This window comes from Triticum aestivum, chromosome 3A (assembly GCF_018294505.1).
Source record: "Triticum aestivum cultivar Chinese Spring chromosome 3A, IWGSC CS RefSeq v2.1, whole genome shotgun sequence".
In the NCBI taxonomy this organism is placed as follows: domain Eukaryota; kingdom Viridiplantae; phylum Streptophyta; class Magnoliopsida; order Poales; family Poaceae; genus Triticum; species Triticum aestivum.
The window spans coordinates 518,307,649-518,379,737 of NC_057800.1; the positions used below are offsets into that span (position 1 = coordinate 518,307,649).

At 46.5% G+C, this 72,089-nt stretch overlaps 1 protein-coding gene across 1 annotated transcript; it reads right to left on the minus strand.

Annotated features, from left to right (window-relative positions):
* Window positions 1-26,926: 26,926 nt before the first annotated feature.
* On the minus strand, window positions 26,927-30,589 carry LOC123061962 (uncharacterized). Its single transcript, XM_044485254.1, has 2 exons — window positions 29,788-30,589; window positions 26,927-27,820 (listed from the first exon to the last, which is right to left on the minus strand). Exons 1-2 carry the CDS (start codon window positions 30,426-30,428, stop codon window positions 27,139-27,141), a joined length of 1,323 nt encoding a protein of 440 aa, XP_044341189.1. The 5' UTR covers window positions 30,429-30,589; the 3' UTR covers window positions 26,927-27,138.
* Window positions 30,590-72,089: the final 41,500 nt, after the last annotated feature.

Sequence of the window (72,089 nt, forward strand, 5' to 3'; positions counted from 1 at the left end):
ATCCGCCAAGGTTCCGCATCGTGACGGCGGAGTTTCGTTCGAGGAGATGGCTTATGATTTTTTCCTCATCGAAAGACTCCATATAGCAGAAGATGGCCATCGGAGGGCCACCAGGGGGCCCACGAGGTAGGGGGCGTGCCTAGGGGGGTAGGGCGCGGCCCCACCCTCGTGGGCAGGGTGTGGCCCCCCTGGTGAACTTCTTGCGCTCAGTATTTTTTATATATTCTGAAAACGTCTTTCGTGAAGTTTCAGGACTTTTGGAGCTGTGCAGAATAGGTCTCTATTATTTGCTCCTTTTCTAGCCCAGAGTCCCACCTGCCGGCATTCTCCCTCTTTATGTAAACCTTGTAAAATAAGAGAGAATAGGCATAAGTATTGTGACATAATGTGTAATAACAACCCATAATGCAATAAATATCGATATAAAAGCATGATGCAAAATGGACGTATCAACTCCCCCAAGCTTAGACCTCATTTGTCCTCAAGCGAAAGCTGAAATCGAAAAATATGTCCACATGTTTGGAGATAGAGGTGTCGATAAAAGTAAAATACGGACATGAGGGCATCATGATCATTTTTAGAACAGCAACTTACATAATTCTTGTCATATGATTTCTTATGCTAGAGTAATAATTCAATCACAATTTCGAGTATGAATCGTAAACTTCATTGAAAACTAACAGACTATAATCTCAGTCATTGGAGCAATTGCAATTTATCATAACATAGGAAAGAGTCAATATATAAGAGCTTTTTAGCAAGTCCACATACTCAACTATCATATAGTCTTTCACAATTGTTGACACTCACGCAGTACTTATGGGTATGGAGTTATTAATCGGACACAGAGAAAGATAGGGGCTTATAGTTTTGCCTCCCAACATTTTACCTCAAGGGTAATGTCAACAATAATAGTTCATGAAAACTCACATCCAATTAGCCATATATACCAGGATCTTTCCAACACACTGTGCTTGCCAAAGGATAAAATGTAAAAAGGAAGGGTGAAGATCACCATGACTCTTATGCAAGGTAAGAGATAAAAGAAAAAGATAGGCCCTTCGCAGAGGGAAGCAGAGGTTGTCTTGCGCTTTTATGGTTGGATGCACAAAATCTCAATGTGAAAGAACGTCACTTTATATTGCCACTTGTGATATGGACCTTTATTATGCAGTCTGTCGCTTTTATTTCTTCCTTATCACACGATCGTATAAAGCTTATTTTCTCCCACACTAATAAGTCATGCATATTTAGAGAGCAATTTTTATTGCTTGCATCGATAACAACTTACTTGGAGGATCTTACTCAATCCATAGGTAGGTATGGTGGACTCTCATGGCAAAACTGGTTTTAAGGGTATTTGGAAGCACAAGTAGTATCTCTACTTGGTGCGACGAATTTGGCTAGCATGAGGGGGAAAGACAAGCTCAACCGTGTTGGATGATCCATGACAATATAATTTATCTCAGATGTAAGAAAACATAACCCATTACATTGTCTTCCTTGTCCAACGTCAACTCTTTAGCATGTCATATTTTAATGAGTGCTCACAATCATAAAAGATGTCCAAGATAGTACATTTATATGTGAAGACCTCTCTTTCTTTATTACTTCCTATTAATTGCAATGATGACCAAGACTATGTTTGTCAACTCTCAACAACTTTTATTCATCATACTTTTTCTATGTGAGCTCATTACTCTCCATAAGATCCATATGATCTCTTTGTTTCCTTTTTTATTCTTTCTCTTTTCTTTTATTCACTTAGGATCATGGCAAAATAATCAAGCCCTTGACTCAACACTAATCTTTATTATATATAGCTCACAGACTCGATTACATAGAGGGATCATAAAGAAGAACTCAAAACTAGATCATGCCATAAACTTTATTCTACTAGATCAAGATATTACCAAAAGGATCGAACTAAGAAAAATGGTAAAGATAAAAGTGACGATGATACGATACCGGGGCACTCCCCCAAGCTTGGCAGTTGCCAAGGGGAGTGCCCATACCAGATACTCAATTCTTCTTTGTTGGTGGAGAAGGTGATGGTTTTGTTGATGGCGTAGGCTTGTCGTCCTTCTTCCAAGGCATAGGCTCACCATCATAGAAGGATGATCGAGTCTCCTGAAACCTCAAATCTGCAGCCAAACTCATCCTCTTGAATCTATATTCATACTCACAATTTTGATTTTGCAGGTCATAGATCTGGGCTTGGAGGTGCTCGATTTTCTCATGAGGCTTGAAGATGGCCTCCCCAATGTCCTTAATGTCCAGCTTGTGGTTGTTGGTGAACTCCATGATCATAATGTGATTGGAATCGAGTCCACGCTCCACCATCTCCTGACCCTTGAAAACATCTTGCTCCAATGCCTCGAGCCTTGCCTTTGTGCTTCCGGTCTTCCTTGGTCCCTCAACATCGTGGATGTGCAACATCCCCTCACGCATCTCAATGGTTTGAGGGTGTTGCAGCACCTCCGTGAGGTAGGGGTTGATGACCTTCTCGAAGAACTGGTCCTTGAGGGGCACTTGAAGACGACATGACGTCCTGGATCTGTCAGAAAAACAGCTCGAAACACAAACAGAGGATAATTGCGTGATACAGGAGTCAAAACCCCTGGGAGATTATATAATAAATTTTTACCGACCAAAATACGTGTCGTGTACGAAAACGGAGTCCGGAGAGCACACGAGGTGCCCACGAGGTAGGGGGGCGCGCCCAGTAGGGTAGGGCGCGCCCTCCACCCTCGTGGAGGCCTTGTGTCCTTCCCGGACTGCTTCTTATTTTTCTATTTTTCTAAATATTCCAAAACGGAGAAATATTGTTTTGGAGTCGGTTTACTTACCGTACCACATTCCTATTCCTTTTCGGAGTCTGAAACGTTCCGGAAAGTGTCCCTTATGTATTCCTCCGGGGTTACGGTTTCAATAACATTGGTTTCAACATTTATGGGATTACCTGAGATATAATGTTTGATTCTTTGACCGTTCACCGCCTTCGGATTTGTGCCTTCGAAGTTGTTGATTTTTATGGCACCAGAACGATGGACCTCCTCGATAACGTAAGGACCTTCCCATTTAGAGAGAAGTTTTCATGCAAAAAATCTTAAACGGGAGTTGTATAGCAATACATAATCACCTACATTTAACTCACGCTTTTGTATCATTTTATCATGCCATCTTTTAACCTTTTCTTTGAACAACTTGGCATTTTCTTAGTCTTGGGTTCTCCATTCATCGAGTGAGCTAATATCAAATAACCTCTTCTCACTGGCAAGTTTAAAAATCATAATTGAGCTCTTTAATAGCCCAATATGCTTTGTGTTCTAGTTCGAGAGGTAAGTGACATGCTTTTCCATAAACCATTTTATACGGAGACATACCCATAGGATTTTTATATGCAGTTCTATAGGCCCATAATGCATCATCAAGTTTCTTGGACCAATTCTTTCTAGACCTATTGACAGTCTTTTGCAAAATAAATTTGAGCTCTCTATTACTCAATTCTACTTGACCACTAGACTAAGAGTGATAAGGTGTCGGTGTACTAGAATAAGGGTACCCTAGTACCCCGAACTTGTGCACGGGCAGTTGCAACACCCCACGGCAAGGCTTGCCGGGCAAACGCCAAGATCCTCCATGGTTCCCTTGGAGCCATTCAAGAACAAAGTATTTAAGCTCAGGAGACAAGGCCTCGGCAAGAGGAGCTTGCCGGGAAGGCCAACCGAGGCACTCCAAGGACTTTGCCGCGACGCGCCACACGCTCCGGCAAGGCAACAGGCCCCAGCAAGAGGAGCTTGTCGGGAAGACCAACCAAGGTGCCTCGAGGCCCGGAGAGCGACAAGCTTCCGGACCCGACAAGATAACAACAGCGGCAAGGCGCTTGCCGCGGCAGGCGGCCACTCTGTGCCCGTGCTCCAGTGCATCCACCAACGTGTCGCTCTGGGGGCCTCTCCAGGCGCGCGTGGCGGGAGGTTGTGCAGCCAGCGGTGCGCAGTGGCATGCGAAGCTGACAAGATCGCCATCGTGGCGAACGGTGGCGCCCCTAACGGTCCTTTTCTACACTGTTTGGGCGACTCAGACGGGCCTATAATGCCCTTGTCCCCTGCCGTCAGGGTTAGGTAGGGTGCACTGTACAAGCAACTGTACCAACCACCTCACTTTTTACGTTTATACCCTCCTCTGCGTTGCCACCTGTCAGTGACCCCTTTAGCGTATAAAAGGAGGCCCATGCGCAACGTCGAGGGGGTTCGGACAGTTCGCTTCGATTCATTCGTAGCCCAGAAAACACCACACTCTCTCTCGAGAGAGAGCAAGAACACAAGATAATACAACCAGACAAGCAGCAATAGGAGTGTTATCTCTCCGGAGAGCTCCAAAGCTGGGTAAACTGCTCGTGTGCTTTGCCTCGATCCGCTCTTCGTGCTATCTCCGCCCCCCACCGAACCGAAAGGGGCCCGGTCCGCCGGCCCCATAGGTGTTCATGGATCAGTTTCCCCCGACATCTTTGGCGCGCCAGGTAGGGGGCGTTGAGATTGTGTGAACCTGATCCGGCGTTCACACGAGCTAGATCTTCATTCCCTTCATCAACATGCCACCGAAGAAGAAGACTTCGGCAGCAGCCGCTCCGTCCACGTCACTTCCGCCACCGTTGGAGCAAACGGGTGGTGGAATGGACGCCGGCGGAAGAATGGACGTCGACGAGGAAGCTCATGATGCCGCCAGGTCCAAGAACAAGGCTGCACAAACCTCGGCGACTGTACATGTTCCACGCCACTCTCAGGAGGCGCAAGATCAACAGCGTCATGGCACTAGCAGTGCCATACGCATGATAGTCCAAGACCAAGCCGGTGGATCTCGGGGCGCTCAAGACCAGCATACACGCCAACGTGCTGGCACGAGCGGAGCACGGTCGCCTGGACGGGATACTGCTCCTTCTAACATAGTTAGAAGTTCGAGCACGTCCCGCTCCTCGCGCCGTCCGCCACTGCCACCCACCACTCCAACAGAAGCTTTGGCACGAGCTCAACTTCTCCTAGATTACCCTCCGACGTCGAACAAGATCGACGAATGGAGGGCCACCATTCAGAGTCTCATCGGCTACGCCAACGGCGACACTCCACGGCGGCCGAGCGCGTCGCCGCCGCGGCAGGGTTGCCGGGCGCGAGCCGGTGGCGATGAAACGGGCGGAGGTGCAACTACCATGCAATCACCGCCCCGAAGGCCAAGATCGCCGACTCGCCGGATCCACCTCGACAGCGACTCCACTGCATCGTCGGATCCACGAGCTCGTCGCGATCAGCGCCAAGTTCTTCATGATCGACAACAAGAAGACGCTCGAACCCGCATCGAGCGCCAAAGAGAAGCGCGACGTCAATCCGACAAGCGCGCTGGGCCCTCTGTTGACATGCATGCGCCAGGGGAACCAGGCGATCTGCCGTACGCGGTAGGTTGCCATGCGTTCACTCGTGAGCTGCGGCAAGTCCAGTGGCCCAGCACAAAGAACTTCAAGCCAGACGTACCGGAGAAGTACGACGGCAAGACGCATCCGTCGGAGTTCCTCAGCATCTACACCATTGCGGTACAGGCTGCCGGGGGACGAGATGACAAGATCCTTGCCAACTACTTCCCGCTGGTGCTCAAGCCCAACGTCAGATCCTGGCTCATGCACTTGCCGGACAACTCCATATCCTCTTGGGCTGATCTGTGCCATCAGTTTGTCGGCGCCTTCACAGGCGGACACAAGCCTCATGGCCAGGAGAGTGATCTTCATCTGCTCGCCCAGAAGGAAGGAGAGCCCCTGCGCAAGTACATTCAGAGATTCAGTAGTGTGCAGCACAACATCCCAGACGTCCACCCTGCCGCGGTGATCAGCGCGTTCCATCAGAACGTGCGAAACCGCAGGATGCGGGAGGAAATGGCGATGTGCAAGATCAGGGACGTCAGTGAGTTATATGCACTGGCCGACAAGTGTGCACGTGCTGAGGAAGGGAGGAGACTCCCCGGAGAAAATATAGGAGCGGGAGGATCTGACAGTGAAGATGCTGCCCCGACAAGGAAAAACCGGCGGCGGAACAACAGAAGGAGGAAAGGCAAAGAAGTGCTAGTTGTTGAGCAGTCCGGCAACGGTGGCGGCGCCAAGGAAGCCAAAGCTGGTGACTCCGGCAAGGAGGTTGCCGCGGAGGTGGCGGTCGCCGACAAGCAGGACGGCACCAACAAGCAGTATTGCAAGATTCACCGCACCAAGGGCCATGATCTCCAGAACTGTAAGAAAGTCGAACAGCTTGTTGAGCAACAGAAAGCTGAATACGAGCGGCGCGACAAGGAGAAGGCCCAGGAAGGAGCTGGTGGATCCGGCAAGAAACGTCCCGGCCGAGGAGGACGCCGCGGCAAGGCCAAGCAGCGGCAAGGAGACAGACCTCCTCGCGGCCGCGACAAGGATGAAGATGACGACGACGATGAAGACATGGATGATGAGGAGACTGATGAGCAGGAGTTCCAGAAAGCCACAGAGGTCCTGTGCGTTGACGGTGGTGCTTCTCTGCATGCCTCGCACCGCCAGCTCAAGCAGTGGGTGCGGGAAGTTAATGCAGCAGAACCACCCGTCGAGTCACGCAAGCCTCTGAAATGGTCCGGCACGCCTATCATCTTCGACATTGAGGACCATCCTGATCGCATAACTGCGGTCGGGTGCTTGCCGATGCTGGTTTCACCAACAATCCGCAACCTCAAGGTCACTAAGATGCTAGTTGACGGCGGGGCCGGCTTGAACCTGATCTCCTCCGCGGTGCTTCACAAACTCCAGATCCCTGACAGCGAGCTCGAAGAGACCGGTACATTTCAAGGAATCAACCCGGGAAGGAGCAAGCCGAAGGGAAAGATCACGTTGCCGGTAACATTTGGCAGCGAGCTGAACTTCAGGACTGAGAGGGTCACGTTTGACGTTGCCGACTTTCCATTACCTTACAATGGAATCCTTGGCCGACCGGCACTCGCCAAGTTCATGGCAGCCTCTCACTATGCGTACAACGTACTGAAAATGCCAGGCCCGATAAGTGTCATCTCTGTCCCTGGCGACAAGAAGGATGCTCTTATCTGTGCCGACAAGATCTACCGGGAAGCAGCAGCCGCAGCAGAACGCAGGACACTTGCCGCTGAAGCTCCCGGGGGGAAGAAGAAGACCAAGTCCGGCAAGAGCTCTGATGCCCACTCCGGCAAGCGCACCTCTTCGGAGTGCTGCGCTACCGTCGAGGACGCACCATCGAGCTCCACCGGCAAGCGTAAGAAGGCAATGGCAGCTCCACCTGAGACCAAGAAGGTGTCCGCCAAGGAGGGCGGCACTGGTGGTACCTTCACCATCAGCGCCACTCTTGACCCCAAATAGGAAAGCGCGCTCGTTGCTTTCCTGCGGGCGAATGTCGACGTGTTTGCGTGGCAACCGTCTGATATCCCCGGTGTTCCCAGGAAAGTAATTGAGCACCACCTTGCCGTCTGTCCTCATGCGCGGCCCGTCAAGCAGAGAGTCAGGAAGCAGGCAGTAGAGCGCCAAGAATTCATCGCAGAAGAAATCAAGAAGTTGGAAGCAGCAGGCCTTGTCAGAGGAGTGCTCCATCCCACGTGGTTGGCCAATCCTGTTGTTGTGCGCAAGGCTAACGGGAAATGGAGACTTTGTATTGACTTCACTGATGTTAATAAAGCTTGTCCCAAAGACCCATTTCCCTTGCCGCGTATTGACCAGATTGTTGACTCCACAGCCGGATGTGATTTGCTTTCATTTCTTGATGCATACTCAGGATACCATCAAATCTTCATGGCAGAAGAAGATGAAGAGAAAACCGCATTTATCACCCCGTGTGGCACGTACTGCTTCGTACGGATGCCTTTCGGTTTGAAGAATGCCGGTTCAACATTCGCAAGGGTAGTCCACCACGCTTTTGAGCTGCAGATGCACAGAAATGTGGAAGCCTACATGGATGACATAGTGGTCAAGAGCAAGAACAGGGCGACCCTGATTCAAGATTTAGACGAGACATTTGCAAATCTGCGCAAGATCAACCTCAAGCTTAACCCCGAGAAGTGCGTGTTTGGGGTCCCCTCCGGCAAGCTTCTCGGGTTCTTCGTGTCTCAGCGGGGAATTGAAGCCAATCCCGACAAGATCAAGGCCATTGAGCAGATCGAAGCACCAAAGCGCGTCAAGGATGTACGAAGGCTTGCCGGTTGCGTGGCTGCTCTCAGCAGGTTTATCTCTAGATCTGCTGAGCGCGCCCTGCCATTTTTCAAAATTTTGAAAAAGGCAGGTCCAGTAAAATGGACTCCGGAAGCGGAGGCTGCGCTGCAGGACTTGAAGAGATACCTGTCCTCCACTCCAACGCTTGTCGCACCTAAGCCGCAAGAGAAGTTGCTGCTGTATATAGCGGCAACCAATCAAGTGGTTAGTGCTGCGTTAGTGGCGGAGAGGGAGGCGGATGATGAGCCAGCAACCACGGCAGATCCATCCAGCGACAAGCAGGGGGCTTCGCCGACAAGCTCTGGTCCCGACAAACATGGGTTTGCGCAGGAGCATGATAAGATGCCGAAGAGAATGGTGCAGCGCCCAGTTTACTTTGTCAGTTCTCTTCTGCAGGGGGCTAGATCAAGGTACTCTGGTGTGCAGAAGTTGCTTTTCGGCCTCCTCATGGCCTCGAGAAAGCTGCGCCATTACTTCCAAGCACATGAGATCACAGTCGTCACTCGCTTTCCGCTGAAGAGGATACTGCAAAATCCAGAAGCAACAGGCAGGATTGTCGAGTGGGCGCTGGAACTGTCAAGCTTTGGCCTCAAGTTTGAGAGCACTTCAACTATCCAAAGCAGAGCATTGGCAGAGTTCATAGCAGAGTGGACGCCAACCCCAGATGAAGAAATTCCAGAAACGAGCATCCCCGTCAAAGAGGCAAGCAAAGAGTGGCTGATGTACTTTGATGGTGCCTTCTCGCTGCAAGGCGCCGGTGCAGGCGTGCTGCTTGTCGCACCCACCGGAGAGCACCTCAAGTACGTAGTCCAGATGCACTTTCCCAAAGAGCAAGCAACCAACAATACTGCAGAGTATGAAGGATTGCTTGCCGGTCTCAGAATCGCAGCAGACCTTGGGATCAAGAAGCTCATTGTCAGGGGTGACTCACAGCTTGTCGTCCGACAAGTGAACAAGAACTACCAGAGTCCGTTGATGGAAGCATATGTTGATGAAGTGAGGAAGCTAGAAGAGCACTTTGACGGCCTACAAATGGAGCATATCCCAAGAGCTCAGAATGACATTGCTGATGGCCTGTCAAAGTGCGCCGCACTAAAGTTACCTGTGGAACCAGGGATCTTTGTGCTTAAGTTGACTCAACCATCCGTAACACCATCAACTGGACAAAGCAAGAAGAGGAAGTTGGTTTCTGGTGACTACTTTCCGGCAGAGCTCCCCGAAGCCGCCGCCAAGAAAGTCCCCAAGATCAACACCAAGGAGGCTGAGGGGCAGTCTGCTCCGGCAAGCCTTATGGTTTGTTCCGTTGAAGCAGACGCTCCCGACAAGTTTTGCTCCGGCAAGCTTGCCGGGGAACATCAAGCTCCGGCAGGACCACAAGTCCTTGCCGTGGAAGCGGATGTTCCCGCAGCAGCAGATGTGCCTTTAGTCCTTGTTGTCGAGCCACAAGCTCCAGCATGGGCACAGCAGATTGTCCACTTCCTTCAGACAGGAGAACTTCCCGAAGAACAAGAAGAAGCGGAAAGAGTAGCCCGGCAGTCAAGTATGTACCAGTTTGTCGATAGCATACTGTACAGAAGAAGACTCAACGGTGTGAAATTGAAGTGTATTCGCCGGGAAGATGGACAAAAGCTGTTGGCAGAGATACATGGAGGCATATGTGGCCACCACATTGGCGCAAGAGCACTTGCCGGCAAAGCTTTCCGGCAAGGTTTCTTTTGGCCGACAGCCCTCCAGGATGCAACTGCACAAGTAACCAAGTGTGAAGCGTGCCAGTTCCACTCCAAACAGATACACCAGCCAGCTCAAGCTCTCCAGACGATCCCTTTATCCTGGCCATTTTCGGTCTGGGGGCTCGATATCCTCGGCCCCTTCCCCCGAGCTGTCGGGGGCTTTGAGTACTTGTACGTCGCAATCGACAAGTTCACAAAGTGGCCGGAAGTGCAGCCAGTGAGGAAGGTGACAGCACAGTCAGCAGTCAAGTTCTTCAGGTCAATTGTTTGCCGTTTCGGGATCCCTAACAGGATCATCACCGACAACGGCACGCAATTCACGAGCCGCACCTTCATGCAGTACGTCCAAGACCTTGGCGCCAAGGTCTGCTTCGCTTCTGTTGCTCATCCGAGAAGCAACGGTCAAGCAGAGAGGGCAAATGCTGAAGTGCTGCGCGGGCTCAAGACCAGAACTTTCGACAGGCTGCACAAGTGCGGAAGGAACTGGATCGAGGAGCTGCCGGTGGTTCTTTGGTCGATCAGAACGACGCCAAATCGAGCCACTGGCCAGACACCTTTCGCTCTAGTCTATGGAGCAGAGGCAGTTCTCCCCACGGAACTCGTATACGGATCACCTCGAGTGCTCGCTTATGATGAGCTTGAGCAAGAACAGCTGCGACAAGACGACGCGCTGCTCCTTGAGGAAGATCGTCTTCAGGCTGCTGTACGAGCTGCTCGATACCAGCAAGCTTTGCGCCGCTATCATAGCCGCAAAGTTAAAGCCAGAAGCTTCGAGGAAGGCGACCTTGTTCTTCGGCGCGTTCAGTCCGCCAAGAATTCCAGCAAGTTGACGCCGAAGTGGGAAGGCCCTTATCGGGTGAAACGAGTCACAAGGCCCGGCGCTGTCCGCCTTGAGACCGAAGATGGCATTCCGGTGAGCAACTCCTGGAACATAGAACATCTTCGTAAGTTTTTCCCGTAGGGCACGGTTGCCGGAACCCGTTCCGGCAACCACCTTTTGTACAAGTCTTGCCGCTGTTGCATGTAATCCTTTGTACAAAGCCGGGCGCAGATCCCGTGCATAAGTAAAACCCCATGTGCTCCGCACAACTTGTCCATTTCATGCATTAGTTTCTTTCTTGCATGCGATTATCTGACACTTTGTGCAGCACCTACATCCGGTAAGTACTAACGAGCCGAAGGGCTCCATATCATTATTTTCTCTTCTTTCTTCTTTTTAACAAAGGAAAAGAAGGTTCCCCCGCACACAAGGAAGCGAAGTCCTGCCTTGCCGAGAAGCAAACGACAGAAAAGCTAAGTTGCCAAAGTTTGAGCAATCACTTTTTAAATTTTTGAGTTATCTTCCTCGAACGACCCTGCTTTGTATGGAAAACCTGTGCGCGGAGGAACCAACTCGTGGCTAGTTGCGCCCTTACTTTGTTTCGAGTCCGCTCAACAGCTTAAGCGTGCTGCATCTAGTCGCGACAAGGTTTCTTGTCGGAAGCAGCGCCGCCAGCAGGCTGCTGAAGTTCCGCACTCAGCGCTCGCGGCTCGGGCGCCTGCGCCGACAAGTTCCCTAGAAGCGTAGGGTAAAAACATACAAAGGAAGGAATCTAGTAGAGGAAATAACATAGCAATTGATAACAGAAATAAAGTTATATTACAAGATAACTTGTCGCAGCTCTAACAGACTGTTTTCATAACATGATTAGCAGCGACAAGGGAAAAGAAGAAATGGGCGGCCTAGTCTACGCGTCCGCCCTCGACCCTCTTGATCTCGCTCACCTTGTCCACAATGGGTGCGACAAGGGCCTTGAGTGCATCCAGATCGGCGTCAGGCGGCAAGGACCTGAGGACGTTGGTGAAGCTGAGGCCTGGATTGCGGAAGGCTACCTTCATCAGCACCTTCTGGAGAACCCCGGCGCAGATTTTGCGCGACTCGTCGGCCAGCTGCTTTGGGATCCTCTCCCGGAGCCGCTGGAGTGCCGTCGCCACGCCCTTGAAGAACAGGCTGAGCTTGGCGCTGGGTTGAAGACTCTCGTCGGAAGGATACCCAAAGTCCTCCATCCCCAGCTGCGCCAGCTCCTCGTTGATGACTGCGGCAATGTTCACCAGACCCTCGGTCCAGTGCTCCACAGTGTCTCTGAACGAGTTCTGGGTAACTGCAATGCTCTCCAGCAGCGCCGCGTCAGCCTTGACCTTCTCCGACAAGGTCTTCTCCCGCTCCTTGGCGGCCTCCAGCGTCTGCGTCAGCGTGGCCAGCTTCAGCTCCAGGTCTGCTTTGGAATCCTTGGCGGCGCTGAGCTCCTTGCCCCTCTCAGCGAGAAGACCTTGCAGCTCACCGTGGGCGGCAGCATCCTTCTCACGCTCACGCTTGAGCGCGGCAAGCTCCTCGCCGCTCTTCCCAATGTTGGCCTCCAGCTGCGCCACCTTCTCCTCCAGCTCTTTCTTGGCGGCCTCTGCAATTGCCACAGCGTCCTTTGCCTCCTTGAGCGCCCCGCCAAGTGCTTGCTCGCGCTCGGCGAGCTCTTCCTCGTAGCTGTCGAGGTTGGCCTTCCGCTGCACTAGTTCACCTTCCCGCGCAGACTGCTTCTCGGCGGCCAGCCTTTGCTCCTCCTCAGCCTCGGCCTTCTCGAGAAGGAAGGCCGTGCACTCCTCGTCGAGTCGCTCCCGCTCCTGCGCTAGGGACCGGAGAGCTTCTTGATTTTGGCCCCGGAGCTCCTCCGCATGCTTCTCCATGTCAACTCCCGCCTTCGCGACAAGCGCTTCCCGGGAAGCTAGTTTGGCTTGCCGGGCGCGGTAGAGTGACAGCAGCTTCCGTAGCAGCTGCTCCTCCTCAGGCTCGCCGCTGCTGCTGCTGGGCGCGTCGACCAACGACAGTCCAGCAGAGGCGAGCACCTTCCCGTCGAAAGTTTCCCCCTCGACCGGCGCCCTGGAGCTCGACGCCCAGGGTAGCTTGATGAAGATACCGTCGCCGGCCTTCAAGTAGGCGCCGGGCTGGGGCTCCTCGGAGCCCGGCTCCGCAGAAGCAGCAGAGGGATCAGCGGTCGGTGCAGCGCCTGGCGCTCCTGCGGTCTCAGGGTCCTCAATGTGATCGCCCGACCCCTCGTCGGCTTCTGCGGCGGCAGCCCTGGCGGCCTCCTCGACGGTGGCCTCGTCGGCACCGGCCCCTTCCTCGCCGGCGCCCTCTATCTCCATTGGCTCAGCCGCAGATGGGTCTGAAGAACGAAGAAGGGAGAAAAATCAATCCAAAATCCAAGAGAAGAAAATCAGAAGAAGAAGAACCCAAGGGAAAGTTTCTGGGCAAGTGGATTACCTGTGCCAAGATCTGCAGTTGCGGCCTCGGTCGCCGCAGGATCAACGGTGCCGTCCCTTGCCGGAGAGCTGCCCCTTGCTGGAGAGTTCTCCCTTGCCGGAGAGCGCTCCCTTACCGGGAACCCCTCCCTTGGCGGCGTAGTCGAAGCAGATGGCACCTCGGGACCAGCTTCCGGGCGCTCCTGATGTGGCTGCTCTGCTCCTACACAAATCAACAAGCAAGATATCAACAAAGGAAGAAGCACTCAAGCGCGCCCGGCAGCAGAAGGCTAAACTATGAACTTACGCTGAGGGCTGCGCTGGGGGCTGCTTTGAGGAGTGATTGCCGGGTCCGTCAAGGTGGCCTCGGACCCACCACCTACTGACACGGTGGGGTCATCCTCGATGACAATCACCGCGGCCTTGGCCCTCTTCGCCGCTCTCTGGGCCAGCGTCCTGAAAAGAAAGGAGTCCAGATTGAAGCAAGTCAGATACAAGATAAAAACAGCAAGATTGAAGAACTATAAGAGCACCAAAGAAGCTTACTCTTCTTCCTCCTCGTCGGAGCTGAGCGCGGAAAGATCGAAGTCCGGCTCCCCTCTGGTGCGGCGAGGCGGAGGAGTAGGATCCCTTGCCCGCTTGGCGGGGGCGGTGGCGGTGGCCCGGGAAGATCCCGCTCCAGTTGCCGCTGCTGCGTGAGGCGCTCCCGCGGCAACATGACTTGCCGCGGTAGAGCGTGTCGCACGGCTTGGCGGCTGTTGAGCCGGCTGCCGCCCCGCTACGTCCGCGGCCCTGCGAAGACGCCTTCTTGGCGGGGCCGGGGGCTCCGCCTGCGGCAAGCCTTCTGAGGGCTCGGGCTCTTCCTCGCCGGCCTCGCTCGGCTCGGCTTCAGAACCGGCAAGCTCTTCCTCGCCAATGAACTCCGCGCGCTCGGCAAGGTTTGCCGCCTCTGCAGCCTCCGCCTCCTCCACAGTGAACCCGAACGCGCCCGCGGCAGCTGCGGCCGCAACCTCTTCCGCCCTAGTGGCGATGCGCTGCAGCTCCTCGTCGGTGGTGTCACGGGTGAGGCTCTTCTGCTCGTCAGCGTGGACCGGCACTTCCTCCAAGGTGTCGAAGAACGCTCGCACAACGTCATCCGCAGGCTCTTGCCAAGTTGGGACGATTCCGTGTGAATCGCACAACGGCATCATGGCGCGGATCCGGTCAAGCGAAGAGTTATTGCACAAAGGAACTACGCCCCTCGGCAGTGTGAATGGGTGCTGGGGGTCGCGTTTGAACAACTCCAGAAGCATCGCATCCAGCTCCAGGACGGTGAAGTTGTAGTTGAGGCCCGGCCGCAGCCTCATGATGTCCGCCGAATTCTTGAATTCCCAGGCGGGCCTCCCCCTCTCCTGCAGGGGGGCAATGCGGCGGCGGAGGAAATCTGCCCCGACAGCACCTACAGTGAGCCCGGCAAGCCTGAGGCGAAGAATCCTAGTGATGGCGATCTTCAGCCTCTCGTCTTCCGGGGCCACGTTGCTCCAGTCATTGCCGCGCACTATTGGAGCTTGGCGCACGGCGGTGAAGGGCTGCGGATTCTCCTCAACGATCCAGCACCACTCCGCTCTCCACTCCTCCCACTTGCTGCGGAGCTCACCCTCCAAGTACGCCTCTTTCTTGCCGACTCTCGAGATCCAGGCAATCCCTCCGGCAAGCGGCTCTCCTCTCTCTACCCGAGGTATGAAGAAGTGGCGGAAAAGGGCAACACTAGGGTGGACTCCGACAAAGTTTTCGCACAAATGTGCGAAAACTGCCATGGTCAGGACAGCGTTGGGGGTGAAGTCAAGGAGGCGGAAGCCATATGTGTTCATAATATCACAGAAGAACTCCGAGAAGGGCGGGCAGAGCCCGCAGTAGAAGAATAGCGCGAAGAACGGGTACCCGTTTGGAGCCAGCTCCGAAGCAGCGGCCGGGAGTACCCTCGTGCGCGGATGCGCCCGCGTCTCCGTCGCCCAGAAGAGGAAGAAGTACTCCCTCAGCTCCTTCGCGCCGAGCTGGGGGGTGAAGATCGCCCGCTCCTTCCGCAGCGCCGCGAGCCGCTGCGCCTCGGCCGACTTCACGCCCTTTCCCTTGTCGGCTTTCGGAGCCATGGCGGAGGTGGTGGGGAAGGTCGACGGCGTTGGTGATGCTGGTGGCAATGGGGGGCGGAGCGCTGCTCTCTCGGCTTCGAGAAGAAGGGGGGAGCGGCGGAGTTTCTTGAAGATGAAGTAGCAGCAACCAGCGAGGGGGAACGAACTGCCCCTGTTTCCTCTGCTTATAAAGAGGGACGGGGCGGACGTTTCGCCCTTCCGAATAAACAACCACCCACGATCTCTCCCACGATGCCGCATTCAACGCGTGCCGTTATGGGAGAGCGCGGTGGATACGGAGCGAGATTCGGCGTGGCCCAGCCCGCGTGTGCCCGTGCCCTGTCTTGGGCCTGGCCCAACAGCGCTCGGCACCGTGTCTGGCCCAGGCCCGGGGGCTCCTGTCGGTGTACTAGAATAGGGGTACCCTAGTACCCCGAACTTGTGCACGGGCAGTTGCAGCACCCCGCGGCAAGGCTTGCCGGGCGAACGCCAAGATCCTCCATGGTTCCCTTGGAGCCATTCAAGAACAAAGTATTTAAGCTCAGGAGACAAGGCCCCGGCAAGAGGAGCTTGCCGGGAAGGCCAACCAAGGCACTCCAAGGAACTTGCCGCGACGCGCCACGCGCTCCGGCAAGGCAACAAGGCCCCGGCAAGAGGAGCTTGCCGGGAAGACCAACCAAGGTACCTCGAGGCCCGGAGAGCGACAAGCTTCCGGACCCGACAAGATAACAACAGCGGCAAGGCGCTTGCCGCGGCAGGCGGCCACTCTGTGCCCGTGCTCCAGCGCATCCACCAATGTGTCGCTCTGGGGGCCTCTCCAGGCGCGCATGGCGGGAGACTGTGCAGCCAGCGGTGCGCAATGGCATGCGAAGCTGACAAGATCGCCATCGTGGCGAACGGTGGCGCCCCTAACGGTCCTTTTCTGCACTGTTTGGGCGACTCAGACGGGCCTTTAATGCCCTTGTCCCCTGCCGTCAGGGTTAGGTAGGGTGCACTGTACAAGCAACTGTACCAACCACCTCACTTTTTACGTTTATACCCTCCTCTGCGTTGCCACCTGTCGGTGACCCCTTTAGCGTATAAAAGGAGGCCCATGCGCAATGTAGAGGGGGTTCGGACAGTTCGCTTCGATTCATTCGTAGCCCAGAAAACACCACGCTCTCTCTCGAGAGCAAGAACACAAGATAATACAACCAGACAAGCAGCAGTAGGAGTGTTATCTCTCCGGAGAGCTCCGAAGCTGGGTAAACTGCTTGTGTGCTTCGCCTCGATCCGCTCTTCGTGCTATCTCCGCCCCCACCAACCGAAAGAGGCCCGGTCCGCCGGCCCCATAGGTGTTCGTGGATCAGTTTCCCCCGACATAAGGGGATGCAATTCTATGATTAACATCATACTTAGCAAGCATTTTACAGAAAGCACCATGAATAAAATGTGAATCACCATCAGTCATTAAATATCTAGGGACTCCAAATCTTGGAAAAATAACTTCTTTAAGCATTTTAATAGAAGTGTTATGATCAGCACTACTAGTTGGAATAGCTTCTACTCACTTAGTAACGTAATCAACAGCAACTAAAATATGTGTATATCCATTAGAGGTAGGAAAAGGTCCCATATAGTCAAAGCCCCAAACATCAAATGCTTCAATAATGAGTGAATAGTTCATAGGCATTTCTTGACATCTAGTAATATTACCAATTCTTTGACATTCATCACAAGATAAGACAAACTTACGGGCATCCTTGAAGAGAGTAGGCCAATAAAAACCATATTGCAATACCTTATGTGTAGTTCTATCTCTAGCATGGTGTCCTCCATAAGCTTCGGAGTGACACTTGCGTAGGATCTGTTCCTGTTCATGCTCAGGTACACAACGTCTAATAACACCATCTACTCCTTCTTTATAAAGATGTGGGTCATCCCAAAAGTAATGCCTCAAATCATAGAAGAACTTTTTCTTTTGCTGGTATGTGAGACTAGGTGGTATGAATTTGGCAACAATGTAATTAGCATAATCAACATACCATGGAGTAGTATGAGAAGCATTTATGACATTTGATTGCTCATCAGGAAAGCTATCATCATTAGGTAGTGGGTCATCAAGCACACTTTCTAACCTAGACAAGTTGTCTGCAACGGGGTTCTCAGCTCCCTTTCTATCAACAATATGTAAGTCAAATTCTTGTAGCAAGAGAACCCATCTAATAAGTCTAGGTTTAGCATCTTTCTTTTCCATAAGATATTTAATAGCAACATGATCAGTGTGAATAGTTACTTTAGAATCAACAATATAAGGTCTGAACTTATCACAAGCAAATACAATTACTAAGAATTCTTTTTTAGTAGTAGCATAATTTCTTTGAGCATTGTCTAGGGTTTTACTAGCATATTGAATAACATTTAATTTCTTATCAACTCTTTGCCCTAGAACAGCACCTACAACATAATCACTAGCATCACACATAATTTCAAAGGGTAAATTCCAATCAGGTGGCTGAACAATAGGTGTAGAGATCAATGCTTTCTTAAGTATTTCAAATGCTTCTACACAATTATCATCAAAGACAAATGGTATATCTTTTTGTAATAAATTAGTCAGAGGCCGAGAAATTTTTGAGAAGTCCTTAATGAACCTCCTATAAAATCTGGCGTGACCAAGGAAACTTCTTATACCTTTGATGTCCTTGGGGCATGGCATCTTTTCAATAGCATCAACCTTGGCTTTATCAACTTCAATACCTCTTTCAGAAACTTTATGTCCCAAGACAATACCTTCATTAACCATAAAGTGGCACTTTTCCCAATTCAAGACAAGATTAGTTTCTTCACATCTCTGCAAAACTCGATCAAGGTTGCTCAAGCAATCATCAAAAGAAGATCCATAGACGGAGAAATCGTCCATGAAAACCTCACAAATCTTTTCACAAAAGTCAGAGAATATAGCCATCATGCATCTTTGAAAGGTAGTAGGTGCATTACATAAACCAAAAGGCATACGTCTATAAGCAAAAGTACCAAAAGGGCAAGTAAAAGTAGTCTTTGATTGATCCTTGGCTGACACAGGTATTTGAGAGAAAGCAGAATAACCATCTAGAAAGCAAAAATGTGTATGTTTGGATAATCTTTCTAGCATTTGATCGATAAAAGGTAAGGGGTAATGATCCTTTTTAGTGACCTTATTTAATTTGCGGAAATCAATTACCATCCTGTAATAATTCTTTGAGGAATCAATTCATCTTTATCATTAGGAACGACAGTAATACCTCCCTTCTTAGGGACACAATGGACATGACTTACCCACTGACTACCAGCAACGGGATAGATTATACCCGCCTCAAGGAGTTTAGTATTTCCTTTCTTACCACTTCTTTCATTTTAGGATTCAGCCGTCGTTGATGTCACGAACTAGTTTAGCATCTTCTTCCAAATTTATTTTATGTTGACATAGAGTGGGACTAATGCCCTTAAGATCATCAAGAGTATATCCAATAGCAGCACAGTGCTTCTTCAGAGTTTTCAATAATCTCTCTTCCTCATGCTCTGAAAGGTTAGCACTAATAATAACAGGATATATCTTTTTCTCATCAAGATAAGCATATTTAAGAGTATCAGGCAATGGTTTAAGCTCAAACATGGGATCACCCTTGGGTGGAGGAGGATCCCCTAGGATTTCAACAGGAAAATTGTGTTTCAGAATAGGTTCCTATTTAAAGAATACTTCATCTATTTCCCTTCTTTCATTCATAAACATATCATTTTCATGGTCTAGCAAATATTGTTCTAAAGGATCACTAGGAGGTACAGCAATAGAAGCAAGACCAATAATTTCATTCTTACTAGGTAATTCTTCTTCATGATGTTTTCTACTAAATTTAGAGAAATTAAATTCATGAGACATATCATCTAAACCGATAGTAACAACATCCTTTTTGCAATCTATCTTAGCATTAACAGTGTTCAAGAAGGGTCTACCAAATATAATGGGACAAAAGCTATCTTGTGGGGAACCAAGAACAAGAAAATCAGCAGGATATTTAGTTTTCCCACACAAGACTTCAACATCTCTAACAATTCCCATTGGTGAAATAGTATCTCTATTGGCAAATTTAATTGTGACATCAATATCTTCTATCTCAGCAGGTGCAATATCATGCATGATTTCTTTGTATAAGTCAAAAGGTATGGCACTAGCACTAGCACCCATATCGCATAAGCCATGATAATCGTGATCTTCTATTTTAACAGAAACAATAGGCATGCCTACCACATGTCTATTTTTATCTTCTGCACAAGGTTTAGCAATTCTAGCAGTCTCATCAAGGAAATGAATAACATGCCCATCAATATTATCAGACAAGAGATCTTTAACAATAGCAATATCAGGTTCAACTTTAATTTGCTCAAGAGGTGTATAAGTTTTAATATTGCTTTTACGAACCACAGTTGAAGCTTTAGCATGATCCTTTATCCTAACAGGAAAAGGTGGTTTCTCAACATAAGCGGTAGGAACAATAGGATCATTATAAGTGACAGTCTTTTCTTCAACTTTAATTGGTGCAGCTACTTTTACTTCTATGGGAGGATGATATTTAAACCACTTCTCCCTAGGGAGATCAACATGAGTAGCAAAAGATTCATAGAAAGAAGCTACTATTTCAGAGTCAAGTCCATATTTAGTGCTAAATTTACGGAAAACGTCGGTATCCATAAAAGATTTAACACAATCAAACTTAGGTGTCATACCTGACTCCTTACCTTCGTCGAGATCCCAATCTTCAGAGTTGCATTTAATTCTTTCCAATAAATCCCATTTGAATTCAATAGTCTTCATCATAAAAGAGCTAGCGCAAGAAGTATCGAGCATGGTGCGATTGCAATCAGAAAGCCGAGCATAAATTTTTTGAATAATCATTTCTCTTGAGAGCTCATGATTGGGGCATAAATATAACATTGATTTAAGCCTCCCCCAAGCTTGAGCGATGCTTTCTCCTTCGCGAGGCCAAAAATTATGTATATAATTGCGATCATGATGAACAAGATGCATAGGATAAAACTTCTGATGAAATTCCAATTTCAATCGTTTGTAGTTCCATGACCCCGTATCATCACATAGCCTATACCATGTCAATGCATCTTCCTTCAAAGATAAAGGGAAGACCTTCTTCTTAATAACATCTCCGGGTACACCTGCAAGCTTAAATAATCCACAAACTTCATCCACATATATTAGGTGCTCATCAGGATTGTCTGTTCCATCTCCTGCAAAAGGATTAGCTAGCAGTTTTTCTATCATACCCGAAGGAATTTCAAAGCAGACATTTTCATTTTCAGTAGGTTGAGTAGGTTGAGGAGCAACTCTTTGCTCTACTGTTCGGGGTGAAGATACCCCGAACAAGCCCCTCAGAGGATTACTTTCCATAGTAACAAGTGACAGTAGATTTCAGCACACTATATAAATTTTTCCTTACCAAATTGCACCTACCAAAGGCGCTTCACTCCCCGGCAACGGCGCCAGAAAAGAGTCTTGATGACCCACAAGTATAGGGGATCTATCGTAGTCCTTTTAATAAGTAAGAGTGTCGAACCCAACGAGGAGCAGAAGGAAATGATAAGCAATTTCCAACAAGGTATTCTCTGCAAGTACTGAAATAAGTGGTAACAGATAGTTTTGTGATAGGATAATTTGTAACGAGCAACAAGTAACAAAAGTAAATAAAGTGCAGCAAGGTGGCCCAATCCTTTTTGTAGCAAAGGACAAGCCTGGACAAACTCTTATATAGAAAAAAGCGCTCCCGTGGACACATGGGAATATCGTCAAGCTAGTTTTCATCACGTTCATATGACTCGCGTTCGGTACTTTGATAATTTGGAATGTGGGTGGAGCGGTGCTTGGGTACTGACCTTACTTGGACAAGCATCCCACTTATGATTAACCTCTATTGCAAGCATCCGCAAGTACAACAAAAGTATTAAGGTAAACCTAACCATAGCATGAAACATATGGGATCCAAATCAGCCCCTTACGGAGCAACGCATAAACTAGGGTTTAAGCTTCTGTCACTCTAGCAACCCATCATCTACTTATTACTTCCCAATGCCTTTCTCTAGGCCGAAATAATGGTGAAGTGTCATGTAATCGACGTTCACATAACACCACTGGAGGAGAGACAACATACATCTCATCAAAATATCGAACGAATACCAAATTCACATGACTACTAATAGCAAGACTTCTCCCATGTCCTCAGGAACAAACGTAACTACTCACAAAGCATATTCATGTTCATAATTAGAGGGGTATTAATATGCATATAGGATCTGAACATATGATCTTCCACCAAATAAACCAACTAGCATCAACTACAAGGAGTAATTAACACTACTGGCAACCTACTAGTACCAATCCCGGACTTGGAGACAAGAATTGGATACAAGAGATGAACTAGGGTTTTGAGAAGAGATGGTGCTGATGAAGATGTTGATGGAGATTGCCCTCTCCTGATGATAGGCGCGTTGGTGATGACGATGGCGATCATTTCCCCCTCCCGGAGGGAAGTTTCCCCGGCAGAACAGCTCTGCCGGAGCCCTAGATTGGATCCGCCAAGGTTCCGCCTCGTGCCGGCGGAGTTTCGTCCGAGGAGATGGTTTATGATTTTTTTTCCTCATCGAAAGACTCCATATAATAGAAGATGGCCATCGGAGGGCCGCCAGGGGGGCCACGAGGTAGGGGGCGCGCCCCCACCCTCGTGGGAAGGGTGTGGCCCCCTAGTGAACTTCTTGCACTTAGTATTTTTTATATATTCTAAAAACGTCTTCCGTGAAGTTTCAGGACTTTTGGAGCTGTGCAGAATATGTCTCTAATATTTGCTCCTTTTCCAGCCCAGAATCCCAGCTGCCGGCATTCTCCCTCTTTATGTAAACCTTGTAAAATGAGAGAGAATAGGCATAAGTATTGTGACATAATGTGTAATAACAGCCCATAATGCAATAAATATCGATATAAAAGCATGATACAAAATGGACGTATCAGTTGTCGACCGAGCGGTAGCGCGGGAGCTCGCGTGCCATGAGCAGCGCGACCTGCGCGGCCGTGGGGGCACGGCAAGCGTCGGACGATGAGCCGGCCGGAGTCAGCGACGGGGTGGTGGTGCGGCTGTGACAGCGCATGGAGGGGGCGGTGAAGAGGCTTGTTGCTCGTTTGCCGCCGGGTCGGTGGCGGCGTTGGCGGCGAGTGACGGAGAACGACAGGAAGACCCGCCAATGGGGGCTGTCTGAGCGACGCGGGCGGCGAGGGCGGCCTGGCGCTTAGCGCCGGCCCGGCGAGCGCCGGCCATGAACTTGGTGGAGTGCTGAAGCGCGGATTGACGAATAGGAAAGCTTAAGCGCATCCCTACCTGGCGCGCCAAATGTCAGATTTCAGGTTTCGGCAAAACCCTTGAGGTTCGAACACTGGGGTGCGCACAAACATCACTCCCCCTCTCTAGCTCGCACACTCCTATGATCTCGCGGTCTAGCTCGATGAACCCAAAGAACGAGAAACACAAGATTTATACTGGTTCGGGCCACCATTGTGGTGTAATACTCCACTCCAATTTGGTGTGGTGGATTGCCTCTTGGGCTGAGAATGAACAGTTACAAGGGAAGAACAACCTCCTGAGGAGAGGTGTTCTTGTGTTTGGTGAGCTTGTGTGGTTGGGGATTCTCTCCTTCTAGATGAGCCTCTAGATCAGAATTCGATGCCCCCTACGGTGGTGGCTAGCCCTATATATATAGGCCCGGGTCCTTTTCCAAATATTGAGCGGGAAGGGATCCCACAATGGCCAATTTGAAGGGAGACAACTAGTACAAGCTATCCTGACAAAAGTAGTCTTCGCCTGCCAAAGGCTCTGGTGGTGACGCCGTCTTGAGCTCCACGGTGACCTCCGTCCTGCTGGTCTCGGTCTTGTTGCACCGATATGAAAACATTTGCCTGATGCCTCGGGACTCCTCGCCTACGCTTGCCCTTTAGCACCAAAGAGGAAACGAGGACATTGCGCGCCCTGGCGCCCGCCTGGCTCCAGTCGTTATGGCTTGCGTCACGCAAACCTCGCGAGGTGTCCCTTGCCTTGATCTCTCCGCCCCTCACGAGCCAGCCTGGTGAGGCCGCCCCTGAGGAGGTCTTGCGTCGTCCGCCTCGCGAGGCTTGACCCCTTGCGAGGGTCTTGAGTGTTTGCTAGTGAAGATGGGCCGTACAGGGCCGTTGGTGTAGCCACGCCACGGGCAGCAGAAAGGCAAGTCTGGGGACCCCGTTCCCATAACGCCGACAGCAGGCAACGCCTACTTCTTGCATCTACCATGGGAAGGAGACGAGAGGGTGCAGCCATGGAGGAAATGGAGCTGGATCCCCTAACGTACGACCCCCTGCCGTTGGACCACTGATGGGTGGGTCTGGGCCCACACGTCAGTATGTGGACCGTACGTCAGACGAGCCGCGTTCGGAGGAAATGGGGAGTGCGCGATGCTGCTTCTTGTATTTGGTTAGTTGGTTGTGCATGTATTACTCCTGGACAATTATTTAGCCGATGAAATCCTTGAATTGTGTGATATATTTGAAAAACTTGAAGACACTATTTTGAAATATAGCACGCTATTAGCACATTATAACTTGTGTAGCATCTTGAGAAGGGCCGCGCTATATCTTGTAGCGTGCTAATTTTTTCGTTGCCTGAAACACACTATGTGGAAAAACACGGTATATTTCACTATGAAGCAAAGTTGTGCTTTTCCCTGGAGCAGAGTTGTGCTAACCCAAAGTGAAAAGCGCTGTTGTGTTTTACAGAAAAGCACGGCTATGCTTTGACGTGAAGCACATATGTGCTTCTTGAAAAGTGAAAAGTATAATTGCACTTCTACATGAAGCACAAGTGCTTTTTGGAAAGTGAAAAGCAGCCGTGAAGCACAGTTGTGCTTCTTGAAAATTGAAAAAGCGCACCGGGATGCTTCCCAAAAAGTGGTGAAAGGCACCTATGTATTTTTGGTTTTCATTTTTTTAGTTTTCCTTTTCTTTATAGTTTTTTATTTGTGATTTTTTTTCAGAAAAAATCGGCCAAACCTATTAACAGAAAATCTATCTATGATCTCGACGCAAGAAACACAACGGTGAAAACGGTTCGTAATGTGAACACGCGGTTCAAGAGATAAAACATTTTAAAGAAAAAATGAATGAACTAAAAATGCAGAAAACTCCTGGGTTGTGACAAGCGTCACATAAGGTTGGACCAAAACCTCATAGCTCGCGAGCTTAATGAGTGCTCGATAGGTTGGCCCGTTAAGCTCGTAGTTCGATTCTTATTGAACAGTACCAATCATTGATTTAGCTCGTTCAGCTTAATGAACAAGCTACTAAGTTTCACGAGCACCTCATTAAACTCGTTAGTACTATACAACACACGTGTTTACGTTACGTCACAACATTTTGTGGCATCTCGAACCATCTATTCAATCTATTTGACCCAATCCAGCCCATAAGAGGCAGCAAACTTGTGCATTTTCTTCGGCAGTCATCATCTTCTTAAAAAAGCACGCTTGTATGTTAACGAGCGATTATTCACCCACCAGGGCTATTTACCATTTACTGCGAGACAAAACTTTGTTTGTCTCGCTATCAGCAATCCCGTGAAACAGACTGGCCAAGCAGGCGGTTTACATGCATGTGCAGGTAGCGTCGTGCTTTCGCTTCGGATTTTCTTTTTCTGTTCGTCTTTTTGTGGGTTTTTTCTCATTTTATTTAGTTGGTTTAATGTTTTATCTTTCTCTTTTTTTCTTTTTTTCTGTACCAGTTTTGTTTGGTTTTTATTTTCAAATACATGTCAACTTTGTTCATTGTACATTTTCTGTATACACATGCAACAGTTTTTTGATACACGTTGAACATTTTTTACATACACGATTAACATTTTTGTAAGAAATTTATTGAAACATTTATTAAAATACGTGTTAAATGTTTTTCAAATACACGTTAAATAATTTTTTGAATGATACAAACTTTTTCTAAACTATGTGATCATTTAATTGTATAAACATTTTTCTGAAAATGTCACGAATATGTTTTAAATATGTGAACCTTTTTTAAATGGTAATATATTTTTTTGTAAATTACACAAACATTTTTTTACATTCTATAACCATTTTAGACCATGGCAATTTTATTAATTAGACCATGGCAATTTTATTAATTAGACCATGGAAAAGTTATTAATCAGACCATGTTAGTTTTATTTTTTGGTACCATGGCAAGTTTTTATTCTTTAGACCATGACAATTTTATTAATTAGATCATGGAAAATTTAATAATTATGTGGCCCAAACACATGGCAATTTTTATTCTTTAGACCATGGCGAATTCCTAAATTTTGTCATCCTTTCAAAGGTTAAATCTCCTAACGTTTCCATCTTTTTTCAAAACGAATCAAACTTGTACATTTGCCTTGTCCCTATTACAATTTTTTCAAAAGTTGAAATGTTTTTAGAGAACAATTTTTCTAAATTTTGCATGTGCAATTTTATTTTATGTGTGTGTGTGTGTGTGTGTGTGTGTGTGTGTTCCATGGCAATTTCACTAGTTAGACCATGGCTTTTTTTAAATTAAATCAAGGTAGTTTTATTTGTAGCTACCATGGCATTTTTATTGTTTATGACCATGGCAGTTTATTTAATTAGACAATGAAAAATATATTACTTATACCATGACAAATAATTTTCAAATTTTATCATGGGACCTACCCCATGGCTTATGTGGTAAGCTATCACAAAGCCCAATATATCCAAGTATAATAACTTTATCATGGGAACCTGGGGGAGGGGGAGACGTGAAGGGCAAAAAATGCATGGCAAAATTTCCTGTACATAGCTTCCACTAGCTGGGCAAGTAGGTTTTCTCCCATCCCCGGCGACTCACACAAGTTAAAGTGGCGACTTGGTTTGAAAGGTTTTTTTTTCTTGAATATACACGAGTGTGCATATTATATATTAAAGAAGAAAGGTTTTATAAACTGTTTATGAATAGGGAGAAGATTTGTGGCACACAAGTGCAAAGGCATGCATGTACCCCGTGCCTGTTTTTATTTTGGCTTCCGATTTTTAAAGTTTATATTTTTTAAATGAAAATTCCAAAATAAGTTATGTTTCATATTCGTGTTTCTCTTGGCCAGTGCTTTAAATAAGATCCATTTTGTATATACTATGATGACTTTAAAAATACTAAAACTTGGTACGAACGACCGATAAAAATGAATTATTTTGTGGCTACGACCGACAGAAAAAATTGATGGAATTTACATCTCTGGAACTTGGCAGTTTTAGATCTTATTTGAAACTCGATTGAAACTTGACAGTTTTAGTTGCAAAAAACGTAAGTTTCATCATTGAAGCTTGAGACTTTTTGTGGGATTTCTTTTACTGTACCCTCGTGCGGGAATGAACTACTGCGAGAATCGGGAGGCAAAACAAGCGGACGGCAGTACTTGGCAGATGAATGCCCCACACTTAAGTGCCCCTGCGCATTTCCGTTTATGAATGCTCATCTCAACATGATTGAACATTCCAAATGAATCGATCAGGCACGACACTGAATACTACAGCTGCATAGACTTACTTATTATACTACAAAGAATCGAAGGAATATCTCAACGAAAGAATAAGCACACACTCGTTCGATCTGTTCTTGTGATCCGACCCAGCCTAAACTAAAAAAACAGCCACAGGCCATCACCTTCACAAGAGTCAAGCCCAAGACGACCAAGACGAGAGACGACCAAGACTAGTCGTCTTGGTCCTGGCACAGCTCCTTCCTGAGCCTGTGCGAGAAGAGCTTGCATGCGTCCATGCAGAGATCGACGGCAGCCGACAGCGCGATGAACACGGCCACGTCGCCCATGCACGCCACGTGCTGCACGCCGACCTGCACGGTGGGCCGGCTGGCCTTCCCCTCGCCCTCCACCGTCGAGCCCATCACGAACCCGCCGGCGAACGGCCACGCACCGCCGGTGGAGCCCTCGGGGAACGTGGCCGGGTCGATCACGAACTGGCCGCCGCGCTTGGCGCTGATGGACGACTGGGCGATGGGGACGGCGCACTCGACGGGGCCCGAGTCGAAGACGAGCTCGAGGCGGTAGCCGAGCGCGTCGACGGGGCCGCGCTCCCGCCACGCCTCCAGCCGCGCCCACGGCTTCCAGCTGGACGCACCGGCGCCGGTGGGCTGGAGGATGAGCCAGGCGCCCGGGTTGGCGCGGGAGACGCGGCCGGAGCCCGGGGACGGCACGAACGGGGTGACCATGGACGCCGCCGCCACCGGGGAGCCGGAGAGGTCGTGGATGGTCACCATCCACCCCTTGCGCTGGTCGCGCTGCGCACGCTTGTCCCCGTCGCCGTGCAGCGTGCTCAGCCACGATCGCAGCCTCCGGCTGGGGCTCCGGGTCATGGACGATTCCGACGTCAGAGATCTGGTCAAGATGCACATGCACGTGGTTAGCTCAGTTGAAACGCACAAGTGCATGCACGGCCAGCACAGTATTTACTTATTAAGCGGTAACAATAATTTAGAGCAGTACACTACGTAGTAGTAGCTGACAGCAGTTAATGCCGTGGCGCCAAGTGTGGGCAGTAGTACAAACAAAGAAACAATAGGTAATGGCGATCATGGAGCCGTCGACATGATAATGTATGCAAGATTCTGGACCAGCTAATGAGCCTACAGATCAGAAATACGCAGCAGCAGCAAATTAATGAGGTAGCTAGCAGCAGCAGCAGGTTGGTAAGTCCGTCACATGCCCGGTTGGTGTCTTTGTCTGTCTATCTGAATAATCTGATCATGGTGGATGTTCCACAGCCCTACAGCCTAGTATTTCAATCAAGCTAACCTAGCTACGAGTGAATTCCTGTCTCTTTAAGCTATCTTAAACACGCAAGTCGACATGGATCTGAGCGCTGCACTGACAGTGAAGGTTCTCACGCATGAAACCAAAACTTGACAGCTGGTCGGATAGCAAAACGATAACATATTCTGGACTTGTTTTGCTCTCCAAAGATGGGTGAACAGAGACTTCGATTGGGACAAGCCAGTACCCTCCTCCCTGCTACGTGGTGGTAGTAGTATTAAACTTTTCACTGTTGCACCCGATTCAATCCAAGGAGAAATGACCCATGGGCTCCCATGGCAGCACCCTAGCAAAAATAATCCAAAACGCATTGTTGCAATACTTTTATCAGGTGATTATGCCAATACCGATACGTGGTCTGGCATGAATTATCTGCAAGGCATCTAAGAGCTGGCAACCAATAATGAAAGGAATGACGGGCCAAAGCAAAGCAAAATGTTCCCTAGGGTGCATAGACGGGGAATTCTCTTCGAGTTTTCTACGACGAGAAGTGCACAAATTAGATTCGGGTCACTCAACCTGAGGTTCTAAGATGGGGGTATGGCATGAATTATCTGCAAGGCATCTAAGATGTGCTACCTTGCTTCCCCCCTATAGAAGAGTATTGGCCAAATGGTCAAGTATCAAGGTTTAAGCGTTGCGCTTTTATGTTGCACCTTTGTATAGTATACATGCATTGTTCACATGACCTTATAAATTCACCAAAACCCGAGGATTAACATGGTGGTGTACTTGAGCCGTTCGCTTCAATTTGAAATCTAGGAGAATCCGATCATTTTCCGGTTCTTAGTTCTCACATTGGCGAAAACCTATTTTTGAAAACGTCACAAGACACGTTTTTATAGAAAAGACTGCACGTGACACATTTTAACCACAAAGACAAAACAACTTATTTAGCATCCGTTTGGTATTGGCAGGTTATTTTTGTGGGTTTTGTCATTGGCAAGTTGCCTAAAATTGCAACACGCGTTACCCGATATTCGAAGAATGCGACTTGAGGTGGAGACAGGGACGCCGAGGTGAATGACAGGGAGGCCGAGTCAGGATAGACCCGTAGCCTGGGACAACGCGACAGTGGCGACGTCCCTTATGGCGACGGAGGGGGGTTGATTGGTTTCGATGCAGAGAAGGGTGGGGGCTCATTGAAGCTGGAGAAAACATTGGGGTTAGAGGGGGCTGGGAGGCGGCAGGAGACCGGCAGAGAGGTGGTAGCTTGAGGAGGGTGGGCCGATGACACGTGCACGCCAACGCCATAGCTTGAGGAGGGTGGGGCTATGAGACGCGCACGACAACGCCGCCAAGCTGTGGCAGGCAGCCCGACCGGCGGAGGAAGAAAGCTAGGGCAAAACGGTTATCTAAGAAAGAAAACGCATCTTGGCCGTTGCATTTCAATCCAAGAGCTGGAAAGATCGAACGACTCTAAATTTTGTTAAGGCAACTTACAAATAGGCTATCGCTATTTATAGCAAGTAAATGGAAAGAATCTACGCGTACAGCAAGTGTATAGCGTGTACTGTAACCATGGCACCTACCTGGTCCTAGCTGCCCTCCGGCCAGCACTGAACCGGCAGGTGAACACCGGCTGCCGCTGCCCGCCGCCGGCGCTTCCGCCAGGCACCTGGTAGACGACGGGGCCGCACTCCGGCTCGCCCCCGAACTGGAAGACGTAGCGCGGGTCGGGCTCGGCCCGCACGAGCATGTGGATCTGCGCGCGCGCGGCCGACGACGCCGGCTTCCCCACGTCCACCCACCCGTCGCGCGCCACGACGGTCTCCCCGGCCGCGGCGCGCGCCACGTCGACGGCCACGCGCACCTTCCCGAGGGCGCGGCTGGCGCCCACGCCACAGCCGGTGCTCGTGCTCCCCTTGGACTGGCCCGCGTGCACGGTGACGACGAGCTCGACGGGGCGGCCCGAGAGCTTCTGCACGGCGGCGGCGTCGAGGCTGAGCACGACGGGGTCGCCGCCGCAGGCCCCGCCAGGGAGGCAGGCGGACGCGAGGGGCAGCGGCGCCGTGCGGGAGAGGGAGGAAGGGTGGTCCTGGAGGTGGAGCGTGCAGAAGCAGGGGGAGGTGGAGGGGTGCACGCCGGCGGCGCCGGAGCTGGGGCGCGGCACGGCGGGGAGCTTGAGGAGGAGCTGGTCCACGGTGAGGCGGACGAAGGCGCAGGGGTCCATTGGCGCGCTCTCGGGCTCGGTCGATCGGCGCGGACAAGTGTTACAGTGCTGTTGGCTCTGCACCCGCTGCGCGGGCGGGTTATATGTAGACGCCGGGCGCGGGTGCGGGTGCGGCGGGATCCTGGCTGGGGGGTTTGGGTCCGTCTGCGTCTGCGTGGCCTGTGGATGTGGATGTAGCTCGATCGATTACATGGAGGTTTTGCGTTGCGGCAGAGGAGCGAACCGTCGGAAGGGCTGGTCAGGGAGCTGATTTGATTTGGTGCACGGAATTGGACGCTAGTAGGATCTGCATGTGGCTCGTGGGATGTCGTTGCCTCGTGCCTAAACCCTAAACTAATACGCTACGGACCGCCGCGCACTTGTATAATCTAATGCTCTGTTTGGAAAAAGGAAATGGTGAAAATCTAGCTATGAATTCTCCAGAACTAGAAAGGAAAACATTTGGGTGCGGTGCGCCGGCCGAATTTTCGGCAGGCTCCCACGCCACGCTGGCCTGCGCGCAGTACACAGTGGCCCCGCGCGATCCGCCTCCTTCTCTATGCGTTTCATCCCCTACCTTCAGCCTTTACGAACGTGGATCCCCTCCCCCCCTTCTCTCCTCCCGGGGTGCGACTGGGCCACCACGACCTCCATCGCCGGCCGCCAGGATCCCCTCGCCGGCCGCCATGGTCAGATCCATCCCCTACCTCCAGCCTTCACGCGGGCGCATCCCCTTCCTCCCTCCCCCTCCCCCCTCCCCGGCTGCGACTGGGCGACCACAATCTCCATCGCCGGCGGCCAGGCGCTCCCTCGTCAGCCGCCATGGCTGGATGCACCCGCGTATACTAGTGTTGCAACCGTCACCTAGAACAGCTTTAACAGCTGTTGAAAAAAGCTTCAACCATAGACGGAAAAGCTTCAATGGAACTGCACAGCAAGGGGAAGCTGCAACCGCAGTTGGATTTTGTTACTACTGGCGAAGTTTTTTGCTACATCCATCAGGCGGAGCTGCGACCTCGCGACGATGACAACGACGATTTTGCTGCAACCATAGTAGAATTTTGCTACTACCGCTGAAGATTTTTGCTACATCCATGTAGAAAAGTTTCAACAGTAGATGAAAACAACACCGACCAGACAATGTGAAAAGGAAAAAGCTACAACCATTGACTAAAAAAGCTTCAACGGTAGAGATTGTTGGAACCGGCGTCCAGAATTGCCAGAAGTGGCTTCTTCTTCGACGGCGACCATGGTGACCAGGGTGACCATGATGCTTTTTCTTCTTCTTCCTTTTTGTTGCAACCGGTATATGTTTTTGCTGCAACCGGTGATTTGTTTTGCTACACCCGTTTCATTTTTTTTCTACATTCATTCATGGCCGAGCTCAGGGCCGCCCCTGAGGGGGGGGGGGGGGGGCAGGGGGGCGGCCGCCCCGGGCCCCCAAAATCCAGGGGCCCCCTCCCAGGGTTTTCTGTATGCACGTAGCCCATAGGCCCTTATTAGCTTCTCTTTAGAAAATAAAAGCAGCCCAACTGAAGGCACAGAGAGAGGAAGGGACGTATAGTTAGCAGCGTAATTTTAGTCCTGTAATAAGGCAAGTAATTTGACGTAATCATCTCGTCCCATTCGTGACAATCCCTAATTTCCTATTCTCTTGTCCCGTCGTTTTTGAACTCCCTGCCTCAAGTCGCCGCAGACAGTAGACAGTTCTCCAGGCGATGGATGCAACCAGTCAGGCCCTGGCAATTGACATCGCCCAGCGCCTCCGGTCTCCACTCTCCAGAGGCTGGGCGCGGCGCACACCTACATCGACTCACAGATCCCGCGGGAAGTCTGCATCGTATCATCGTCTAGTGTCCGATCATCAATGGCGATCCGATCAATCCCAGGTATACCACTATTACGCCTCTGGATGAGTAAAAAGATGTGATATGTGTGAGAAATTGGGTGCTTAACAATCATATATTACTACTCCCTATCATATATCTAATTTACCTCGAATAATTAGCAACAAGCAACAAGGAAAATTGTTACTAATCGAATAATTACTTTCACATAAATGATGCACAGCTTGAACTATTTAATTTTTGATGATTTTATTTTGTCTAGAAATTATGCATGTGGTAGCGAGAAAAGAAAAGGGAAACGTGAGGTTGACTTGATAAAATCAATGAGAGGAGTAGTTGAATTCTTGTTGAGATTAATACTACATGGTGAGTCGAGATAGTTGCCGTGGACGGAGATCATTTAGAAGAAATTGCTAGACAGGATTGACAATGACCCCATCATAAATAACTTTGCATGGATGAATGTTAGAAGAATTTTTAAAGGAAAATACTTACAAATTATTTGATACATTGATTTTGAATACATTTAAGGGTTTGTTCATAACATTTCATCTAAACGTATATTGAATAATATTGCTGTGACCCTCCACAAAAAAATATTATTACTATGATGTTTATAAAAAGGGCCCACTGCCTTAGTTTCGCCCCGGGCCCCATAATCTCAGGACCGGCCCTGGCCGAGCTGAGTCCCGGGACGAGAACGACTTTTCTTGTTGCAACCGTTGTAGTTTTTGCTACACCAGTCGAGGAATTTTGCTACATCCGCTTTTTTTCTTGTGGAGTTGCAAGCTCGACGGCGGCAACGAGGATTTTTTTTCTGCAACCGTTGTCTTCATTTGCTACGACCGACATGAAAAAAATGCTACAACGAGCATCTCTGTTTTTTGCTGGAACCAGTCAATCATTGGTGAGGCGGAGCTGCATCCATGACAAAAAAAGCTACAATGGCTGGAACCAGCGTCAGTGTCGGGTCAGCGAAAACACTGGTAGATTTCCTACCACGGGTCAGCTCGGGGATCTCCGGCGAGTGCGGGCAGCCAGAACGACGAGCATGGATGGACGGGGCGACGAGCGCGAAGCGGGGCCATTGCCGAGGCGACGAAGCACGGGCGGCGCCCTTGCCGGGGCGATGAGCGATGCGGCGGGCGGCTGGGGCGACAAGCGCGGGCGGCGCCATGGCCGGGGCGACGAGCGCCACAGGCGGCGAGGACGACGAGGACGAGCGGTGCCAACGCGGCAAGCGCGGGCTTCGTTGTCACGCATCCATGGCGGCCTTGACTGGCTCGCTCCTCTCTGTGTGTGCTGGAGTGGATAAGGTAAGAAAAAAAATAGAATAAGGGGTTAGGATCTGACGGTCCCGTGCAACCAGATCGGGCGGCTCTGAGCAGACCGGTCGAAACTTTTGGCCAGCGCATCGGCGCCCAGTGCTGCACAACTAGAAAAGCATCTAACGAGCAACGTTTGGAAAAAGAAAATTTGTTATTCAGCGAACATTCACTGGGGAACCATAGTAAAACGAAAGTCGTTTACGGCAATTTGTGCTGTCGGAAGCATGACAATTCCTTCAAGTGAACAGGGTAAATTTCACAGCAAATCTTTTGTTTTGCCAAAATATGCCATGTATGTTTTGAAGTGTGCTTTGAAAATTGTGCCATAAAAAACATTCGCATATGCCATGCCTCGCAGCGTTCGCTGGAAGCTGGTCCAAAAAAACTACGTACCATCAAATATCACGTTGTGTGTCGATCTCGTTTCAATCTCCATAACTGTAAACGTAGTTCGGATTAACTTCCACATGTTCTCTGAAAGAAAAAAACTTCCACATAACATAGTTTCCTAATTCTACCTTTGTTCTTTCAAAATCCACGAGTCCATATAATTTGCTCTTTTAATTCTATGAGTAAATCGCACTAAGCCGTCGGTATCAAGATTATGATGCATGTTCATCAACAAACACTCTTCCAAGTTTGAACATGCATGTGCCCTATCCATAGGGTCATCCTTGCTTTGCAACACCATGTTCTCTAACTATGCATGACGTTGCTATAATATGAAAGATAGCAACTCGTCATCCACAAATGATACATGACTACGACTACAAGAGTTGTGTAGGGCTTGTGTGATAACGTGTAACTCTTATTTCATCATTTGAAAGCAATTTTGACCAATCTATCATGCAAAACATTGTGTATGCATGTTGTATGTTGAAATATGGGTTGTTTGCGATAGTTAGCAGGAAGGGGGGAGTGCTTTGAGCAAAGTTCTTTCTTTAGGCTTTTCCCAAACTCGAGAATAGTCAAGGGGCGGAAATCTCCAAGGGCAGGCACTTGTCTAGGGCAGGCACTTGTCTAGCTGTGTCAGCCGCCCAATTGTCTCACGATCCGCAAAGTCGTCAGATCCCGCATGAGGGCATGGCAAGTTTTAAGCTTTAGTTTCTGAAACTTACGATTTTGTTGGTTGTAGCTTACGAAACTTACGATTTTGTCGGTTTCTCGTACAAAGTTTCAGAGTTGAAACTTAAAGATTACTATTTTGTCGGTCGCAGGTTCTGAAACTGACAATTTTACCCGTCTCTTGTATGAAGTTTCAGAAGTTGAAACTTAATAGAAAATTAAAAACTTGTCAAAACGTATTCTAAATGGATCTCATTTGCAAGCCCCCGTCGTCAGAAACATGAACCTGAAAGCAAAACTTAATTTGGACTTTTGTTCCAAAAGATATGAAAGAATGAAAATCGAAAGCCAAAAGAAAAAAGGGTTGCGTGGCCCCGCACATGCGTGCTACAAATCCTCTGCTTTGTAGGGGTTGAGTTTTTCAATTTTCAGAGAGTTCTAGGATAGGGAGGGAAGTGACACTATTTGGTCCACAAATCCACAAAAATCCAAGTGCTAAATCGAAGTTTGTAATGCCCCACTGCAAACAGGCTTTCCTGACACACACAAAAACTACCAATAGGCTTTTTTCTTTGTTGTATTTGAGCCAGATATATGTCTTTTTTATGTGCATAAAAAAATCGAATTAGTTGATGAAACTTTATACTTCTTTTGTTTCATTTTATAGTGCGCATAGTTGCTAGGTCTTATACCAATGCAATAAGTGGAGCTATAAGAGTATTTGACAAAAAAACTATCACATTAGGGGTTGCCGTCCCACTGAACTACCACATTCAAAAAAATGACTGATAACTAACAATTTTTCTAATTTTGTGACTAAAAAGTACCAATTTCAGAAAATAACTAGTTTAGATGATTTAAACACGTTTATGACATATGGGGCCAACACGTCAGGGCTGACGTGGCGCGAAGTCAACCCCGCTTATTTTGACCTTTAGGTTGACCTTTATTACATGTGGGCCCCACACGTCAGCATCAATCTTCGTCTTCCTCCCCCTCTCTCTCTGGCATTTCCACGAACGTCTTGTGTGCACCCGTGCTTGAGCTCCGAACTCCATGGCGACGCCCAGGCGCAGCGCCTCCCCCGCGTTGGTCGGAGACTGGAGACGGCGACACAACCATGACGGGTGGAGCCGCCTCGGCCGCGCCGGCGACCAAGGCCTCCTTGAACAGCTCGGCCGCAACCACGAGCATGCACTGCGCTGTGCTAACTTGCATGCTAGCCGTAGCCTAGCATGTAGTCGTAGCCCTCGCGTGCACTACTGGCTTGCATGTGTGCGTGCGCCGCCACCGCGTGCGTTTGCGGAGCCGTGCGCGCAGCGCCTGCAGCCGCGAGCGTGTGTGCGCAGCCGCTGTCGCCGCGGGCTAGCCGGCTGGCGGCCAACCGCCGCGAGCATGTGCGGAGCTGTGCACGCAGCGCTTGCCGCAACGAAGGTGCGTGCAGTCGTGTGTGCCGGCGACGGGATCTTCCTTGGAGTGGTTGGGAAGCTTGGGCTCTCCGGATCCAGACAGGCTCGAGGCAGGGGGGAGGTGAGCGCCGGCAGTGAAGTGTTGCGGAGGTGGCTCGCGGGTGCACATGAGGTGTTTGAAGAAATGCCAGAGAGAGAGAGAGAGAGGAGGAGGAGAAAGAAGAAGATTGATGCCGATGTGTGGGCCCCACTCATAATAACAGTCAAAATAGACGGAGTTGACTTTGCCGCCACGTCGGCCCTAACGTGTGGGTCTCGTATGTCATAAACGTGTTTAAATCGTCTAAACTGACCATTTTTTGAAAATGGTAGTTTTTAGTCATAAAATTAAAAAATTTGTTAGTTATCAGTCACATTTTTAATGTGGTAGTTCAATGGAACGACAAACCCTAATATGGTAGTTTTTTCTCAAATATTCGAAGTTGTGCCTTGTACTAAAATGACCCTGCATGCACGGCCTGCCCCATGCTCATGTGCAAGCGTTGTTGTGTGTCACTTTAGGATCAAAAGTATGTCTAGAGGGGATGATTAGACTACTTGACCAAATAAAAATCTAGCCTTTTCCCAATTTTAGTTCTAGAAGATTTTAGCAACTTAGCACAAGTCAAGCAATCAACCTACAATGCAATTTTAAGAGTATAGCAGCGGAAAGTAAAACAATTGCATATGAAGGTAAAGGGAGGAGTTTGGAGTATGCAAACGCAATTAGAGACACAGAGATTTTTGACGTGCTTCCGATAGACGGTGCTATCGTACATCCACGTTGATGGGGACTTCAACCCATGAAGGGTAATGGTTGTGCGAGCCCACGGAGGGCTCCACCCATGAAGGGTCCATGAAGAAGCAACCTTGTCTATCCCACCATGGCCATCGCCCACAAAGGACTTGCCTCACTCGGGTAGATCTTCACGAAGTAGGCGATCTCCTTGCCCTTACAAACTCCTTGGTTCAACTCCACAATCTTGACGGAGGCTCCCAAGTGACACCTAACCAATCTAGGAGACACCACTCTCCAAGAGGTAACAAATGGTGTGTTGATAATGAACTCCTTGCTCTTGTGCTTCAAATGATAGTCTCCCCAACACTCAACTCTCGCTCACAGAATTTGGATTTGGTGGAAAGATGATTTGAGTGGAAAGCAACTTGGGGAAGGCTAGAGATCAAGATTTATGTGGTTGGAGTGGAATATCTTAACATCAACACAAGTGTAGGTGGTTCTTTCTCAGAAAATGTATGTTGGAAGTGTAGGCATGTTCTGATGGCTCTCTCCATTAATGAAGAGTGGGTGGAGGGGTATAAATAGCCTCCACACAAAATCTAACTGTTACACACAAATCACCAAACTTGGTGGGACCGAATCATGAAACTCGGTCAGACCGATTTAGTTCAAAATGTGAATGTTATTTTCGGTGGGATCGAGATGTCAACTCGGGTGGATCGATTTTGTTAGGGTTAGGGCATAACGTAATCTCGATGAGACTGATTACACAAACTCGGTGAGACCAATTTTGGTAATGGACTAACAGAGAGTTGGTCAGGCAAACTCGGTGGGACCGATTCGCTCATCTTGGTTGGACCAAAACGTTACGAAAGGGAAACAGAGAGTTTGCATTGCAATCTCGGTGGGACTGATCACTCATCTCGGTTTGACCGAAACGTTATGAAGCGAAACAGAGAGATTACAATCCCATCTCGGTGAGACCGAGATCCCTATCGGTGAGACCAAAAAGACTAGGGTTTCTGGCAATGGCTATGTCATCTGAACTCGGAGGCGTTGGATAGAAAGTTTCGGTGGGGCCGAGTTTGACTTTTGGTTTTGGACATATGTGGATATGAGAAAGTAGTTGAGGGATTTTGGAGCATATCACTAAGAACTTTGAGCAAGCAAGCCATTAGGCAACACCTCATCCCCTCTTAATAGTATTGGCTTTTCCTATGGACTCAATGTGATCTTGGATCACTTAAAATGAAAACATGTAGAGTCCCGAGCTTTGAGCTTGAGCCAATTCTATGTCCTTAGAATTTTAAGGGATCCACTTTTCTCATCCATGTCATGCCAATCATTGAGCTTTCCTGAAATGTTTATTTTAAGTAGCATTATTTCAATGAGTTATATGTTGTTAGGAATTACCAAAACCACCCAGGGATAGTTGCACTTTCAATCTCCCCCTTTTTGGTAATTGATGACAACATATAGATCAAAGCTTCGACAAATGATAAATAAGATTGAAAAAGCATTGTCGCTTTGAGAAGTATGTGATAAGCAAGAGCTTCCCCTAAATTTGTGCATTATTTAAAATTTTCTTTTGAATGCAAATGCACAATCGATTAGGATCATGGGTTACTCTTCCATGTCACATACATCTTGGTGGAGCGCTCAAAATGATAGAGATTAAAAGTATGCACTCATCACCAAGCAAGTAAATGATCATATATGGAATATAAAGGATAGCATCATTCAACCAAACATTAATGTAGCATATGATCAACCACATAATCATATAAGTACCTCACAAGGACATAAAGTATCTCACACAAGCACTCAATAAAGAAGTTCAACCAAAATAGCAAGAGAGATAAAAAGAACAACACCCTCTCTCGAAGCCTATGATCTATAAATGTTTCTCCCCCTTTGGCAACAAGTTACCAAAAAGTTTAAAAATGTATAGTGCTAAACGACTCTCAGGCTTGATCTTCGGGAGGTGGTGTAGAGAGAACTCCAAGGACAAAGGCTTCTGATGAAGTAGTTGGAGCTGATGGAGTGGGTGCTGGAGGTGGCACTGGAGCTGTAGCTGCTGGTGCTGACACTGAAATTCTGGCATCTGAGACTGGCACTGCAGCAGACCTTGAACCTCACGGCACACGCTTAAAAGCATCAGTGGTTGCTTTTCCTCTCCTCTCCTCGGCTTCCTCCCGAAGCTGCTCAACTGCAGTCTGAATCTCAGTCACCTTTAGATCAAGATCATAGAATTTTGTTTCCACAATCCTCTCCAGGCTCTCCTGATTCTGAGTCAGGGTGGCCAAGCCCTTTCTCAATCCTCAGTGTAGCTTGAATCAGATATCCAAGCTGATCTTGCTTGCTCCTCAGGAATACTTGAGATACCTCTTCAGCAGTTGGCATCCTTGCAGCTTTCTCTGCCCTTGCCTTCTCTCTCTTCTCATGTGCTTGCACAGATGATGGATCTTCCTCAGTCATCACAACGGTATTGTCTTCAAAATCAGGATATACGGGTAGATGCTCCTTGTCTAGAAAATAAGTTCCTGTGCCCATCTTAGAGTTGATAAGCTCCTGAATGTGTGGAGCATACCCACAACTTCTCTTCTGGTCAGCAGCAGTCCTCTTGATTGTTTCTACCATTAAGCTCGTAACCTTGAACTTCTGAGGGACATCAAATAGTTGGAGCAGATTGATAGAATGCCATCTAATCATCTTGTGATCTCCTGACTTGGGTAGCAGAGTGTGCCTCAAGATCCAGTTGATCGTAGGCAGACCAGACAACAAGAACTGCACAGATCCAAGCTTGTGAGTTTATAAAGCCTTATCAGGGATCTCCTTGTACATGTTTGACGTGGAGTTGTGGTGAAAGTGCAACTATCACTGGGTGGTTTTGGTAATTCCTAACAACATATAGCTCATTGAGCTAATGCTACTTAAAGATAAACATTTCAGGAAAGCTCAATGATTGGCATGGCATGGATGAGAAAAGTGGATCCCTCAAAATTCTAAGGACAAAGAATTGGCTCAAGCTCAAAGCTCAGGACTCTACATATTTTCATTTTAAGTGATCCAAGATCACATTGAGTCCATAGGAAAAGCCAATACTATTAAGAGGGGATGAGGTGTTGCCTAATGGCTTGCTTGCTCAAAGTGCTTAGTGATATGCTCCAAAAGCGATCAACTACTTTCTCATATCCACATATGTCCCAAACCAAAAGTCAAACTCGGCCCCACCGAAACTTTCTATCTGGCGCCACCGAGTTCAGTTGACATAGCCACTGCTAGAAACCCTAGTCTTTTCGGTCTCACCGATAGGGATCTCGGTCTCACCGAGATGGGATTGTAATCTCTCTGTTTGCCTTAGTAACGTTTCGGTCAAACCGAGATGAGCGATCGGTCCCACCGAGATTGCAATGCAAACTCTCTGTTTCCCTTTCGTAACGTTTCGGTCCAACCGAGATGAGCGAATCGGTCCCACCGAGTTTTCTTGACCAACTCTCTGTTAGTCCATTACCAAAATCGGTCTCACCGAGTTTGTGTAATCGGTCTCACCGAGATTACGTTATGCCCTAAACTTAACAAAATCGGTCCCACCGAGTTGACATGTCGGTCCCACCGAGAATCCTAACATTCACATTTTGAACTAAATCAGTTTGACCGAGTTGGGTGATTTGTGTGTAACAGTTAGATTTTGTGTGGAGGCTATTTATACCCCTCCACCCACTCTTCATTCATGGAGAGAGCAATCAGAACATGCCTACACTTCCAACATACATTTTCTGAGAGAGAACCACCTACACTTGTGTTGAGGTCAAGATATTCCACTCCAACCACATAAATCTTGATCTCTAGCCTTCCCCAAGTTGCTGTCCACTCAAATCATCTTTCCACCAAATCCAAATCCTGTGAGAGAGAGTTGAGTGTTGGGGATACTATCATTTGAAGCACAAGAGCAAGGAGTTCATCATCAACACACCATTTGTTACCTCTTGGAGAGTGGTGTCTCCTAGACTGGCTAGGTGTCACTTGGGAGCCTCCGTCAAGATTGTGGAGTTGAACCAAGGAGTTTGTAAGGGCAAGGAGATCGCCTACTTCGTGAAGATCTACCCGAGTGAGGCAAGTCCTTCGTGGGCGACGGCCATGGTGGGATAGACAAAGTTGCTTCTTCGTGGACCCTTCATGGGTGGAGCCCTCCGTGGACTCATGCAACCGTTACCCTTCGTGGGTTGAAGTCTCCATCAACGTGGATGTATGATAGCGCCACCTATCGGAACCACGCCAAAAATCTCCGTGTCTACATTTCGTTTGCTCCCTCCAAACTCCTCCCTTTACCTTCATATACAATTGTTTTAAATTCCGCTGCTATACTCTTAGAATTTCATATGTAGGTTGACTGCTTGACTTGTGCTAAGTTGCTAAAATCTGCCAAGAACTAAAATTGGGAAAATGCTAGATTTTTATTAAGTCAAGTAGTCTAATCACCCCCCCTCTAGACATACTTTCGATCCTACAAGTGGTATCAGAGCTTTGGTCTCCATTGCTTTGATTTTCATAGCTTTTGGTGGTCATAGCCTTGGTTTCACAACCTAGGAGAGTATGGCATCTAGCGAGGGAAATTACCACCATAGAGGTCCTTACTTTGATGGTACAAATTTTGCTAGTTGGAAGCATAAGATGAAAATGCATATTCTTGGACATAACCCCGCCGTTTGGGATATTGTGTGTATTGGCTTGCGAGGTGAATTCCTTGATGGGAAAGAACCAAACCGTGAAGCTACCGCGAAAGAGTTGAAGATGCTACAATACAATGCTCAAGCTTGTGATATTCTCTTCAACGGATTATGCCCCGAAGAATTCAACAAAATCAGCCGTCTTGAGAATACAAAGGAAATTTGGGATACTTTGATTGATATGCACGAAGGTACTGACTCCATCAAGGAATCCAAATTGGATGTGCTTCAAAGTCAGCTTGACAAGTTCAAAATGAAGGATGGTGAAGGCGTCACTGAAATGTACTCTAGGCTTGCTCTCATCACAAATGAGATTGCCGGCTTAGGAAGTGAAGAGATTACCGATAGATTCATCATCAAGAACATACCAAGAGAGCCTTGGATGGAAAATATGATACCGTGTGCACATTGATCCAAATGATGCCAAATTACAAAGATCTCAAGCCAACAGAAGTTATTAGAAGAATTGTTGCTCATGAGATGTCACTCAAGGATAAGGAAGAGCTTCACAACAAGTCAAGTGGTGCTTACAAAGCCTCGTGTGATGCTCCCACATCATCAAGTGAGAAGCAAATCTTCAATGAAGAACTAAGTCGACTGCTGAATAACTTCAACAAGTTCTACAAGAGTAGAAGCAAGGAAAGAAGTTACAAGTCAAGGTCCTATAATGACAAAAGATCTTCTAGTCGTGAGCGTAATTGCTACAATTGTGGAAGACCCGGACACTACTCCAATGAGTGTACGGCTCCCTACAAAAGAAGAGAAGATTCTCCGAAAAGAACAAGTAGAAGAGAAGAATCACCATCAAGAGAAAGAAGGAGTAGAGATGATCGTTATGAACGAAGACCCTCTCAGAGAAGTAAGGACTCGGAAAGGAAGGACAAGTCATCAAGGATCTACACAAAAAGAAGACATCAAGAACATGGTGGTGAATGGGTATCCGGTTCCGACTCCGACAATCACTCTGAAAGAAGTTATCACTCCGACTCCGAATGTACTCAAGATGAAGGTGTTGCCGGACTAGCACTTGTGACAACCAACTCCTAAGACATATTTGACTCACCAAATGAAGGAATTGGAAGATGCTTCATGGCTAAAGGTACAAAGGTAACACACCCCGAGTATGTTGATTTCAATAGTGATGAATATGATTTGCTAGGAGATGATGATTTACTTGTTGACAACTCTAGTTATGAAAACTATGATGAGCTTGCTATTAATCATGATAATCAAGATAAAACGAATGACGATGATAAGAAGGAGATTGAGTGTCTAACTAAACAACTAAACACTCTTAAGTTAGCTCATGAAACTACCTTGGAAGATCATTGAGAACTTTTAAAGACTCATGATAAGCTACGCTTTGAAAAGCTCAACCTTGAGCAAGAACATGAGTTTTTAAAGGCAATCAATGATGATCTTCGCAAGAAAAGTTATTCTTACATTGCCAAGCATTTACTCTTGTCTACTTACATGCCACAAGTTAAATCTAGTAACAAGAACAAGAAAGATTCTTCATCTAGTAGTAACAACAATCATGCTAAATCCAATTTTGTCGCTTCTAGTAGCTCTCTTGATTCCACTAATAATTCTCTTAGCCAAGTTACACTTGAGCAAGAAAATAGCTTATTGAAGGGAATTATAGAGAAAGGTGTTTACAAGAGCCTTGCCGGAAGTAAGAAATTTGAGGAAATTGTATGCAAGCAAGGAAGACACCGGAAGAATCAAGGTGTTGGTTTTGAACGAAAGTTCAATGCTAATGGAGTTGAGTGGGAAGAAGATCAATACCCCAAGGCAAAGTTTGTTCCTCAACAAGAGAAGTATGATCCTACTGCTTTCCAAGGAACACAAGCCCAAGATGATCTTCCACCACAAGACCACAAGCTAAAAGGCAAGGACAAGCTTTAAGAAGAGATTGATGCATTTGAAGAAGCACCTAAGGCCTTGGTCAAGTGGGTTCCCAAGACTACATCAAGTACGACTACAACTCCAAGGATTCCCATCAAGGTGGCGTGGATCCTGAAGAAGAAGAACTAGAGAGTTCTTGAGGGTGACTCCGCCAACATAATTCACTCATATCATTTTGGCGAGGACAAGTGCAAACAAATTTCATATCTTGCACTAGTTCAAGGAGTCACAAACCCTCTTGTTGGTAATAAAAGGGACAAGGTAACCTAATGCTTCTATGGACATCATCTTGTGTACACATCACTCTATGTCTATGGATATCCTTGTTTGTTCCTTATGGGACTAACCCATGTAGGTATTGAAAGTGCAACTCGCTCTAAAGAATTGCTTCGAAAGATCTACATCAATATTGAGCATCCACATCTTCAACACCTACATGAAGTCATCATTGACAAAACCCAAGGTTAGTTCATCACTCTTAATGGGGATATCACATCTAGGGGGAGCTTTACTCTAATCAATTGAGTTAAAGCAACTCTAATGGTATGAGCACAACAATGCTTTATGTAAAAGTGGTAACCCCACTTGTGCTTAAACGATGAGTATGACCTATGATCAAATGTTCTCATTTGACTCCTAAGTCAGTATACTCATATATAGATGACCTAGTCATCGCCAAATTGCTTGATAGATGCTAGAGTGTTTGTGCATGCTTTGTCACATATTTCATTTGCCATTTTAATTGTGTGAGCATGTTGGATGCATATTTTACTCATTTGAGGACATCCATTTGTTGCTTTGTTTGTTTGGCCTTTTCTCTTTTGCCAAATGGATGGACAAGAATGCATAAGAACTCCCTCTAGCTATCTATGCTTTTCTCATCTCAAACTCTATTCATGCTACATCACAAAGTTTGATCAACTCAGATTCGAACCACTCTGTGTGAGGAGCACTCAGAGTTCCCGATTCGTCATACACTTAAACTTCCAAAACCTCTTTGTGCATTTCGGTCTGACCGATTCATCCTTTTCGGTCCTACCGAGATCACTTAGTTGATCTAGGTTTTCAATCTCGGTGCAACCGATTATAACCTTTCGGTCACACCGAGTTGCAGTATCTGCTTGCAGTTTTGCATCTCGGTGCCACCGAGTCATCCCACTCGGTCACACCTACAGGGTCAGGTTATACATACCGACGGGCCAAATTGTAACACCCATGATGCGGCTATATCTCCCACGTGTCGGGGCACGACTTAGAGGCATAACCGCATGGTAGGCATGTCGCAAGAGGGGTAATCTTTACACATCCCATGTACTGAATAAGAAAGGGATAAAGAGTCGGCTTACAATCGCCACTTCACACAATACATAAATATAACATACATCATCCAGAATACAATCAAGGTCCAACTACGGAACCAAAATAAAGAAAGACAACCCCAATTGCTAGATCCCCGATCGCCCCAACTGGGCTCCTCTACTGATCATCCGGAAAAGAAACATAGTAACGGCCCGAATCCTCGTCGAACTCCCACTTGAGTTCGGTAGCATCCCCTGCATTGGCATCATCGGCACCTACATCTGTTTGGAAGTATCTGTGAGTCACGGGGACTCAGCAATCTCACACCCTCGCGATCAAGACTATTTAAGCTTCAAGGTAGGAAAGGGGTAGTGAGGTGGAGCTGCAGCAAAGCACTAAGCATATATGGTGGCTAACTTACACAAATGAGAGCGAGAAGAGAAGCAAAGCATGGTCGATAAGCTAATAGTGATCAAGAAGTGATCCTGAAAAGAGACCATCACGGCTACACACGCGGTTGATTCAGTTTAATTAATTTATGTGTCAGGTTTTCTACAACTGGATATTAACAAATTCCCATCTGCACATAACCGCGGGCATGGCTTTCGAAAGTTCAAAACCCTGCAGGGGTGTCCCAACTTAGCCCATCACAAGCTCTCATGGTCAACGAAGGATATTCCTTCTCCCAGGAAGACCCGATCAGACTCGGAATCCCGGTTACAAGACATTTTGACAATGGTAAAACAAGACCAGCAAAGCCGCCCAAATGTGCCGACAAATCCCGATAGGAGCTGCACATATCTCGTTCTCAGGGCACACTGGATGAGCCAGACGTCGGGTTGGCATAGACCCTGGTTGCCCAGGGGGCGCCAGACATCGCTTGCCAGACATCGCTCAGGTTGGACCAACACTTAGAGAAGCACTGGCCCGGGGGTTAAAAATAAAGATGACCCTTGAGTCAACGGAACCCAAGGGAAAAAGGCTTAGGTGGCAAATGGTAAAACCAAGGTTGGGCCTTGCTGGAGGAGTTTTATTCAAGGCGAACTATCAAGGGGTTCCCATAACACCCAACCGCGTAAGGAATGCAAAATCAAGGAACATAACACCGGTATGACGGAAACTAGGGCGGCAAGAGTGGAAAAAACACCAGGCATAAGGCCGAGCCTTCCACCCTTTACCAAGTATATAGATACGTTAAAGTAAACAAGATATAATAATGATATCCCAACAATATCCATGTTCCAACATGAAACAAACTTCATCTTCACCTACAACTAGCAATGCTATAAGAGGGGCTGAGCAAAGCGGTAACATAGCCAAACAACGGTTTGCTAGGAAAGGTGGGTTAGAGGCTTGACATGGCAATATGGGAGGCATGATATAGCAAGTGGTAGGTATCGCGGCATAGCAAAAGAGCGAACAATTAGCAAGCAAAGATAGAAGTGATTTCGAGGGTATGGTCATCTTGCCTGCAAAGTTCTCAGAGTTGACAAAAGCTTGATCCTCGTTAGCGTACTCAACAGGTTCCTCGATCACGTACTCGTCTCCCGGCTCTATCCAAAGCAAGAACACAAGCAAAGGAAACAAGAATCAACAACGCACTACTAGGGAAAAGCCTAGCAGTAGTGCAGGTTTTAGGCCTATCAGTAGCACGGGATGGTGCGCTAGTGGTACGACGCTACAACTAAAGGTTAGCAGTAGCGTGGGTTAACCGGCGCTACTACTATATCGACTTAGTAGTAGCGTTTTCTCCAAACAGCGCTACTGGTAATTACTAGTAGCGCTTCTCCCTGCACGCGCTACTACTATTATTTCGTATTTTATTTCTTTTTCATTTGACATTTTATTCATACACCTTTATACAAGTTTTCATACAACAACAATTTAGAGATTGTTTTTACATCATAATGAGTTATTAAATCACTGGATGAAAGAACTGTGGACTAGTTTCAAGTGGATGGACATCCACTTGAAACTAATCAGCCGTTCTTTCATCCAATGATATAATAAATATCATCGTCATCATCATCATATCATTAACAACTTATCATTATAATACATCATTGTCATATAACACCTCCTCATGATCATCGTTTTCATCAATGAGACATCACGTAGCAAGTTTGTCACTAGTCATAATCACAACAACTCCTCATCATCAAATCTAATACATTGTACCACATAATAAATATTGTACCTCATAGGACCTACTACATTCTCTTAGGACCTACTATATTCTCTTAGGTAAAATAGCATAAAACAAGATAGCCCCTGACTCTCCATTATGGAGAATGGAGATTATCCTGTCTCCAATTCTTGTCTTTCACACAATGTTGCTTCCAAGTAGCTCCTTACGACTGTCCATACATTTTTTCCATTTTGTGATTTTCATGTCTCCATCTCTTTTAGAAATCCGATATGGACAGGTGAGATTCGTAGGACGACCTGGTTGTATGTTCAAAACATTAAGGCGACCTTTCTGATACATCAGATGAGGCACTCAATCATCCGGGATTTTCTGTTGAAAAACATAGTAATAACTTCATAGTTAGCAATGTAGTTATATTTTAAAAGAATTTATGCAAAAGATGCACGGATGTCGTAATAGTAAAAAATCTTACCATGGCATCTCCATGGATGTTACCGTAGTTCAACACGTGCACTAGTGGCACGTATTGACCATAATGTGGAGGATTTTTATTATAGATATTGTAATTCTCAAGATCAGTACAAAATGCGACCAGATGATTTTTCTCCTGATAAGTTAACTCAGAGCCATCAGTGTAATAGGTTCTGTCTACCATGTTCCGCACATTGTTTGAACAATGAAAATAAGCTGTCAATGGAAATAAGTTGTCAACTATTTTGAAATGAATAATATAAATTAGTTAATAACTATGTTTGAGAAACTCACATAGCGATAGAATTGGAAGCGTATCAACAAGGACCCAAATGTCCAAATTGTCTTGGTCGATGTCAGGACCACCAAGATCCATGGTGAAAAACATACCCTCTTGAAAATCATACATCTTGCCAAGTGTTTCCCAACCCGGGCAACCAAAATGGGATACGCTCTCAGAATTGTATAGATTTACCTCAAAATCCATACCATGATGGGTCCTTAGGTTAATTTTCTTTGTTTCATTCCTCTCACGATCTTCAAAAACCATCCTCTCCAAGATATAGCATCTTGCATGGCATGGGATAAGCTAGTCGAATTGTAAAAGACAAAAATTACACGTTGAAGTAGTACAAGTCGAGCTTAATTAAGAAAAAAACACTTTTTATCGTAGCTTACCGTATCACAATCGAAGGCCTCCTCGAGCTTAATGCTGAAGCGCCAATCTTTGTCCAGGTGAGTCCTGTCGGAGAAACCCCGGTCGTCGTGGCACCAGGAGCACTCCCCGAGTACAACATTTCCTATGTTCATAATTCAAATATTAAACTTTTACAATTAAATATATGTACTATAAAAATTAAATTAGATCATTATTATTCATCACGAGTTGACTATCGGTCTGCCGAGTCTATATGGTGGAGACTCTCCATCACTGATTCCTACTCTCTGACATTTGCGACCGTCGGTGATGGTCATTACTCCTTCTTTCCCTAGTGCATAACAAAGGTCTAGCACAAGGAAAAGAAGGAGAAACGACCCCCACGATAATAGTCGGGATTCTTCATCCTCTCTCATATATGGTAGATACACTCCCTCGCTGATTTTTCGACCTTCGGTGATGGAGCCTCGGCGGACTTAATGTCAACCCGAAATGTCATTTAAATATTTTTCTAGAAAATCCAGGCCACTCGATATTTCCTACATATTCTAGCACAAGTCATGCCAAAATTCACGAAAAAATCCGGCATGTCCTTTGCTAAAACAGTACATATCGAGCGCCTGAAATTTGCCGGAACGGAAATTAATCAACACTCCGGCAAAACATAGGCCACTGGAGGTGTAACATGAACATGATCGGCCACTTGGGCAACCACATAAGCAAGACAAGATATACATGTTTTTATCTACATCATATCTTATAGGACTCATATTGACATGGAGATTTGGCTGGTCTCACCTCAAGGTCGGAGGGGGTCGGTGAAGGGGACGACGACGGGGATGATGGAGGAGCTCCTTGATTTCTGCAAAAACAAAAACCATATAAATAAAACCCTAGCGAATGACATCGATGCGGGAATAAATGCTTAAACTAAAAAAATAACAACAAATGTGACATGTTCAACTAGTTCTATTAATTCAAATAGTTCTTACTAAATATAAACTTACTATAAATAGAAATAAACTAAAATAAACTAGTTCAACTAGTTATATTAATTTTCTTAGTAGAAATACATTAGTTCTATTAATTCAACTAGTTCAACTAGTTTATTAATTTACTTACTAAACTAGTTCAACTAAAACAAAACTAGTTCAACTAGTTTATTAATTTACTTACTAATTATTTTAAACAATTACTAAAAATAGTAAAAAAAAACTACATTATACAATAGTAAAAAACATCTACTATTAACCATACTGCCCTAGTTAACTAGTACCATCACTACTACTAATTAACATCTACTACTACTAAAAATCATTATCTATTAGCCCTAAATTAACATCTACTACTACTAAAAAACATCTACTAACTAAGCAGAGAGGGGGGTTGCGGGAGGGATGGGGGGCTTACAGAGAGGGGAGAGACAGTGGCGGGGAGGTGCTCGGCGACGAAGGTAGGGGCGGCGAGGGCGGGCTCCGGATCGGGAGGCGGCGGTCCTGGGCGGGCTCGGGCGGCAGCGGTGAGGTTGAGGGCAGCGACGGTGAGGTCGAGAGCGCCGGCGGCCGGCGGCGGTGAGGTTGAGGGCGGCCTCGGGCGGCGGCGGTGAGGGAAGGCTCGGGCTCGGGTGGCAGCGACACAGGAGTAGGGGAACAAGGGGGAAAGGAGGACTTAGCAAAATTTTGAGCCCGCGCACGGGTGGTTAAGTTGAACTAGCAGTAGCGCTCTTAAGTAAACGCGCTATAGCTAATTTAGCTATAGCGTGTTTTAGGGAAAAACGCTACTGCTAACGGAAGCAGTTATTTTGTGTAGAATCAAAAATATACATTGGTCATCATTGATCTTTTAGTGTAGAATCTAAATAGTCAACATGAATATTCACCGTACCTGTATAGGCACAGGAGAAGATTCATATTGCAGCCACAAATCCTACACATATAGTTCAATGAAGACCAAGTGCTCGAGATAGTTTGAGAAATAACATATTTAAGGTGGTAAACACCTTGTTCGCTTAGCAGTATGAGACTAAACTTAATTAGTTGCGGTGATACTTAGCAGCAGCGAGTTTTGAAGAAAAACGTTGCTACTGAGTACTTTAGCAGTAGGACGTCCAGGAGAAGGGCGCTACTACTATATCTAGCCTGGAGCAACGCCCTGGCAATTATAGTAGCAGCGCTTGTTTCACCTAGAGCGCTACTGCTATCGGGATGTTAGTAGCGCGGTTTCCTGGAGCTCGCTACTACTAATTAGTGATGACCCACAAGTATAGGGGATCTATCGTAGTCCTTTCGATAGGTAAGAGTGTCGAACCCAACGAGGAGCAGAAGGAAATGATAAGCGGTTTCCAGCAAGGTATTCTCTGCAAATACTGAAATAAGTGGTAACAGATAGTTTTGTGATAAGATAATTTGTAACGAGCAACAAGTAACAAAAGTAAATAAGGTGCAGTAAGGTGGCCCAATCCCTTTTGTAGCAAAGGACAAGCCTGGACAAACTCTTATATGATGTAAAGCGCCCCCAAGGACACATGGGAATATTGTCAAGCTAGTTTTCATCACGTTCATATGATTCGCGTTCGGTACTTTGATAATTTGGTATGTGGGTGGACCGGTGCTTGGGTGCTGCCCTTACTTGGACAAGCATCCCACTTATGATTAACCTCTATTGCAAGCATCCGCAAGTATAACAAAAGTATTAAGGTAAACCTAACCATAGCATGAAACATATGGGATCCAAATCAGCCCCTTACGGAGCAACGCATAAACTAGGGTTTAAGCTTCTGTCACTCTAGCAACCCATCATCTACTTATTACTTCCCAATGCCTTTCTCTAGGCCCAAATAATGGTGAAGTATCATGTAATCGACGTTCACATAACACCACTGGAGGAGAGACAACATACATCTCATCAAAATATCGAACGAATACCAAATTCACATGACTACTAATAGCAAGACTTCTCCCATGTCCTCAGGAACAAAAGTAACTTCTCACAAAGCATAAACATGTTCATAATCAGAGGGGTATTAATATGCATATAGGATCTGAACATAGGATCTTCCACCAATTAAACCAACTAGCATCAACTACAAGGAGTAATTAACACTACTAGCAACCTACTAGCACCAATCCCGGACTTGGAGACAAGAATTGGATACAAGAGATGAACTAGGGTTTTGAGATGAGATGGTGCTGATGAAGATGTTGATGGATATTGCCCTCTCCCGATGAGAGGAGCATTGGTGATGACGATGGCGATGATTTCCCCCTCCGAGAGGGAAGTTTCCCCGGCAAAACAGCTCCGCCAGAGCCCTAGATTGGTTCCGCCAAGGTTCCGCCTCGTGGCGGCGGAGTTTCGTCCGAGAAGATGGCTTATGATTTTTTCCCATCAAGAGACTCCATATAGCATAAGATGGCCACCGGAGGGCCACCAGGGGGCCCACGAGGTAGGGGGCGCGCCCAGGAGGGTAGGGCGCGCCCCCACCCTCGTGGGCAGGGTGTGGCCCCCCTGGTGAAGTTCTTGCTCTAAATATTTTTTATATATTTGGAAAACATCTTCCATGAAGTTTCAGGACTTTTGGAGCTGTGCAGAATAGGTCTCTAATATTTGCTCTTTTTTCAGCCCAGAATCCCAACTGCCGGCATTCTCCCTCTTTATGTAAACCTTGTAAAATAAGAGAGAGTAGGCATAAGTATTGTGACATAATGTGTAATAACAGCCCATAATGCAATAAATATTGATATAAAAGCATGATGCAAAATGGACGTATCAACTCCCCCAAGCTTAGACCTCGCTTGTCCTCAAGCGAAAAGCCGAAATCGAAAAATATGTCCACATGTTTAGAGATAGAGGTGTCGATAAAAATAAAATACGGACATGAGGGCATCATGATCATTCTTAGAACAGTAACTTGTATAATTCTTGTCATATGATCTCTAATGCTAGAGTAATAATTCTATCACAATATCAAGTATGAACCGTAAACTTCATTGAAAACTAACAAACTACATTCTCAGTCATTGAAGCAATTGCAATTTATCATAACATAGGAAAGAGTCAATGTATAAGAGCTTTTCAGCAAGTCCACATACTCAACTATCATATAATCTTTCACAATTGCTGACACTCACACAATACTTATGGGTATGGAGTTTTAATCGGACACAGAGAAAGATAGGGGCTTATAGTTTTGCCTCCCAACATTTTACCTCAAGGGTAACGTCAACAGTAATAGTTCATGAAAACTCACATCCAATTAGCCATATATACCAGGATCTTTCCAACATATTGTGCTTGCCAAAGGATAAAGTGTAAAAAGGAAGGGTGAAAATCACCATGACTCTTATGCAATGTAGGAGATAAAAGTAAAAGATAGGCCCTTCGCAGAGGGAAGCAGAGGTTGTCATGCGCTTTTATGGTTGGATGCACAAAATCTTAATGCGAAAGAACGTCACTTTATATTGCCCCTTGTGATATGGACCTTTATTATGTAGTCTGTCGCTTTTATTACTTCCATATCACACGATCGTATAAAGCCTATTTCCTCCACACCAATCAGTCATACATATTTAAAGAGCAATTTTTATTGCTTGCACCGATGGCAACTTACTTGATGGATCTTGCTCAATCCATAGGTAGATATGGTGGACTCTTATGGCAAGACTGGTTTAAGGGTGTTTGGAAGCACAAGTAGTATCTCTACTTGGTGCAATGAATTTGGCTTGCATGAGGGGGAAAGGCAAGCTCATCATGTTGGAAGATCCAAGACAATATAATTCATTTCAGATGTAAGAAAACATAACCCATTATGTTGTCTTCCTTGTCCAATGCCAACTCTTTAGCATGTCATATTTTAATGAGTGCTCACAATCATAAAAGACGTCCAAGATATCTATATGTGAAGACCTCTCTTTCTTTATTACTTCCTATTAATTGCAACGATGACCAAAACTATGTTTGCCAACTCTCAACAAGTTTTATTCATCATACTTTTTCTATGTGAGCTCATTACTCTCCATAAGACTCACATGATCTCTTTGTTTATTTTTATTTCTTTCTCTTTTCTTTTATTCACTTAGGATCATGGAAAAGTAATCAAGCCCTTGACTCAACACTAATCTTTATTATATAGCTCACGTACTCGATTACATAGAAGGATAATAAAGCAAAACTCACAACTAGATCATGCTAAGAACTTTTATTCTACTAGATCAAGATACTACCAAAAGGATCGAACTAAGAAAAATGGTAAAGATAAAGTGATGGTGATATGATATCGGGGCACTCCCCCAAGCTTGGTAGTTTCCAAGTGGAGTGCCCATACCAGATACTCAATTCTTATTTGTTGGTGGAGACGGTGGTGATTTTGTTGGTGACGTAGGCTTGTCATCCTTCTTCCAAGGCATAGGCTCACCATCATAGAAAGATGACCGAGTCTCTGGGATCCTCAAATCTGCAGCCAAACTCATCCTTTTGAATCTATATTCATACTCACAGTTTTGGTTTTGCAGGTCATAGATTTGAGCTTGAAGGTGCTCAATTTTCTTGTGAAGCTTGAAGATGGTCTCCCCGATGTTGTCGGCATCCAGATTGTGTTTGTTGGTGAATTCTGCGATCATCATGTGGTTGGAGTTGAGTCCACGCTCCACCATCCCCTGACACTTGAAAACTTGTTGCTCCATTGCTTTGAGCCTCGTCTCCACGCTTCCGGTCCCCTTCGGTCCCTCAGCATCACGGATGTGCAGCAACCCATCACGCATCTCAATGGTTTGAGGGTGTTGCTGCACCTCCGCGAGGTAAGGGTTGATGAACTTCTCAAAGAACTTGTCCTTGGGAGCACTTGGAGACGCCATGATAACCTAGATCTGTCAGAAAAACAGCTCGAAACAAAGACAAGAGATTTTTGCATGATACGGGAGTCAAAACCCCCGGGAGATTATATAATGAATTTTTACCGACCAAAATATGTGTCGTGTACGAAAACGGAGTCCGGAGAGCACACGAGGTGCCCACGAGGTAGGGGGCGCGCCCAGTAGGGTAGGGCGCGCCCTCCACCCTCGTGGAGCCCTCGTGCCCTTCCTGGACTGCTACTTATTTTTCTATTTTTCTAAATATTCCAAAACAGAGAAATATTGCCTTAAAAACTGTTTCGGAGTCGGTTTACTTACCGTACCACATACCTATTCCTTTTCGGAGTCTGAAACATTCCGGAAAGTGTCCCTTATGTATTCCTCTGGGGTTACGGTTTCAATAACATTGGTTTCAACATTTATGGGATTACCTGAGATATAGTGTTTGATTCTTTGACCGTTCACCACCTTCGGATTTGTGCCTTCGAAGTTGTTGATTTTTATGGCACCGGAACGGTAGACCTCCTCGATAACGTAAGGACCTTCCCATTTAGAGAGAAGTTTTCTTGCAAAAAATCTTAAACGAGAGTTGTATAGCAATACATAATCACCTACATTAAACTCACGCTTTTGTATCCTTTTGTCATGCCATCTTTTAACTTTTTCTTTAAACAACTTGGCATTTTCGTAGGCTTGGGTTCTCCATTCATCAAGTGAGCTAATATCAAATAACCTCTTCTTGCCGGCAAGTTTAAAATCATAATTGAGTTCTTTAATAGCCCAATAAGCCTTGTGTTCTAGTTCGAGAGGTAAGTGACATGCTTTTCCATAGACCATTTTATACGGAGACATACCCATAGAATTTTTATATGTCGTTCTATAGGCCCATAATGCATCATCAAGTTTCTTGGACCAATTCTTTCTAGACCTATTAACGGTCTTTTGCAAAATTAATTTGAGAAACCAGAATAACCATCTAGAAAGCAGTAATGTGTATGTTTGCATAATATTTCTAGCATTTGATCGATAAAAGGTAAGGGGTAATGATCTTTCTTAGTAGCCTTATTTCATTTGCGGAAATCAATTACCACCCTATAACTTGTAATAATTCTTTGAGGAATCAATTCATCTTTATCATTAGGAACAACAGTAATACCTACCTTCTTAGGGACACAATGGACAGGGCTTACCCACTGACTATCAGCAATGGGATAAATTATACCTGCCTCAGGAGCTTTAGTATCTCCTTTCTTACCACTTCTTTCATTTTAGGATTCAGTCGGCGTTGATGATCACAAACTGGTTTAGCATCTTCTTCCAAATTAATTTTATGTTGACATAGAGTGGGACTAATGCCCTTAAGATCATCAAGAGTATACCCAATAGCAGCACGGTGCTTCTTCAGGGTTTTCAATAATCTCTCTTCCTCATGCTTTGAAAGGTTAGCACTAATAATAACAGGATATACCTTTTTCTCATCAAGATAAGCATATTTAAGAGTATCAGGTAACGGTTTAAGATCAAACACGGGATCACCCTTGGGTGGAGGAGGATCCCCTAGGATTTCAACAGGCAAATTGTTTTTCAGAATAGGCTCCTGTTTAAAGAATACTTCATCTTATTCCCTTCTTCCATTCATAAACATATCATTTTCATGGTCTAGCAAGTATTGTTCTAAAGGATCACTAGGAGGTACGGCAATAGAAGCAAGACCAATAATTTCATCCTTACTAGGTAATTCTTCTTCACGATGTTGTCTACTAAATTTAGAAAAATTAAATTCATGAGCCATATCATCTAAACCGATAGTAACAACATCTCTTTTGCAATCTATGGTAGCATTAACAGTATTTAAGAAGGGTCTACCAAATATAATGGGACAAAAGCTATCTTGTGGGGAACCAAGAACAAGAAAATCATCAGGATATTTAGTTTTCCCACACAAGACTTCAGTATCTCTAACAATTCCCATTGGTGAAATAGTATCTCTATTGGCAAGTTTAATTGTAACATCAATTTCTTCTAACTCAACAGGTGCAATATCATGCATAATTTCTCTATAAAGGCTAATAGGTATTGCACTAGCACTAGCACCCATATCACATAAGCCATGATAACAATGATCTCCTATTTTAACAGAAATAACAGGCATGCCTACCACAGGTCTAGGTTTATCTTTATCACAAGGTTTAGCAATTCTAGCAGTTTCATTACAGAACTAAATAACACGCCCATCTATATTATCAGACAAGAGATCTTTAACAATAGCAATATTAGGTTCAACTTTAACTTGCTCAGGAGGTGTATATGTTTTAATATTGCTTTTACGAACCACAGTTGAAGCTTTAGCATGATCCTTTATCCTAACAGGGAAAGGTGGTTTCTCAACATAAGAAGTAGGAACAATAGGATCATTATAAGTGATAGTCTTTTCTTCAACTTTAATAGGTGCAGCTACTTTTACTTCTATGGGAGGATGATATTTAAACCACTTCTCCTTGGGGAGATCAATATAAGTAGCAAAAGATTCACAGAAAGAAGCTACTATCTCAGAGTCAAGTCCATATTTAGTGCTAAATTTACAGAAAATATCGGTATCCATAAAAGATTTAACACAATCAAAACTAGGTGTCATACCTGACTCCTTACCATTTTCGAGGTCCCAATCTTCAGAGTTGCGTTTAATTCTTTCCAATAAATCCCATTTGAATTCAATAGTCTTCATCATAAAAGAGCCAGCACAAGAAGTATCAAGCATGGTGCGATTGTGTGACGCCCCGAGACCGGTGCACCAGGTGTCTTCCAGTTATTCGTTGTTGTTGCCTTGTCTTTTACTTGCGTGTTGCTTTTCATCATATCATCATGTGCATTACATCATCATGTTTCAAAACTTGCATCCATCCGGGTTCTCCTTGTTCCGTCTGTTGTCCGTTCTGAGCTCAACCACACTTGCACGTGCCCGCGGCATGTCCGAAATATTATTTTATAAGTGGCCGGAAAATGTTCTCGGATTGGTTGAAAGTTGGCGTGCGGTCTTATTTTAGTGTAGGTAGACCGCCTGTCAAATTTCATCGCGTTCGGAGTTCGTTTGATAGCCCAACCATTAAACTATAGCGGCAGTATAGCCGGTCTTTTCGTCGGACGTTTTCGGTCCTCGGAAACTGTTGTCGGGCTGCAATTCTCTCCTCTCCTCTCCGTCCATGGCCCTCTACACAGCCCACTAGTCTCAACCTACCCCTTCTTGCATCCAGAGCCGTCCAATGGCGATCGCACGGTCCGAAAACCCCTCCTAACCCCTCAAACCCTAACCCTGTCTATAGAAGGAAGCCTCCCCTTCCATTTTTGGCAGCAGACAACTCCCTTCTCAAAATCCGCGCCGCCGCCAGCCTCCTCCACTCCTCAGCCGCCACCTCCCACCTCTCCACGCGGGCCCGCAGAGCCCAGAGCAAGCCCATCTAGGCCCGAAACCTCACTCCGCCCGCTCCAGGGACGAGCTCACCCTCGCTCGTGGCATCCAGCCTCGTCCCCGCGCCGATCTGGATCGCGCGACCCCGCCACCAAGCATCGCCTGCCGGAGTGCGCCCCTCCTTGAAGCCGACCGCGCCTCCTCCGCCTCACTCCGCCCGTCGTCCGGCCCCTCCGGCGATCGCCGCTGCCATGACGCCAGTGCCCGAGGCCTCCCCGCCGCCGTAGCTCCAACATCGGCCTCCGGCTCTGCTCCTCATCGTCGACCCCTCCTCCCATCGGATCTGGCGCCGCCCCCACCAGATTCGCCTAGCCCGGCGTCTTCTCTGCTGCCTCATCGACGGTGTCGTCTGCCGCCGCCAGGCCCCTGCCTCGATCGGGGGATCGAGACGAAGGGACGAAGGCTCCCAAAGGCCTCCCGCGCGTGGGTCTCCATGCCGTCCTCGGCCCATCGCGCCGCCCGGGCCCCGTCCAGCAGGCCCCTCTGCCTCCTGCCTCCTCCTCTCCACAGTTTCGGGCCAAGGCCCATGGTGAGCGCCCAGCCGCCCTCTGATTTGGCCTGTTATGTTTTTTTTCAGTTCTGGAGGTTTTTCCTAATTATCCATAGAATTGCAGTTTTGCAGAAAAGACCCTCATGTTCATACATTTAATATCTCACAAACTAAGCATCGCATGTAAAAACTTTAAATATGAAATATGACTAGAATTTCATCTTGTTTCATAATATGCTACTTTCACCCATGTTTAAAATGCTTAAAATGATGTTTGTTTAAATTTGCTCCTATGTCATGCTAAAATGCTTTAATTCATAACTAAATAACCGTAACTCGGAATTTAATAAACTTTATATGTAAATGGGGTAGAAAAATGCCTAGTTTAACATGATGTACTTGTTTTGCATGTGTAATAAATATAAAATATGGTTTAGGGCAGAACAGTACCAAACCTAATATATGCATATGAGGAGTTTCCGGAATTGTTGTTCGTTGCTTCCGGCCTCATTTAAACTTGCCTAGATAGGTAGTTTTGTTGTGCTTCACCTCTTGCCATGTTAATCAACATTTAATATTGTTGGGTACATAAACAAGATCGAACTAAAAAACTTGTTGTGGTGTTTTGTCACTATGCAACTCGTTGCATATTGAGCTCCATTTAATTTGTAGGATTGCTTGTGCACTTTGCCATGCCATGCCCTCTTTAAACCGGACATGCATCATACTTGGTTGTGCATCATGCCATGTCTATGTGGTGGTTGTTTACTATGTTGTGTGCTTCTTTCCGGTGTTTGCTTCTTTGGGTTGGATTCGATAACGTCGCGTTTGTGAGGACCCGTTCGTCTACGTCCGTTTGTCTTCTGCATGGACTCCTTCTTCCTTCCGGGATTTCAGGCAAGATGACCATACCCTCGAAATCACTTCTATCTTTGCTTGCTAGTTGCTTGCTTTTTGGCTATGCCTATGCTGCGATACCTACCACTTGCTTATCATGCCTCCCATATTGTTGAACCAAGCCTCTAACCCACCTTGTCCTAGCAAACCGTTGTTTGGCTATGTAACCGCTTTGCTCAGCCCCTCTTATAGCGTTGTTAGTTGTAGGTGAAGATTGAAGTTTTGTTCCTTGTTGGAACATGGAGATGTTGTTCCTTGTTGGAACATGTTTACTTGTTGGGATATCACAATATATCTTATTTAATTAATGCATCTATATACTTGGTAAAGGGTGGAAGGCTCGGCCTTATGCCTAGTGTTTTGTTCCACTCTTGCCGCCCTAGTTTCCGTCATATCGGTGCTATGTTCCTGGATTTTGCGTTCCTTACGCGGTTGGGCTATAATGGGAACCCCTTGACAGTTCGCCTTGAATAAAACTCTTCCAGCAATGCCCAACATTGGTTTTACCATTCGCCACCTAGCCTTTTCTTTCCCTTGGGTTCTGCAGACTCAAGGGTCATTATTATTTTAACCCCCCCGGGCCAGTGCTCCTCTGAGTGTTGGTCCAACCTGTCAGCTGCCGGTGGCCACCAGGGGCAACTCTGGGCTGGCCTACCCGTACCTAGGACAATCTGAGTGTGCCTTGAGAAAGAGATATGTGCAGCTCCTATCGGGATTTGTCGGCACATTCGGGCGGTGTTGCTAGTTTAGTTTTACCTTGTCGAAATGTCTTGTAACCGGGATTCCGAGTCTGATCGGGTCTTCCCACTAGAAGGAATATCCTTCATTGACCGTGAGAGCTTGTCATGGGCTAAGTTGGGACACCCCTGCAGGGATTTGAACTTTCGAAAGCCGTGCCCGCGGTTGTAGAAAACCTGAAGTTGACCTTAATTAAAATACATCAACCGCGTGTGTAACCGTGATGGTCTCTTTCCGGTGGAGTCCGGGAAGTGAACACGATGTTGGAGTTATGTTTGACGTAGGTTGTTCTAGGATCACAGCCTGATCATAGTTTCTCGATCGTGCTTTGCCTTCTCTTCTCGCTGTCATTTGCGTATGTTAGCCACCATATATGCTAGTCGCTTGCTGCAGCTCCACCTCATACCTTACCTTACCCATAAGCTTAAATAGTCTTGATCGCGAGGGTGCGAGATTGCCGAGTCCCCGTGACTCACAGATACTTCCAAACCAGCTTGCAGGTGCCGATGAGTCCGTGCAGATGACACAGCCAAGCTCAGGAGGATCTTGATGAAGATCTTGTTCTTTGTGTTGTTTCGTTCTAGTTGATCAGTAGTGGAGCCCAGTTGGGGTCGATCCGGGACCTTGTCGCATTTGGGGTTCTTCTTTTATTTTGGTTCCATAGTCGGACCTTGTTTGTATGTGGATGTTGTAATGCTTTACTCATGTATTGTGTGAAGTGGCGATTGTAAGCCAGCTATGTATCTCTTTCCCTTATGTATTACATGGGTTGTGCGAAGATTACCTCACTTGCGACATTGCTTTCAATGCGGTTATGCCTCTAAGTCGTGCTTCGACACGTGGGAGATATAGTCGCATCGAGGGCATTACAGATTGTTACCATAAAGCCGAGCATAATTTTTTTGAATAATCATTTCTCTTGAGAGCTCATGATTGGGGCATGAATATAACATTGATTTAAGCCTCCCCTAAGCTTGAGCGATACTTTCTCCTTCGCGAGGCCAAAAATTATATATATAATTACGATCACGATGAACAAGATGCATAGGATAAAACTTCTGATGAAATTCCAATTTCAATTGTTTGTAATTCCAAGACCTCATATCATCACATAGCCTATACCATGTCGATGCATCTCCCCTTAAAGATAAAGGGAAGACCTTCTTCTTAACAACATCTCCGGGTACACCTACAAGCTTAAATAATCCACAAACTTCATCCACATATATCAGATGTTCATCATGATGTTTTGTTCCATCTCCTAAAAAAGGATTAGCTAGCAATTTTTCTATTATACCCGAAGGAACTTCAAAGCAAGCATTATCATTTTCATTTTCATTTTCAGTAGGTTCAGTAGGTTGAGGAGCAACTCTTTGCTCTAATGGTCGGGGTGAAGATACCCCGAACAAGCCCCTCAGAGGATTCCTTTCCATGATAACAAGTGACAGTAAATTTCAGCACACTATATAAATTTTTCCTTACCAAATTCCACCTACCAAAGGCGCTTCACTCCCCAGCAACGGCGCCAGAAAAGAGTCTTGATGACCCACAAGTATAGTGGACCTATCATAGTCGTTTCGATAAGTAAGAGTGTCGAACCCAACGAGGAGCAGAAGGAAATGATAAGCGGTTTCCAGCAAGGTATTCTCTGCAAGTACTGAAATAAGTGGTAACAGATAGTTTTGTGATAAGATAATTTGTAACGAGCAACAAGTAACAAAAGTAAATAAGGTGCAGCAAGGTGGCCCAATCCCTTTTGTAGCAAAGGACAAGCCTGGACAAACTCTTATATGATGTAAAGCACTCCCGAGGACACATGGGAATATCGTCAAGCTAGTTTTCATCACGTTCATATGATTCGCGTTCGGTACTTTGATAATTTGGTATGTGGGTGGACCGGTGCTTGGGTGCTACCCTTACTTGGACAAGCATCCCACTTATGATTGTCCTCTATAGCAAGCATCCGCAACTACAACAAAAGTATTAAGGTAAACCTAACCATAGCATGAAACATATGGATCCAAATCAGCCCCTTACGAAGCAACACATAAACTAGGGTTTAAGCTTCTGTCACTCTAGCAACCCATCATCTACTTATTACTTCCCAATGCCTTCCTCTAGGCCCAAATAATGGTGAAGTGTCATGTAGTCGACGTTCACATAACACCACTAGAGGAGAGACAACATTCATCTCATCAAAATATCAAACGAATACCAAATTCACATGACTACTAATAGTAAGACTTCTCCCATGTCCTCAGGAACAAAAGTAACTACTCACAAAGCATAAAGATGTTCATAATCAGAGGGGTATTAATATGCATATAGGATCTGAACATAGGATCTTCCACCAATTAAACCAACTAGCATCAACTACAAGGAGTAATTAACACTACTAGCAACCTACTAGCACCAATCCCGGACTTGGAGACAAGAATTGGATACAAGAGATGAACTAGGTTTTGAGATGAGATGGTGTTTATAAAGATGTTGATGGAGATTGCCCTCTCCCGATGAGAGGAGCGTTGGTGATGACGATGGCGATAATTTCCCCTCCAGGAGGGAAGTTTCCGCGGTAGAACAGCTCCGCCAGAGCCCTAGATTGGTTCCGCCAAGGTTCCGCCTCGTGGCGGCGGAGTTTCGTCCGAGAAGATGGCTTATGATTTTTTTTCCATCGAGAGACTCCATATAGCATAAGATGGCCACCGGAGGGCCACCAGGGGGCCCACGAGGTAGGGGGGCACGCCCCCCACCCTTGTGGGCAGGGTGTGGCCCCCCTGGTGAAGTTCTTGCTCTAAATATTTTTTTATATATTTGGAAAACATCTTCCGTGAAGTTTTAGGACTTTTGGAGCTGTGCAGAATAGGTCTCTAATATTTGCTCTTTATCCAGACCAGAATCCCAGCTGCCGGAATTCTCCCTCTTTATGTAAACCTTGTAAAAGAAGAGAGAATAGGCATAAGTATTGTGACATAATGTGTAATAACAGCCCATAATGCAATAAATATTGATATAAAAGCATGATGCAAAATGGACATATCAATTAGCAATAGTGTTTGTTTTTAAACCGCGCTGCTGCTAAGATTCTGTGTACAAGGTTTTCCCTAGTAGTGATGGTGCAATGTGCAAGCAACATGATGCAAACATAACATGATATCCGAGATGTGATATGCAATGCATATGCGTGCTTCGGAAGGGAGAGATTGAACCAGGCATCAACTTGGCAACCCAAGTGTGCCGCTGGAAAGATGAGATGATTTCGGTCAACATCGATATAAAGATCACCGGAATGGGATGCACAGTTTACAAATGGCAAGCAAAGCAAGAATGACACAATTCTGCGATTAACAGCACGATGCCATCTAGAATGCAACAAGAAACTAAGCTACTGCACTCCAACATAGCAACAAAGTATATGGCAGTGATCTACTCAAGATGCTTGACAAAACATGAACACAAGCATGGCAAAAGTGCAAAAGATATCAGCATCACAGACTTAGTGAAAATACTAACATGCCGGGAAATAACATCAGGAAGCCATGTTTAGAGCAAGCTAACAACATGCTACAGGAACATATCATAGCAAAACAAGGCATGGCATGAAACTACTAAAAGCATAGAACAAATGCCTCTTACTGATCATGAGCCAAAAAGGCACAGAAGATGTGATGGCACCCATGTAAACATAGCAAGTTTTATTAATAGTTTCAGGCTTAGTAGAAAACTGAGCATGGCATAAACGGAGTTATGAAGGCAACTTTGCGAGCTCGATTCACTCACCACAAGGCATTGCATGACAAGACAAGTATGGCATCATCAAGAATACATGTTCATGAAGCTAACCATGGCAAGAACAAGTTCATAGCATGCTTGGATCACTAACAACAACCATGGAAAAATTGATTAACATGTAAACAATCTATCAGGAACATTTTATAGCAAAAGTAGAGCAAGATTAAGACATGCTAGGGCACTCCATAATTGCAAACAGGAGCATGGATGGATAGAGCATAACCATATGTCCAAAACATCCTCACCGAAGCAACTCAAAACAAACATGTATATCACTGTAGCATCTAGTTTACATGGCATAAAAATAACAGCAGGAAAAAGGGCTTAGCAAAATCCTAAGTTCCAGAAATCAGCAATATCACGAAGGCTACTTTGCATGCTTGTGCTAGTCACCACAAGGATCACAAAAATACATGGCAAGCACCCCTGTAAAGATGACATGGCATAGATCAAAACATATGTAGAGCTCATGCCCATATGATGCACACAACAAAGGTGGAAAAAATGACAAATCACCTTAAACTGATAAGTAAGAGGAGCAAACATTTTATAGCACTCTTGCATCAGTGATTAGGGCATCAAGATGGACTCAAACAAGCATGCCACACTGGAACAAAATGAAGAGCACATCATGATGAACATTTTGATATATAATGCGCGTGAAACGGAGCTACGCTCATGGAGTTATGGCATGATGAACAGAGCACCAGAATGCAAAGTTTTCAGGACTTAGCAAAAAAATAACCTCGATGGGGGAAAAGTCAACGGTGGCAGATCTCGCCGGAATCTCGCCGGAGATGGACGGGGATGGGCGCGCCAGGCGAAACCGGGCCGGATCTCGCCGGATCCAACCGCGGTGGGGGTCGGGGAGGCGCCTAGCGGCGGCGGCGAGCTCGGACTCGAGCGCGGGACGGCGGGGCGCTCGCCGGGATGGCGCGGGCGGCGGACGGGCGGCGCGGCACGAGCCCGCCTGGCTCGGGCGCGGGAGGAGGCGGTGGGGCCGGTGAGGAGGCGACGCGCCGGCGACGGGTGCGGGGCGGCACGGGCGCAGGAAGGCGGCGATGCTACGGGCGAGGCGGCGGAGCACGGCGGCGCGCGCGGTGGAGGGGAGCGGCCCTGCGGCGGCGGCAACGAAGACGGGCCCGACGCGGGAGGTGGCGAAGTGGGCGCGGGTCCGTTGACGTGGCGCTGTGGTAGGGTGAGGGCGGCGGCGGAGGTGACGTGTCGCAATGTCATTGGTCGGAGCGACGTGGAGGGGCGCGGTGGACATGTACGGCACGGGTGGACATGTCCGGCGGCACGAGGAAGAGGAAGGCTAGGGTTTCATCCGCAATTTTTGGGGGAGAGGGCATATTTATAGCTAGGAGGAGGTAGGAGTGTGGGGTGTAGTTTTCGACCACGCGATCGTGATCCGACGGCGGAGGACATGGAAGAGGATTGGATGGGTTATTGGGCCGTTTTGGAGGGGGTGTTGGGCTGTAACACATACGAGGCCTCTCCGGTTACCCGGTTAACTGTTGGAGTATCAAACGGACTCCAAATGACACGAAATTTGACAGGCGGTCTATCGGTGGTGTACCAAGGCCACTTGGCAAATCTTGGTCCATTCCGAGAATGTTTAACACCAGCTCACGAAAAGAGACAAAAGGGGGACGCCGGAGGACGTAGGAGTGTCGGATTGCAAAACGGACAACGGGGAAAATGTTCGGATGCATGAGACAAGCACGAATGCAAATGCGATGCACATGATGGTATGATATGAAATGCATGACATGAATAAAATGCAAAACAAAGACAAAACCCAACCACGAAAAAAAATATCGTATCACATCTCCGGAAAAGGCAAGAGTCGGAGTTACCAATATGGAAAATTGTATCCGGGGCGTTACACAAATTCTGGAAAATTTTCCGAACCTCTTCGCCCGCACGTAACCTTCTCTGCCTCCTCGGGTCTCCGAATCTACCTCTCGTCGCCAACGACCTCCCGCCGCTGGTCTCCACCGTCGTCAACGGCAATCTGCCCCGCCATTGCCCCCATAGCAAGTTCGCCGCTGAACTAGGGTACGAACTTGATCTTTGTGCTAATCCATAACTCTGATTCTTAGCACATTGCCTTGCCATGATTCTTGCCACGAATGAAATCATCTTGTCCAGCGAAAGCATACCGTAGATTTGATTTGATTTGAAAATTTAGGGTTAGGTCTCCGCCGAATTCATCTCGGACCGACCGAGTTGTAGAAATAGGTCTCACCGATTTGGCTTAGGCCAGAGCACATGCGTTTTCGGTCTGACCGAGTTCAATTGTCTGTGAAACCCTAGCAGTCTCGGTGCCACTGAACTGTGACTCGGTCTAACCGAGTTCACTGGTTTAGGTTCCAAAAGCTGCTTTGGTATCACCGAGTTTACAAATTGGTAGATCCGAAATGCTTTCTGTGAAGAACTAAAACTAAGTATTTGAGTCAATTATTTTGCAAAACTCCTGTACTTTGTGATGCTCATCTACTCTACCTCGTCTATAATCTATTCACAGGGTCTACTGATAGTTTGCCTGCAAGATGTCTGATCAAAGTGATAGTCAGAACAAGTCTGAGGAGCAGGCTCAGCTGAGTGAGGGCACTAGTCCCTCTAGCACTTCTGATGAGGGCAGCAGGAGCACACCAAGTAACTTGCCCAAGGCAGCCACCAGAACAAGGAAGAAGAAGACTTCTGATTCAGAGGATGAAGATTATGTGGCTGTTGAGGATGAGGCCATTTCAAGGAGAAAAGTGATGAAGAAGGAGTATGGCACAGCTGCTGCGACAAAGCCAGGAATGAAAACAAAGGCTCCAGCAAGAAGAGTTCCTATGTCTAAGGTTAGAGCATCCACTGCTGAAACCTCAAAGCCAACTTAAGAGGCAGTTGGAGAAGGCAAGAAGAGGAAAGAAAGGGTCAAGAAGACCATTGCCAAAGTTATTGGGAAGTCCTCCATAATGAGAGAAGAAGAGGAAGAGGAAGAAGATGTTGCACCAGCACCCAAAGCTTAGAAGTTTATGGGGGATGCAATCAGATTAGGGGCTACTCCATCAAAGCCCAAAGCTGCTCCCAAGGCAGCTGCTCCAGCTCAGAAGCCCAAGAGAAGCACTAGAAACATTCCTGTTGAGGAGAAGAACAAGGCCCCAGTGCCTGAATCTGCTGAAGAAGATGAAGCTCAAGTGCTAAGGAAGCTGAAACCCAAGATCCCTGACCACAATGATGCACACCCTGTGGCAGAAAACATGAAAATCAGGAAGGATGCAGGATTAAGACTATGGAGACAGTCTGATCCATATGCTATCAAGAGAAGAACTGCTGTGGATTACAGATTTCACACCAAGGAACATCAAGATTTTTATGAGACAGTGTTGCTTGACAAGAAGCCCATTGTATGTGACATGAAATGGGTGGACTGGGAATACATCCAGGAGAATGAAGATCATTATCCAGGTGCATATGATAGCTTCAAGGCTTGTGGAGTTGATACTTTTGTTGCCCAGAAGCTCACCAAGTGGAACGATAAGCTGATCATGCAGTTTTACTCCACTGCCCACTTCTATCCAGATGGAAGGATAGTTTGGATGTCTGAGGGTACCAGGTACTAGTCTACAGTTGATGAATGGGCTAAGCTAATCAATGCCCCTGCAGAGCATGACGATGACTTGGATGTTTATGCTGAGAAGAAGAAAGACCATAACTCTATGGCCAACATGTACAAAGAGATCCCAGATGCTGCTTTGGATACTCATAGGTTTGGATTTGTCCACTACTTGTTGTCTGGTCTGCCTACCATAAACTGGATTCTAAGGCACACATTGCTCCCCAAGTCAGGTGATCACAAGATGATCAGAGGACATGCTATAAACTTGCTCCCCAAATCATGAGTCTGATTGTGGAGACAATCAAAAGGACAACAGCTGGTCAGAAGAGGAGATGTGGGTATGCTCCACACATTCAGGAGCTCATCAACTCCAAGATGGGCACAGGAACATATCTTTTGGACAAGGAGCACCTGCCCATCTACCCTGAATTTGAGGACAACACTGTTGTCATGAATGAAAATGAACCATCATTAGCTCAAGCACATGAGAAGAGAGAGAAGGCAAGGGCAGAGAAAGCTGCAAAGATGCCAACTGTAGAAGAGGCATCTCGGGTATTCTCGAAGAGCAAGCAAGATCAGCGTGGATATCTGATCCAATCCACCCTGAGGATTGAGAAGGGATTGGCCACCCTGACTAAGAACCAGGAGAGCTTGGAGAGGATCATTGAGCAGAAGTTCTTTGATCTTGATGTTAAGGTAACTGAGATCCAAACTGCAGTCGAGCAACTTCAGGAAGAAGCTGAGGAGAGGAAGGGAAAGTCTACTATAGATGCTTTTGCTAGAGTGCCCAGAGGACCAAGATCTGCTGCAGTGCCTGTGACGGATACTAGAGCTTTAGTGTCAGCACCAGCAGCTACAGCTCCAGTGCCACCTCCAGCAGCCACTCCACCAGCTCCATCTACTTCATCTGAATCTTTCATCCTTGGAGTTCTCTCTACACAACCTCCCAAAGATCAAGTTTGAGAATCGTTTAGCACCATGCATTTTTGAACTTTTTGGTAACTTGTTGCCAAAGGGGAAGAAAAATGTATAGATCATAGGCTTCGAGAGAGAGTGTTGCTTTTTATCTCTCTTGTTTTTGCTTTGGGTGAACTTCTTTGTTGAGTGCTTGTGTGAGATACTTTATGTCCTTGTGAGGTACTTATATGATCATGTGGTTGATCATATGCTACATTAATGCTTGGTTGAATGATGTTATCCTTTATATTCCTTATATGATCATTCACTTGCTTGGTGATGAGTGCATGCTTTTAACCACTATCATTTTGAGCGCTCCCACAAGATGTATGTGACATGGAAGAGTAACCCATGATCCTAATCGATTGTGCATTTGCATTCAAAAGCAAATTTCAAATAATGCACAAATTTAGGAAGAGTTCTTGCTTATCACATACTTCTCAAAGTGACGATGTCTTTTCAATCTTATTTATCATTTTTTGAAGCTTTGGTCTATATGTTGTCATCAATTACCAAAAGGGGGAGATACAAAGTGCAACTATCCCTGGGTGGTTTTGGTAATTCCTAACAACATGTAGCTCATTGAGCTAATGCTACTTAAAGATAAACATTTCAGGAAAGCTCAATAATTGGCATGGCATGGATGAGAAAAGTGGATCCCTCAAAATTCTAAAGACAAAGAATTGGCTCAAGCTCAAAGCTCAGGACTCTACATTTTTCAGTTTAAGTGGTCCAAGATCACATTGAGTCCATAGAAAAAGCCTTACTATTAAGAGGGGATGATGTGTTGCTTAATGAGTTTCTTGCTCAAAGTGCTTAGTGATATGCTCTAAAAACCCTCAACTACTTTCTCACATCCACATATGTCTCAAACCAAAAGTCCAACTCGGCCCCACCAAAATTTCATATCCGGCGCCACCGAGTTCAGTTAACATAGCCACTGCCAGAAACCCTAATCTTTTCATTCTCACCGATAGGGATCTCGGTCTCACCGAGATGGGATTGTAATCTCTCTGTTTCCCTTCGTAACGTGTCGGTCATACCGAGATAAGCGATCGGTCCCACCGAGATTGCAATGCAAACTCTCTATTCCCTTTCGTAACGTTTTGGTCCAACCGAGATGAGCGAATCGGTCCACCGAGTTTGCCTGACCAACTCTCTGTTAGTCCATTACCAAAATCGGTCTCGCCATATTTGTGTAATCGGTATCACCGAGATTACGTTATGCCCTAACCCTAATAAAATCGATCCCACCGAGTTGACATGTCGGTTCCACCGAGAATCCTAACATTCACATTTTGAACTAAATCGGTCTGACCGAGTTTTATGATTCAGTCCCACCAAGTTTGGTGATTTGTGTGTAACGGTTAGATTTTGTGTGGAGGCTATATATACCTCTTCACCCACTCTTCATTCATGGAGAGAGCCATCAGAACATGCCTACACTTCCAACATATATTTTCTAAGAGAGAACCACCTACACTTGTGTTGAGGTCAAGATATTCCACTCCAACCACATAAATCTTGATCTCTAGCCTTCCCCAAGTTGCTTTCCACTCAAATCATCTTTCCACAAAATCCAAATCCTGTGAGAGAGAGTTAAGTGTTGGGGAGACTATCATTTGAAGCACAAGAGCAAGGAGTTCATCATCAACACACCATTTATTACCTCTTGGAGAGTGTTGTCTCCTAGATTGGTTAGGTGTCACTTGGGAGCCTCCGTCAAGATTGTGGAGTTGAACCAAGGAGTTTGTAAGGGCAAGGAGATCGCCTACTTCGTGAAAATCTACCCAGTGAGGCAAGTCCTTCATGGGCGACAACCATGGTGGGATAGATAAGGTTGCTTCTTCGTGGACCCTTCATGGGTGGAGCCCTCCGTGGACTCGCGCAACCGTTACCCTTCGTGGGTTGAAGTCTTCATGAACGTGGATGTACGATAGCACCACCTATCAGAACCACGCCAAAAATGTCCATGTCTACATTGCGTTTGCTCCCTCCAAACTCCTCCATTTACCTTCATATGCAATTGTTTTACATTCCACTGCTATACTCTTAGAATTGCATGTGTAGGTTGATTGCTTGACTTGTGCTAAGTTGCTAAAATCTGCCAAGAACTAAAATTGGGAAAATGCTAGATTTTTATTAAGTCAAGTAGTCTAATCACCCCCTCTAGACATACTTTCGATCCTACATGTGGTCTTTCTTCTTCTTGGCATATACATCCAAGTCATCTTCATGCTCTGCAGGGGCATTGATCAGCTTAGCCCATTCATCAACTGTAGACTAGTACCTGGTACCCTCAGACATCCAAACTATCCTTCCATCTGGATAGAAGTGGGCAGTGGAGTAAAACTGCATGATCAGCTCATCGTTCCACTTGGTGAGCTTCTGGGCAACAAAAGTGTCAACTCCACATGCCTTGAAGCTGTCATATACACCTGGATAGTGATCTTCATTCTCCTTGGTGTACTCCCAGTCAACCCATTTCATGTCACACACAATGGGCTTCTTGTCAAGCAGGATTGTCTCATAAAAATCGTGTTGTTCCTTGGTGTGAAACCTGTAGTCCTCAACAGTTCTCCTCCTGACAGCATATGGATCAGACTATCTCCATAACCTCAGTCCTGCATCCTTCCTGATTTTCATGTTTTCTACCAAAGGGTGTGTATCATTGTGGTCAGGGATCTTGGGCTTCAGCTTCCTCAACACAAATGAGTCATCTTCTTCTTCTTCAGCAGCTTCAGGCACAACCACACAATCCTCATCCTCAGAATCTGAGGTCTTCTTCTTCCTTGTTCTGGTGGCTGCCTTGGGCAAGTTGCTTGGTGTGCTCCTGCTACCCTCATTAGAAGTGCTAGAGGGACTAGTGCCCTCACTCAGTTGAACCTGCTCCTCAGACTTGTTCTGGCAGTCACTTTGATTAGACATCTTGCAAGCAAATTGTCAGCAGACCCTGTGAATAGATTATAGATGAGGTAGAGAAGATGAGCACCACAAAGTACAAGAGTTTTGCAAAACAATTGACTCAAAAACTTAGTTTTAGTTCTTCACATAAAACATTTCGGATCTACCGATTTGTAAACTCGGTGATACCGAAGCAGCTTTTGGAACCTAAACTAGTGAACTTGGTCAGACCGAGTCACAGTTCGGTGGCACCAAGACTGCTAGGGTTTCACAGAGAATTGAACTCAGTCACACCGATTTGCAATTTTCGGTTAGACAGAAAACGCATGTGCCATGTCCTAAGCCAAATCGATGAGACCGATTTCTACAACTCGATCGGTCTGAGATGAGTTCGGCGGAGACCTAACCCTAAATTTTCAAATCAAATCTAATCTACAGGATGCTTTCCCTGGACAGGATGATTTCATACATGGCAAGAATCATGGCAAAGCAATGTGCTACGAATCGGAGTTAAGGGATAGCACAAAGATCAAGTTCATACCCTACTTCGGCGGTGAACTTGCTACGACGGCAACGGTGGGGCAGATTGTCGTTGACGGCGGTGGAGACCAGCGGCGGGAGGTCGATGACGATGAGAGGATGATGGGGAGATCCGAGGAGGCAGAGTAGGTTATGCGCGAGCGAAGGGTTTTGGAAAAATTTCCAAAATTTGGCCCATTAGTATATATAACCTGACCCTGTCGGTGTGACCGAGTGGAACAACTCGGTGGCACCGAGATGCAAAACTGCCAAGCAGTTACTGCAACTTGGTGTGATCGAAAGGTTCTAATCGGTTGCACCGAGATTGAAAACCTACATCAACTAAGTGATCTCGGTAGGACTAAAAATGACGAATCGGTTAGACCGAAATGCACAAAGAGGTTTTGGAAGTTTAAGTCTATGACGAATCAGGAACTTCGAGTGCCCCTCATACAGAGTGGTTCGAATCTGACTTGATCAAACTTTGTGATGTAGCATGAATAGAGTTTGAGAAGAGAAAAGCATAGATAGCTAGACGGAGTTCTTAGGCATTCTTGTCCATCCATTTGACAAAATAGAAAAGGCCAAACAATCAAAGCAACAAATGAATGTCCTCGAATGAGTAAAATATGCAACCAACATTCTCACATAATAAGATGGCAAAAGAAATATGTGACGAAGCATGCACAGACACTCTAGCATCTATTAAGCAATTGGCGATGACTAGGTTATCTATATATGAGTATATTGACTTAGGAGTCAAATGAGAACATTTGATCATAGGTCATACTCATCATTTAAGCACAAGTGGGGTTACC

Bases quoted from the DNA above. Each gene is read 5' to 3' on its own strand.
- LOC123061962 (XM_044485254.1), bottom strand. From the start codon at position 30,428: ATGGACCCCTGCGCCTTCGTCCGCCTCACCGTGGACCAGCTCCTCCTC. The intron at 27,821-29,787 runs GTAGGTGCCATG...CATCTTGACCAG, and splicing joins CGGAGGGCAGCTAGGACCAG to ATCTCTGACGTCGGAATCGT.